Source organism: Oncorhynchus mykiss, chromosome 7, assembly GCF_013265735.2.
Source record: "Oncorhynchus mykiss isolate Arlee chromosome 7, USDA_OmykA_1.1, whole genome shotgun sequence".
NCBI classification, from domain to species: Eukaryota; Metazoa; Chordata; class Actinopteri; order Salmoniformes; family Salmonidae; genus Oncorhynchus; species Oncorhynchus mykiss.
In genome coordinates this window covers 21,162,712-21,233,455 of record NC_048571.1, presented here as the reverse complement: position 1 = coordinate 21,233,455, position 70,744 = coordinate 21,162,712, and the positions used below count along the sequence as shown (strand labels likewise).

Sequence of the window (70,744 nt, the reverse complement as noted above, 5' to 3'; positions counted from 1 at the left end):
GTTGGTTTCTGGCAGTCAAATAAGCACCAAAAGCCAAAATCCTCAACATGTCTGAGCGAGATAATTTATTGTTCTGAGAGAAACTACCAATATACCTTCCTTTTCTCTTTCACTTCCTTCTCTTCCTGCCGTTTTGCTCTCGTTTCTTCCTCTTCTTCTAATCCGACCTGTCTGTTTCCCTCTCTGTGGTTCTCTCCCCTCCTCCCTCCCAGCTGGTGATTCCTCTGACCACTCAGGATGACCTGGACAAGGCCGTGGAGCTGCTGGATCGCAGCGTCCACATGAAGAGCCTGAAGATCCTCCTGGTGCTCCAGGCCTCCTCTCAGGTTAGGACCACAGAGTTGGGAGTGCTGATCTAGTATCAGTTGAGCCTTTTGGATTATAATGAATAAGATTACGCGGACAGATCCTAGATCGTTACTTCTACTCTGAGAGGCTTGGCGGATATGGGCCCAGACCAGATCACAGCACAGTGACTGTAGGGAATCGCACACAATCCATAGCATACTACTGTACTGGCTGATTGACCCATCAACAGCTCACTATGTTCAGCACACTTTCTTGAGTATTTACTTGAATGAATCATCTTAAGACCTTTGTTTAAGCATTGTTTTATTCTGTAAAAGAAACGGTTGTATAGTAAAGCTGTTTTGATATGGATGGATGGATGGTGTTTCATTTCTCCTCTCAGACCTCCACGTCCAGCATGGACCTGCTGCCCCCACACGAAGACCTGGACAACACCCGCTTCAGGGCCACAGACAATAAAAGCATGCTGGCTTTGATAGGTGGGTCATCAACTCTGTGGTGTTTTCAATGACAACTGTGTGTGTGTGTGTGTAATTCATTAATTAATCTGCGAAATTGTCCTTCTAGTAAATACTTTCCATTTCTTTCTCCAAATCCATTTGCTTCATGACATTAGACGCATCCAAAACACATCGTCTTTCACCACCAGTCTAGTAGTAAGTCTTCAGCTAGAAATGTATGTAATTGTCTTTCATCCAGGGTCCCACTCCGGGGACCGCAGCTCTCCCCCTCCAGGCTACATTCCCGATGCCCTCCAGCAGGTGGCCAGAAACGGCTCCTTCACCAGCATTAACAGCGAGGGAGAGTTCATTCCAGAAAGCATGGACCAGGTAACCTCACCTGTAGAGATGGATAGAGGACTCTTTATCCATCTAACCTGTTTTAGCATTGACATTGCCTTTTATGACTTCCACCATTTTTTAAAGTAGTCAACTGTTTGGGGTATTCCTATGGGTTGGGCGATCAGCCAATCAGAGCGTTGTCTTCTTCAAATTGGGTTGCCTATGGCTTGTAAATGGCTTTTAAGCTACATAACCTCCATCTAGGGGCTGTAATAAATGAGTGACACACGATTTTGCCCAGGACTCCAGCACTGCAGGTGGTGGTAAATCACATATTAGCTTCACTCTTCTTTTTTATACACAAAAGAAGAAAATGGACTACTTCAAAATGGAGATGGCCTCAATGACGATGCCAATGCTCTCACAGACGCCATAATGGCACAGATACAAAGATGAGTCATCTATCTCTATGACCTCACCTCTGAGACTGGGGAAAGATGGAGACAGGGGCCCAGATTAGGAACAGTCATACTAAGGCCTAGTCCCAACACTCTCGCCTACTCGTAACTGGCCTTCATTACCACCGTTATGAACATTTTTATGAACATGTTCAGAGTATGACAAATGATAGCAGTCACAAACTCAATCTCTCCTTTCTAGATGCTGGACCCTCTGTCAATGAGCAGTCCAGAGAACTCTGCATCAGGGAGTTGTCCCTCACTGGACAGCCCACTGGACAGGTGAGTCGTGAACATCCAACTGAGAACCACATAGCCAGCATGCATTGTGGTAACCTTCAACACTTCATCTTCTGAATCAAACTGTTTTTAAAGCATGTATTCCTCCTGTATTTCCTTGCAGTGATAACTATCCTAAGTCCCGTATGCCCCGGGCACAGAGCTACCCAGACAACCACCAAGTTTACCCAGAGTATGATATTCCAGTGTTTGAGAAGTCGGGGAAAGGGGGCACTTACCCAAGGCGATACCACATTTCCTTTGGCCTTCAGGACTACAGTGATGGTGAGGGACCAAAAAAAAAACAGACCCTCTCTAAAAGTCCTATTCAATTCAACCTTAAATCCGGGAGTCCGATTCTTTATTTTAGAGTATCACAGAAAACTATTGTTGTTTACCTTCATTCTCCCTCTCCCATCCTCCCCTGCAGGGCGTAAGACGTTCCCTCGAGCGCGGCGGACCCAGGTCCACGGTTTCCATTCCCCGGTCAGTTTCAGCCCCACAGAGCAGTCTCCCAGCACCAGCAGTGGCAGCAGCATATTCACCCCAGACCTGGAGGAGCCCGGGGGTCGCAGACGCAGGGGCAGCGACATCGAACCCAACCCCACCCTCTCCGTTATGGACATCAGCCCACCCAGCCGCTGTGAGTAGAGCTGGCTGAGGGAGAGAATAGGGAGGGGTGGGAGAAAATGTACAGATTGAGAATGGAGAGAAGAATGCTTATGTGGGGGTGAAAGAATGGAAGAAAGTTCAGGTGGAAGGATAGCTGGTCTGGCCAGGTAGCTGCTAAGCACTTTGCAACAAACGTATTTCTTGGAAGCGCACACAAATGACCTAATTGATTTCCCCCATGTCTGCCCAGCTCCACGTGCCCCTACGAACTGGCGGCTAGGTAAACTGCTGGGTCAGGGTGCGTTTGGCCGTGTCTTCCTGTGCTACGATGCAGACACGGGCAGAGAGCTGGCCGTTAAACAGGTCCAGTTTGACCCAGAGAGTCCCGAGACCAGCAAGGTGAGTGGAACCGAGGTTGTGTTTGTCGAGAGTTGTGTACACTGTGCACTCAACATATCTTGTCTATCTGCAGGAGGTAAGTGCCCTGGAGTGTGAGATCCAGTTACTGAAGAACCTGTGCCATGAACGGATCGTCCAGTACTATGGCTGTCTACGAGACTCCAACGAGAGAACTCTGTCCATCTTTATGGAGTACATGCCCGGGGTAAGTGTGTGTGTGTGTATACGGTTGAATAACTGAACTTAGACCAACTCCATCCTGTCTCCGTCCACCAGTGTGGCGATGTCGGCTGCGTTCCAGATTGTATTTGTTTCAGTGAAGTTTCACAGATGACCGGCACGGCGCTGCTGCAGTAACGATGACCTGGAACGGACCCGCCGGTTGCTTTAACTCCCATATGGTCACCCTCTGTCCCCAGGGCTCCATCAAAGACCAGCTGAAGTCGTACGGGGCCTTGACGGAAAACGTGACGCGTAGGTACACCCATCAGATCCTGGAGGGAGTGTCCTACCTGCACAGCAACATGATCGTCCACAGAGACATCAAAGGTACAGAAGGAGAGGGGGATAAATGGATGGAATATTGGAGTAAAATGTTGCTGATTCCCATAGGAAGGACCATTATCATGAATGAGAGTGCTGGGCCCATGTTCTGGTTCATGTAGTGCTTATGACAGAATGTTGATGGGTATTGAGGGGAACATTGCTGTAACTCAAGCAGTGCCTTCTGGGTAATGTTTCTTATGAGAGAATGGACCTACACCACCTCCTTACCTCTTCCTGTCCCTCCCTCTTTTTCCAGGGGCCAACATTCTGCGGGACTCTGTGGGAAACGTGAAGCTGGGGGACTTTGGGGCGAGCAGGCGGCTACAGACCATCTGTCTGTCAGGAACAGGGATCAAGTCAGTGACTGGTACTCCCTACTGGATGAGCCCAGAGGTGATCAGTGGAGAGGGCTATGGCAGGAAGGCTGATATCTGGTAAGACTGATTATTACTGAGGCAGACTTACCAGAAAAATAGTTTCCACCTCCTTGTCTCCTCTTTCAAACCACTGGCTGAGACTTAAAGCCCACATGCAGTCTTTGTATTTAAAAAAAAAATCACTATATGGCTAAAATGTAATGAAAATAACTCATACATTTTATTTTATCATGTATTTCCCTTGCGCTGTCTGATCGTGTGGGCGTTAGGGAACACACATTTTGAAGATATTTGGATACACACCCGTGATTAGCTAATAGGATGGTCTAGAGCCCACCCCCTTACCCAAATGACCAGTCATTGGTCTATTATAATCAGATCCCATTGTCATGTGGGCCAAAAGTTCCATCCCACCTGAACAGGCTGAAATTCCAGGCATTTTTTTCAAACCGCTCTTACACCAAAAGCTCATTATAATTTGTACAATTTCAGACTGTTATTTTGAACTCATAGTGTGGAAATATCATAACAGAACATGAAAATCTAGTTTAATTGCACTGCACCTTTAAGAGGTTTCATATGATTTTCAATTAAGTCTCTTTAAATTAGTGGTCAGAAAGGAGAGGGGATCTGGAAAGGAGGCTATGGTAGACGAGTGTAACAGCCACTGTCATGTAAATCAATAACGATCTTGATGTGTTGAGTGGGAGGCGCTATAGGAGGACGAGCTCATTTTAATGTCTGGAATGGAATTAATGGAGCAGAGTATCAATATGTTTGGTACCATTCCATTGATTCCATTCCAGCCATTAAAATGAGCCTGTCCTCCTATAGCTCCTCCCACCAGCTGCCTCTGGTGGGATGTCATGTCAACTGTTGATGAGGAGAATGATGATGATGTTGGCTAATGTCAGTGGTGTCCTCTCCAGGAGTGTGGGTTGCACGGTGGTGGAGATGCTTACCCAGCGGCCCCCCTGGGCTGAGTTCGAGGCCATGGCGGCCATCTTTAAGATCGCCACCCAGCCCACCAACCCCTCGCTGCCCGCCCACGTCTCCGACCATGGCCGTGACTTCCTCAAGCGCATCTTCGTGGAGACCAAGCTGAGGCCCTCGGCCGACGACCTTCTGAGGCACATCTTTGTTCACTAGCCCCTTTCCCCCTGACCCCTGAACTGCCAGAGATGTCCTTAGATTCGCTGCCTCTGACTCCCCCTGACTCCACCCTCCCAGCTCCAGACAGAAAGCCCCCATTGGACCAGAGAGGACTTGGTGGGAGGTATCCATCTGGTGATTGGATGAGGTGGGTAGCGGTGGGGACTACAACTCCTGCGTCTCTGTTTTTAGGAGACTGGCAAGGAGGAATTAATGAAATAACTCATTTAGAGAAAAAGTTGCACCTTAATTTCAGAAATATGGTAAGTTGCTCAACCAAGATGACAAAATAACCTTTTTTGAAAATGTTTTTATGATTAATATCTCCTGCTTTTGATTGTGGAGTGTGACTCGGTCACTCTGCACTTAGCTCACTGAGTCAACGTCTGTGTTTCTGATCTGGACCTTAGTGGAGATTTGAGGTGATGATCATGATAATCTGGGCCACGTTTAGTAGGCAAACGTTGTGGAACACATTGCAGATAGAGGTGGCATGACTAGAGCCGAAACAATTCCTTATTCTACATATCTTAGAGGAAGGTTTGTTCTACATGCTATATCGATTTGAGCGTTGCATAACGTTGTGTCCTGCTGAACGCACCCCTAGTGTGGTCCTGACTCGACCCAGAATGTACAGCTGAAAACCCATAGCACGCTGCTATCGAATCCACAACCAGAACACCGGGTGAGGAGAACACCCCCCCCCCCCCCCCCCCCCCACCACCAGCTCTTCCTGTCACACTGCTGCCTACGTTGCTCCCCCCTCACTTGCACATTCACAGTCCATGTAGAGCACCCAGAACTCAACGATTCTTCATTCTCTCGATGCTGAAAAAATGCTTTTGTTGCTAGGATCCCTCGCTTTACTTCAGTCTGTCCCGCGACAGTTGTGAGTGTCCGTCTGTTCCTCTGCTGTGTCAGTCAGGTCGCCTGTCTGTCAGGGTCTGTTGTCAAATCCCCTCCCAGCCTTTTGTTCTTTGCCTTGTGCCTTTTTTAGCAGTGTAGGAACATGTCTAGTTGAAACGTTTTCGGGTACGCATCAGACGAGTACCAGCCTATTTACGGTGCGGATCATATCCAAGTGTTGTGGCACTGTTCTCTGCCTTCTCCTCACCAGGGGTCATAGGTCTCTTACTGACCCCAGATCAGATACAATCGAGACACACCAAAGCAGAAACCTAGAGTGCTCATCATAATGGGTTTGGTGCTTCAGTTCTTAACAGAAATGCATCTGAACTCTGTGATTGGCCGTGTGGTACTATGATGCCAGTTGATTGCCTAAAGTTTAGGCAGGCCTTAGTTGATTGGTCAAAGGTACATTATGGCATTTTAAAACCGGAAGAGTGGAGAAACGCTAGCCAATTAGGATGCTTGTTACTCAGTTGTAGGCATACTGTATGTTAATATCAGGTACTACTTTGTGCTGAAGCACTATGTTAGCCAGTTTACATCTTGACTAAGATACTACTGCACTGAACAGTACTCAGCAAAAAGCTCTGCAATTATGCCAATATCAATACTCAACAGTACTGGTGAATACTCAGTTATACTCCACAGTGTTGGACACCATCTGGGACTATTGTGCCCTCTTGCCCTACAATGCCTTGCGAAATAAAGTACTGGTATGTTGCAGTAGTATGTGCTGTGTCATGTCTCACATGCTGCTCCTCTCAAACACTCCTTTAGCATGCGCACACACACCAGAGTAGTTTTCAGTATGTTTCAGTTGGGGATGGTCTCGACTACTCGATTCTCGATTTGTATTGGAAATTTGCAAATTCAACTATTTAGCAGGTTCAAATGACAACATTTCAAACTCTAATATGTGTTTTATTGTTTGGAGTGTATCAAGTGCACTGAAAATATCTCATTTAAAAAAAACATGAATTGAAGCAATCGATAGCATACTGCAAGATGGTTTTGCCAGCAGCCCTGTTTTGTACTTGCATGTGAATACTCGAGTACCTGAAATGGTTTGCATGAGAATACTCAGACATTTTTTTCCAGATGTCAATCCCTGGTTTCAGTGCTGTACTCAGCCATACCTCAACATTACTAACAAGTAGACTTATCTAAAATCACAGCAGTGCTAACTGTTTTGTGCTGCTTTGCGCAGTGAATGTCAGATATATTTTACCCTTATTTTCTAGATGCAGTAGGATAGGTATTGGATGACGATCTTGTCCTTTTTTAAATTAGTGATGGAAGTGGCTGTCTATTTGACTCCAGGGGGTGTGGTTGTCATTGCCTGTAAGCTAACCCATAGGTACTCACGGTATGGAAACACAAGCTCTTTTGTGTGAGGAGTTCAGGAAACCTACTGATCAACTAGCCTGTAATATGATCGAGCATTTCTCCCATCACCTAGGCATTAACTCCCCCTCAACCATAGGTACTAAATCCGGTCTCTCTCGCCCGCTGAAGGAGTGCTTGTTAAACTGGTTAAGAAAAATAATTGTCATTGACTCCACTGTTCTGGATTCTTTTAGTCTGAGAAGCAAAATAGCGACCGTGCGTGTTATCGGCTAAGCTGGTCCCCAAGAAGCTAGACCCCTTCCTTACCCTCCTGCATTGCCTGTAAAAATGAAACTGAACATTTCCATTGGCACTGGACTCGCTGAGATCAACTGTCAACAGAAATAGTGACGCCATATGCACTATTTAAAACTGGTACATAATGCGTTCTCTACCGCTCGCTTCTTCAAGGTTACTCATTGGACGACGGACTTCTACTCTGTTGAGCATAGACTGTCTTGTGTTGTTTCTGTTAGCGATGACCTTTTTTGCACATTTTTTAAAGACTTCAGATTTTTTACACTGATTGTAATACTTTTGCTTCTGTGTATGTGGGTGTGAGCAGATGTGTGTGAATGTTGTATGTGAATGTCTGTGGTTGTGTTGCACAAGGATCTTAGTCAGGAATGTAATGTTTCATTCTCACCACCAGGTGGCCTCATTCACCATTGTGGATTAACACTCCCCTGTTGAAATGAGAAGTCTATTCTAAATCTGAACACAGACTTGGTGGCTGTCCTTCATTTGCTTTTTAATTTCACACCCCCACTCAGAGGGACTGTTAGTTAGTGATAGTAGTGTATGGTAGACGAGGCCTGAATCCCAAAAGCCCTGCTCTTTACTTGTGTAGATCTGAGAGGATTGGACAGGTGGGTTTGGGATTGGGGAAAGACTTAAAGTAAAAGGCAGTGAACTGAGATGCATATGATAAGGAACCACATGGTATTCCCCTGCTTCTTCTAGAAAACCAACAAGGTACAGACGAACTATACCAATATGGTCCAATATGTGCTTTTATAAGCAACTGCTGACACTCCAGGGTGCTGTAAGCACTTCTCTCGTGTGTGTGTGTGTGTGTGTGTGTGTGTGTGTGCTTGACTGTGTCTGTACTGCAATTTGTGCTCAAAGGACACTTGGGGGTGCCCAAAATGCCTTGCGCATTCGGACTGTAAAAAAAATATATAGTTGAAGAAAAATAATGTGCCCCTTTTTAAAAAGAAAGATTACACTTATATCCCACACATTTGTTTTCTGTGTATTGTAAAAGAAGCCATGTTTATAATTCCATTTGGTTTGTGACCAATAAGCCTGTTTATATCAGAACTGTATATCAGTGGTATGCATCATTTTTTTAATATATATTTTTATTTTTAAATGGGAGATTTTATGCATGGTTGGATCCTGAGGAGAGGTACAATGGTGGCGGGAGGCCCATTGGTTTTAGCCTGAGTGCCAGTCTGTCTGTGCCATCATACTAATTCCATGTCACTCATTGTTTGTCTTGTCAAATGATAGCAATGGAGTAAACAAGAACAGATCTGGGACCAGGCTAAGGCCTATTGGCTCCTCTGAATGAATGCTGAAGAGAGGAGACATCTTGATGGAAAAGGGTTGGGAGAGACTGTCAGTCTGTTGGCACTTTGATGTGTTAATAATTATGATGACAATGAAAATAATAAAATATATTTATTTCACCTGTTTTTCTAAGATTTAATTTTTTAGCAAAAAAATGTATTTAACCTGTTTTAGAGATTTATGAGCACAATATATTATTTTGTAAAGGCAGTGACAGGCCTACTACAGGTCTGATTGCATCATGTGAGCCTTTTAGGACATGCATGTTATTGACAGGCAAGTATAAGCAGTTTTTACGCTAATGGACAACCGTGAAACTTGATAATTTGCACTGAAATTTATCCAAACTATTGTTGTCTTGTGATTTCTTGGCTCCATGTGAAGTGTATGAGCTATTAGCAGTGTTTTCCAAACTCTCCTGGGGACCTCAGGTGGTGCACGTTTGTGTTTTTGCCCTAACTAATTTAAGCTTTGATTATTTGAATCTGCTGTGTAGTGCTAGGGGAAAAAAACAAAACGTGGGACCGAGTTTGTGAAACACAATTAGTGACAGGTCTGAGTCTCACACCAACACTGCCCTGAGCCACCTAGATAAGACAAATACCTATGTTCATTGACTGCAGCTCAGCGTTCAGCACCATTGTCCCTTTAAGCTCGTCACCAAGCTTAGGACACTGAGGGCTGATGGGCTGACCCCAGGTGGGGTCACCTCTGCCTTGCTGTCCCTCAATACGGGGGGCCCCACAGGGGTGTGTGCTTAGTCCCTTCCTGTACTCCCTGTTCACTCACAACTAACACCAAGTTTGAGACATGAAGGGGGTAAGCCTGATCACTGGTGACAATGAGACGGCCTACAAGGAGAAGTTCAGAAACCTGGCAGTGAGGGGCCGGAGCAACTTCTCCCTCAATGTCAGTGAGACCAAGAAGCTGATCGTGGACTACGGGACACAGAGGGGGGACGAGCACGCTCCCATCCACATCGACGGAATTGCAGTGGAGTGGGTCGAAAGCTTCAAGTTCCTGAACAGCTTCTATTCCCATGCCATAAGACCGCTAACTAAATGGCTACACAGACTGAATTGAGTTGTCTCTGCACACTTACAGGGCCCTACACACTACTGCACACACACTCACTCCATCATTTGCTCACAAACACATATGCACATTTATACTGACTCTAAACGCACCCACACACACAATAATATAACATGCTGCTTCTCTGTCTATCATATCCTGATGGCTAGTCACCTTACCCCTTATTCATATCTACCTCTATAGATCCAATATCCCTGCACATTTGTAAATATGGTACTGGAACAGATCCTGTATATATTATAGTATGCTTGCTTTATCGTGTTCTTGTTTTTATATCTCGTGTTTTGATTTAACGTTATTTTTAGTATTACATAGTTATTTATAACTGCATTGTTGGGTTTTGAGTTTGCAAGAAAGGCATTTCACTGTACTTGTGCACGTGACGTTGAAATGTGAAACGTATGGGCGAGTCCCAATGTGCTGCAGGGCAAACTGTACTAAAAAGCCACAGATGGTAGAATGAATTTGTATGCGCTCCACTCAATATGTGTAGCCCTGCTGCGGTGACCAGGCCGCTCCGACTCACAGTTCACCACCGCCAGAAACTGTCAGTGGCGCTGGACGGCTTTGTGTCTGGTGGTCGGAGGTTCAAGTCCGGTGCCAGCAGACACGTGGGACAAAAATTGCAGACAACGATAGAAACAACTCCGGAGAAGTGCAAAACAATAGACGATCTACACGGACCTAGTTTGGCCACGACTGTGTATTGGCTGTTCGTGAAGGGATATGCAGATAAGAGCCATGCGATGCAGGTAAAACGAATCCCACAATCTCTCATTTCTGCCACTTTTTCATCCAAGTATGTCTAGTTTCATACGTTTCGTGAGTGCAAGTTATCGAGCGAATTAAATTATATCAACGTAATTTTTGACGACGTAGACTAAGAAGCTAAATTCGATTTTCCATCAAAATTATAATTGTGAGTTTAAGAATATGTTGCAAGAGAATAGGTAAATGGCTCTTATTCAACTATCTAGATCATTTTCCATCAAAGGATGTCGATGTAACTTTGACGACTGCTATGATGAAACAATTAGACCGGAGGTGTGGTACCACAAACCCCTGAGGTGTCTTATTTCTATAAACTGGTGACCAACGTAATTAGAACATAATTATTTTTTGGTAACTCAGGTGGTACATGGTCTGCCGTTACTTTGTGGCAGATGTTAAGACTACAAACCGTTATAAATGGCCTATTTGCGATATTTACTTATTTCAATAGGTATAGGCTACTGACTAAAATCTGGGTTTATAATCGCAATTCAATTTTGACATGGTTTGCTGAGCTAGATGCAGGTAGGCCAACATCTAATTTCAGTGAAAAGTCCACAATGAAACAGGCATTAAATGTGTAGAATGATACGTTTTCAATAGAGCTGTAACCATGATCACAATTGATAACTGCAGCACTCTCAACCAGTGCTCTCTTTTTCAGTCTCACCTCCGCCAATTGAATGAATTTATACTATTGTTGCACAAAAATGTGGTATAAGAATACCTTTTACTCGATCAAGAAACAGTACGTAAACACCAGTACCTGGTTTCCCTTACCTATTGAAATCAAGAAGAAGAAAATAACAATGGTGAAATAGACCAGTTTACTGCTGTGCAATGTCACATGTACAGTTGAAGTTGGAAGTTTACATACACCTTAACCAAATACATTTAAACTCAGTTTTTCACAATTCCTGACATTTAATCCTAGTAAAAATTCCCTGTCTTCGGTCAGTTAGGATCACCACTTTTATTTTAAGAATGTGAAATGTCAATAATAGTAGAGAGAATTATTTATTTAAGCTTTTATTCCTTTTAGCACATTCCAAGTAGGTCATACGTTGACATACACTCAGTAGTATTTGCTAGCATTGCCTTTAAATTGTTTAATTTGGGTCAAACATTTTGAGTAACCTTCCACAAGCTTCCCACAATAAGTTGGGTGAATTTTGGCCCATTCCTCCTGACAGAGCTGGTGTAACTGAGTCAGGTTTGTCGGACTTCAAATCTTCAAATAATATTTTTGTTTCATCAGACCAGAGGACATTTGTCCAAAAAGTACGATCTTTGTCCCCATGTGCGAACCGTAGTCGGGCTTTTTTATGTCGGTTTTGGAGCAGTGGCTTCTTCCTTGCTGAGCGACCTTTCAGGTTATGTCGATATAGGACTCGTTTTACTGTGGATATAGATACTTTTGTACCTGTTTCCTGCAGCATCTTCACAAGGTCCTTTGCTGTTGTTCTGGGATTGATTAGCTATTTTTGTACCAAAATACGTTCATCTCTAGGTGACAGAACGCGTCTCCTTCCTGAGCGTTATGACGGCTGCGTGGTCCCATGGTGTTTATACTTGCGTACTATTGTTTGTACAGATGAACGTGGTACCTTCAGGCATTTGAAATTGCTCCCAAGGATGAACCAAACTTGTGGAGGTCTACAGTGTTTTTTTCTGAGGTCTTGGCTGATTTCTTTTGAAGGCACTGAGTTTGATGGTAGGCCTTGAAATACATCCACAGCCACACCTCCAATAGGCTAATTGACATCATTTGAGTCAATCAGAAGCTCCTAAAGCCACGACATAATTTTCTGGAATTTTCAAAGCTGTTTAAAGGCACAGTCAACTTAGTGTATGTAAACCTCTGACCCACTGGAATTGTGATACAGTGAATTATAAGTGAAATAATCGGTCTGTAAATAATTGTTGGAAAAGGGACTTGTGTCGTGTGTAACGGATGTGAAACGGCTAGCTTAGTTAGCGGTGGAATAGTGCGCGCTAAATAGCGTTTCAATCAGTGATGTCACTTGCTCTGAGACCTTGAAGTAGTGGTTCCCCTTGCTCTGCAAGGGCCGCGGCTTTTGTGGAGCGATGGGTAACGATGCTTCGAGGGGGACTGTTGTTGATGTGTGCAGAGGGTCCCTGGTTCGCGCCCGGGTATGGGCGAGGGACGGTCTAAAGTTATACTGTTACACGTGCACAAAGTAGATGTCCTAACCGACTTACCAAAACTATAGTTTATTAACAATACATTTGTGGAAGGGCTTTCCTCCTACAATGCCACAAATTATCAGTCATTTTGAGAAGAAGGACTCACATGCGAGATGTCACTTCGCAATAGAAACTTGCTCTATTTCAAAAATATAATTTTCTATAATTCTTATTTGTGCTGATGAGTTTACCAGGGGTGATCCAGTCATAACATTTGGAATTTAGTAGTACTGTGTAGAAAGCCAGTACCTAAGGTGGTTAAATCATTTCACATCCATCAAATGTATCATAGCATTTTATTTAGGAGGTCAAATTGGCTCTGATATTGGTGGGATCATGACCCCAGAAGTTATGCACCTGGATTCATGGTTTATTAAACTAGAGGTTGATTTGACTAATTAGGATAATAAGTAGTTTATATACTGTTATTTTTAGTAAATATACACTGTGTACAAAACATTAAGAGCACCTTCCTAATATTAAGTCCACCCCCTTTTCCCCTCAGAACAGCCTCCATTTGTCAGGGCATGGACTACAAGGTGTCAGAAGCATTCTATGGGGATGCTGGCCCACGTTGCAGTTCTTGACACAAACCGGTGCAACTGGCACCTACCACAATACCCTGTTCAAAGGCGCTTAAGTCTTTTGTCTTGCCCATTCACCCTCTGAATGGCACACATACACAATCAAATCAAATCAAAATTTATTTGTCACATACACATGGTTAGCAGATGTTAATGCGAGTGTAGCGAAATGCTTGTGCTTCTAGTTCCGACAATGCAGTAATAACAAGTAATCTAACTAACAATTCCAAAACTACTGTCTTGTACACAGTGTAAGGGGATAAAGAATATGTACATAAAGATATATGAATGAGTGATGGTACAGAGCAGCATAGGCAAGATACAGTAGATGGTATCGAGTACAGTATGTACAAATGAGATGAGTATGTAAACAAAGTGGCATAGTTTAAAGTGGCTAGTGATACATGTATTACATAAGGATACAGTCGATGATATAGAGTACAGTATATACGTATGCATAGGAGATGAATAATGTAGGGTAAGTAACATTATATAAGGTAGCATTGTTTAAAGTGGCTAGTGATATATTTACATCATTTCCCATCAATTCCCATTATTAAAGTGGCTGGAGTTGAGTCAGTGTCAGTGTGTTGGCAGCAGCCACTCAGTGTTAGTGGTGGCTGTTTAACAGTCTGATGGCCTTGAGATAGAAGCTGTTTTTTCAGTCTCTCGGTCCCAGCTTTGATGCACCTGTACTGACCTCGCCTTCTGGATGATAGCGGGGTGAACAGGCAGTGGCTCGGGTGGTTGATGTCCTTGATGATCTTTATGGCCTTCCTGTGACATCGGGTGGTGTAGGTGTCCTGGAGGGCAGGTAGTTTGCCCCCGGTGATGTGTTGTGCAGACCTCACTACCCTCTGGAGAGCCTTACGGTTGAGGGCGGTGCAGTTGCCATACCAGGCGGTGATACAGCCCGCCAGGATGCTCTCGATTGTGCATCTGTAGAAGTTTGTGAGTGCTTTTGGTGACAAGCCGAATTTCTTCAGCCTCCTGAGGTTGAAAAGGCGCTGCTGCGCCTTCTTCACGATGCTGTCTGTGTGAGTGGACCAATTCAGTTTGTCTGTGATGTGTATGCCAAGGAACTTAAAACTTGCTACCCTCTCTACTACTGTTCCATCGATGTGGATAGGGGGGTGTTCCCTCTGCTGTTTCCTGAAGTCCACAATCATCTCCTTAGTTTTGTTGACGTTGAGTGTGAGGTTATTTTCCTGACACCACACTCCGAGGGCCCTCACCTCCTCCCTGTAGGCCGTCTCGTCGTTGTTGGTAATCAAGCCTACCACTGTTGTGTCGTCCGCAAACTTGATGATTGAGTTGGAGGCGTGCGTGGCCACGCAGTCGTGGGTGAACAGGGAGTACAGGAGAGGGCTCAGAACGCACCCTTGTGGGGCCCCAGTGTTGAGGATCAGCGGGGAGGAGATGTTGTTGCCTACCCTCACCACCTGGGGGCGGCCCGTCAGGAAGTCCAGTACCCAGTTGCACAGGGCGGGGTCGAGACCCAGGGTCTCGAGCTTGATGACGAGCTTGGAGGGTACTATGGTGTTGAATGCCGAGCTGTAGTCGATGAACAGCATTCTCACATAGGTATTCCTCTTGTCCAGATGGGTTAGGGCAGTGTGCAGTGTGGTTGAGATTGCATCGTCTGTGGACCTATTTGGGCGGTAAGCAAATTGGAGTGGGTCTAGGGTGTCAGGCAGGGTGGAGGTGATATGGTCCTTGACTAGTCTCTCAAAGCACTTCATGATGACGGATGTGAGTGCTACGGGGCGGTAGTCGTTTAGCTCAGTTACCTTAGCTTTCTTGGGAACAGGAACAATGGTGGCCCTCTTGAAGCATGTGGGAACAGCAGACTGGTATAGGGATTGATTGAATATGTCCGTAAACACACCGGCCAGCTGGTCTGCGCATGCTCTGAGGGCGCGGCTGGGGATGCCGTCTGGGCCTGCAGCCTTGCGAGGGTTAACACGTTTAAATGTCTTACTCACCTCGGCTGCAGTGAAGGAGAGACCGCATGTTTTCGTAGCAGGCCGTGTCAGTGGCACTGTATTGTCCTCAAAGCGGGCAAAAAAGTAATTTAGTCTGCCTGGGAGCAAGACATCCTGGTCCGTGACTGGGCTGGATTTCTTCCTGTAGTCCGTGATTGACTGTAGACCCTGCCACATGCCTCTTGTGTCTGAGCCGTTGAATTGAGATTCTACTTTGTCTCTGTACTGGCGCTTAGCTTGTTTGATAGCCTTGCGGAGGGAATAGCTGCACTGTTTGTATTCGGTCATGTTACCAGACACCTTGCCCTGATTAAAAGCAGTGGTTCACGCTTTCAGTTTCACACGAATGCTGCCATCAATCCACGGTTTCTGGTTAGGGAATGTTTTGATCGTTGCTATGGGAACGACATCTTCAACGCACGTTCTAATGAACTCGCACACCGAATCAGCATATTCGTCAATGTTATCTGACGCAATACGAAACATCTCCCAGTCCACGTGATGGAAGCAGTCTTGGAGTGTGGAGTCAGCTTGGTCGGACCAGCGTTGGACAGACCTCAGCGTGGGAGCCTCTTGTTTTAGTTTCTGTCTGTAGGCAGGGATCAACAAAATGGAGTCGTGGTCAGCTTTTCCGAAAGGGGGGCGGGGCAGGGCCTTATATGCGTCGCGGAAGTTAGAGTAACAATGATCCAAGGTCTTTCCACCCCTGGTTGCGCAATCGATATGCTGATAAAATTTAGGGAGTCTTGTTTTCAGATTAGCCTTGTTAAAATCCCCAGCTACAATGAATGCAGCCTCCGGATAAATCGTTTCCAGTTTGCAGAGAGTTAAATAAAGTTTGTTCAGAGCCATCGATGTGTCTGCTTGGGGGGGGATATATACGGCTGTGATTATAATCGAAGAGAATTCTCTTGGTAGATAATGCGGTCTACATTTGATTGTGAGGAATTCTAAATCAGGTGAACAGAAGGATTTGAGTTCCTGTATGTTTCTTTCATCACACCATGTCACGTTGGCCATGAGGCATACGCCCCCGCCCCTCTTCTTACCAGAAAGATGTTTGTTTCTGTCAGCGCGATGCGTGGAGAAACCCGTTGGCTGCACCGCTTCGGATAGAGTCTCTCCAGTGAGCCATGTTTCAGTGAAGCAAAGGACGTTACAGTCTCTGATGTCCCTCTGGAATGCTACCCTTGCTCGGATTTCATCAACCTTGTTGTCAAGAGACTGGACATTGGCAAGAAGAATGCTAGGGAGTGGTGCACGATGTGCCCGTCTCCGGAGTCTGACCAGAAGACCGCCTCGTTTCCCTCTCTTTCGGAGTCGTTTTTTTGGGTCGCTGCATAGGGTCCACTCCGTTGTCCTGTTTGTAAGGCAGAACACAGGATCCGCGTCGCGAAAAACATATTCTTGGTCGTACTGATGGTGAGTTGACGCTGATCTTATATTCAGTAGTTCTTCTCGACTGTATGTAATGAAACCTAAGATGACCTGGGGTACTAATGTAAGAAATAACACGTAAAAAAACAAAAAACTGCATAGTTTCCTAGGAACGCGAAGCGAGGCGGCCATCTCTGTCGGCGCCGGAAGTGTATCCATGTCTCAAGGCTTAAAAATCCATCTTCAACTTGCCATCTTCCCTTCATCTACACTGATTGAAGTGGATTTAACAGGTAACATCAATAAGGAATCATCGTTTTCACCTGGACTTATCTGGTCAGTCTGTCATGGAAAGAGCAGGTGTTCCTAATGTTTCGTATACTCGGTGTATATTTTGTGAATCATTAATATATTAAATATAATTATATAGGACTGTCTCACTGTGCATTTCCAACATCTTTGTGTACATTTCCAGAATCAAATATCTTCTACTCTTTGCCCCCTACCCAGGTTGAACACAAGAAACTGTACGGGCCCATCTGGCGCTCGCGGTTCGGCCCGTTTGATGTGGTGAACGTGGCGTCTCCAGAGCTCATATCCCAGGTGATCCGTCAGGAGGGCCGCTACCCGGTCCGGACAGAGCTGCCACACTGGAAGGAGTACCGCGATATGAGGGGACAGGCCTATGGACTCCATGTGGAGTGAGTGGCCGATGAACCACATCAAGGACTATTCCTAGATTGGGTGTAGGAAAGGGTTAATACTTACACACACTGTTACCTCATTATTTTGGCACACTGAGGAAATATTTGCTCTCGTGAAACTGTTGTGAGGATTTTGTGCAACTTCTGGCACATGTTTACAGTAAACCCTGCGGCTGTACCATTACAGTTTTAGACAGTAGCCAATAGGCTATTTGAGCGTAATGTAGGCCCACCAACAAAACCAATGGCGCAAATCCCATAACATTTTCACATGGAAATAGCTTTAGATTTCCGTGATATAGCCTACAGTAGCCTATATGTGATGTTCAATGCAGGCCCATACTGCATTCGATTTTTAATCATGTTTTTAACATTATGCAACGCTTGATATTAATCATGTTTTACTTGGCCTGTGACACTATAGGGTGACAGTACATTGTGTTGTATGATGCAAGAAACCACTTTACAAAATACAATGTATTATTGCCATACAGAGACTTAGACAATGTAGGATATGCAAGCGTGTTTCAAAATATAACACTGCCCCTTTAATTAAGATGTAAGCTTTTAAGCTGATTAGCATTTCAAAGAGAGCTTGAAATGTGGCCTACACGTTTTGTGCTCTTGTAGGGAGCGGTAACTCCCCATTGCTGACCTATATTTAAGCAATAAAGCACCTCGGGGGTTGTGGTGTATGGCCAGTATACCACGGCTAAGGGATGTTGTTGTGTCGTGAGTGCCTGGACACAGCCTTTAGCCGTGGCATATTGGCCATATACCACAACCTCTGAGGTGCCTTATTGCTATTATAAACTGGTTACCAACGTAATTAGAGCAGTAAAAATACATTTTTTGTCATACTCATGGTATACGGTCTGATGTACCACGCCTGTCAGCCAATCAGCATTCAGGGCTCGAACCACCCAGTTTATAATTATCAATAACTGGGCAAATAACTCGCTAACTAGCAAAGAAAATCAACAAATGTGCACATGCGTGCTCTGAACTGACCTGAAAAGCACCACTCGCGGGTGACTGAAAGACCGCTCATGGGCTACCCCCACCCAAATAATTATACTCTGCTGCACACTGGCTCTGCCTACAACTAGCGACACAACGCGGAGTGCCTGGATACAGCCCTTCGCCATGGTATATTGGCCATATACCACAAACCCCCGAGGTGCCTTATTGCTATTATAAACCGGCTACCAACGTAATTATATACGGTCTGATATACCACGGCTGTCAGCCAATCAGCATTCAGGGCTCGAACCACCCAGTTTATCCTGTTGATTCAATCGCAGAGAAAATGGTAATCTATATAGTGCAAACTAATGCGGCGAACTCAGTGAAGTTCAATCTCTTACGTCTTTGCATGGCATTTCCTCTGCGCGGCATCCTGGGGGAGGTGCGCAGCTTAGAGGGAACATTGCTTACACCCTATGCTTCAAAGATACACAATGACAGTTATTGGCAATAAATCATTGCCTTGGGTAAAAGCCATGTTGGTCTGGTTTGAGGAAACCCTAACTCTACAGGTAAACTTGTTTCAGTAGTACCCCTCCACCTCCAACATGATCAATCTAACAGACAGGTAACTGCCAAAATAAAGGAAACGCCAACATAATGGGGCATTGGGGCAACATAATGGGGCATTGGGGCAACATTTTTTTTATTTTACCTTTATTTAACCAGGCAAGTCAGTTAAGAACAAATTCTTATTTTCAATGACGGCCTGGGAACAGTGGGTTAACTGCCTGTTCAGGGGCAGAACGACAGATTTGTACCTTGTCAGCTCGGGGGTTTGAACTCACAACCTTCCGGTTACTAGTCCAACGCTCTAACCACTAGGCTACCCTGCCGCCCCACATAATGGGGCATTGGGCCAACATAATGGGGCATTGGGCCAACATTATGGGACATTGGGCCAACATTATGGGGCATTGGGCCAACATTATGGGACATTGGGCCAACATTATGGGACATTGGGCCAACATTATGGGACATTGGGCCAACATTATGGGACATTGGGCCAACATTATGGGGCATTGGGCCAACATAATGGGGCATTGGGCCAACATAATGGGGCATTGGGCCAACATTATGGGACATTGGGCCAACATTATGGGACATTGGGCCAACATTATGGGACATTGGGCCAACATTATGGGACATTGGGCCAACATAATGGGGCATTGGGCCAACATTATGGGACATTGGGCCAACATTATGGGGCATTGGGGCAACATAATGGGGCATTGGGCCAACATAATGGGGCATTGGGCCAACATTATGGGACATTGGGCCAACATTATGGGGCATTGGGCCAACATAATGGGGCATTGGGCCAACATAATGGGGCATTCGGCCAACATAATGGGGCATTGGGCCACCACTAGTCGCCAGAAAAGCTTGAATGTGCCTTGGTATAGATTCTACAAGTGTCTGGAACTCTATTGGAGGGATTTGACACCATTATTCCATGAGAAATTCCATCATTTGGCGTTGTGTTGATGGTGGTGGAAAACGCTGTCTCAGGCGCTGCTCTATAATCTTCCATAAGTGTTCAATTGGGTTGCGATCTGGGATGCTCATTGCTTACTGTGTGGAAGCAGCTGCGTTTAATATACTTTGTATCCTTCATTTAAGTTTTTCCTTTATTTTGGCCACGACCTGTAGATAAACCTCCACCCCTTTATTCTGAATATCCACTATAGATTCAGTCTGTCCCCTCCTCTCCTCTCCTACAGTACAGGCCCACAGTGGCACCGTATCCGTAGTGTCCTAAATCCAAAGATGCTGAAGCTAGCGGAGGTGTCTGCGTACGCGCCTGTCATCCACCAGGTGGTAGGGGACCTGCTACAGCGTATTGAGAGCCTCCGCCTCCGCAGTCAGGACCACACCACCGTACCAGACCTCACCGCAGAGCTCTACAAGTTTGGCTTTGAAGGTGTGATACCATTGGTTCATTCAGTATTATTTATGCTTTTAACCCCTTCAGAAACACACACACACCCAGTGGGGTTGGAAGCCAGAGTCTGCCACAGTCAGCAGCTTAGGTAAAGTGCCTTGCTCGGGGGCACAACGGCAGGAGATATGCATCTAGGATACCGAGAATCCCACCAGCTCTGTGTCGTCCTCATTGTTCAACTGTGTTCTCTCCGTCCCTGCAGGGATCTCTTCCATCCTGTTTGAGACGCGGCTGGGTTGTCTGCAAGAGGAGATCCCTAAGGACACGCTGAAGTTCATCGCTGCAGCCAACAACATGCTAACCCTGTCTGAGACCGTCCTCTTCCTCCCGCTCTGGACACGCAACGTCCTGCCCTTCTGGAAACGATTTGTCCAAGCCTGGGACGACCTGGTGGCTGTAGGTATGTTTGTATGTCTCCTTCTATTGAGCGACAAGCAGACTTAAAGGTTGGAAAGTAGACATGGTAGGTTCGACCTCCACAATGCAAGCGTACGGTTATTTCTATTGCACAAGGGCTTTCCCTGTCACATCAGCCACTGTCAGCCGCTAAGCACCGTTGAGACGGGTCGGAAATCGCAGGCCTATGTGGGAACTTTGTTAGTGTGCCAAGGGAGACTGACTGTTGAGCTATGTTCAGTGTGTGTTTGTGTGCGTCCCCTACATGAATGTGTGTGTTCAATGTATTTCTACATAAACCCTCAGCTCAGCGTCTCATTGACCATAAGTTGGCGCAGATGGATGCCCAGGTGCTGGCTGGGAAGCAGGTGGAGGGGATGTATCTCACCTACCTGCTGTCCTGTGATAAACTGACCCTGGAAGAGGTGTACATCAGCATCACAGAGCTGTTGCTGGGCGGAGTGGACACGGTGAGAGGAGAGGGTCATGGGAGGTCATACAGAGAGGAGGGGGGTGCCATACATAACAGCAGGGTCACGTTCAGTAGGGTACACCGTAAACAAACCTTTTGAAATGGAAAGCCAACATGTGAATTTCTCAATGGCAAATTTATATTATTTCCTCTACATTTCAAAATGTTTTCTTCTGGTTTGTGCCTACTGGACATGTCCTAGGGAATGGGGGAAGTGATGTAGTCAGAGGCTTTTGTAGGGTGGAGGTGTATTTTGGCTTTAAGATTACACGATTCTCCCCAGGCCATAAATACTAAAAACATTTGCTTTAGTTTGTAGACATATATATTCGCAGTGTAACTTTGTATTCATTTTAGAGGGTACAAAATGCACTCACATAACCACAGACAGATACACAGTAACCATACAAACACTACATGGCCTGCCTGGCTGCATTCCCTGGTGCAGTCGGGTCTTGTTTTTGTCAGGCGTCACTTGCTGCTTTCTGGGATCTGTTGCTGAGTAAAGCACAAGTCTCGAGCTCCATTTATTCCACCTTTTATGTTATGTCATAGAGATAAATGTGTTTTGCTCGCTGGAAATCAGTGTTCTCACTTGAGATGGTCTACTGTTCCAAAGTCATTTCCTCTGCTGATTTTATGAGGAATTGATGTCAATAAATGTTGATGATCACTTGATAACTAGCCTCTGATACAGCCTCCACCACTCCCTCAACTCAAAATATGTTTTTGTTTGTTGAAACATCAGCACTTTAATTGTCCAAGTCAAATTTCCCCTCAGGGACGATAAAGTATGCTGAACAAAAATCTAAAACGTAACAATTTCAAAGGTTTTACAGAGTTACAGTTCATATAAGGAAATCGGTCATTTGAAATGAATGAATTAGGCCTTAATCTATGGATTTCACATGACTGGGAATACAGATATGCATCTGTTGGTCACAGATACCTTAAAAGAAAAAGTAGGGCCTCCCGAGTGGCGCAGCGGTCTAAGGCACTGCAGTGCTTGAGGCGTCACTACAGATCCGGGTTCGATCCCGGACTGTGTCGCAGCCGACCGCGACCGGGAGACCCATGAGGCGACGCATAATTGTCCCAGCGTCGTCCGGGTTAGGGGAGGGTTTGGCCAGCCAGGATGTCCTTGTCCCATCGTGCTCTAGCAACTCTTGTGGCTGGCCGGGCTCACGTACGCCGACACGGTCGCCAGATGTACTGTGTTTCCTCTGACACATTGGTGGGGCTTAAGCGAGTAGTGTGTCCAGAAGCAGTGCAGCTTGGTAGAGTCGTGTTTCGGAGGATATATGGCTCTCGACCTTCGCCTCTCCCGAGTCCGTATGGGAGTTCCAGCGATGGGACAAGACTGTAACTACCAATTGGGGAGAAAAAGGGGTAAAAAGAATAAGAATATGAGAGAAAAGTAGGGGCGTATCTGGCGTGACCACCATTTGCCTCATGCAGCGCGACACATCTCTTTCACATAGAGTTGATCAGGCTGTGGATTGTGGAATCTTATCTGACTCCTCTTCAATGGCTGTGCTAAGTTGCTGGATATGAACTGGAACACGCTGTCGTACACGTCGATTTAGATTAGCCCAAACATGCTCAATGGGTGAAATGCCTGCTGAGTAAGCAAGCCATGGAAGTACTGGGACATTTTCAGCTTCCAGGAATTGTGTACAGATCCTTGCAACATGGGGCCGTGCGTTATCATGCTGAAACATGAGGTGATGGCGGCGGATGAATGGCACGACAGTTGGCCTCAGGACTCATCACGGCATCTCTGTGCATTCAAATTGCCATCGATAAAATGCAGTTGTGTTCGTTGTCCGTAGCTTATGCCAGCTTATACCATAACCCCACCGCCACCATGGGGCACTCTGTTTACAACGTTGACATCCTCAAACCGCTTATGGTAGAGTAATGAATATTAAATTCTCTGGCAACAGCTCTGGTGGACATTCCTGCAGTCAGCATACCAATTGCACGCTCCTTCAAAACTTGAGACATCTGTGGCAGTGTAGTGTGACAGACTTTTATAACAGACTTTTATTGTCCCCAGCACAAGGTGCACCTGTGTAATGATCGTGCTGTTCAATCAGCTTGCTTTCAGATTTTTTGTTCAGTATATATCACTTCACTCTAAGTAAACCCCTCTTTCTTTCTATCGTCCTTCTCCTTTCGCCTCAGACGTCCAACACCTTGTCGTGGGCATTGTACCAGTTGGCTCGCGACGCCGCGTCTCAGGACAGGCTGTACCGTGAGATCATGTCTGTGTGTCCGGGAAGACAGCAGCCTAGATCAGAGGACCTGAGCAGGATGCCCTACCTGAAGGCTGTCATCAAGGAGACTCTGAGGTGAATACACGCACACGGATGCATGTACACGTACACACATGCAGGTTCTGAGGTGAACACACACACGCCAAGAACGGTGACCTGCAACCGGCCTCTTGTTTTGAGCATGCCTGGTCAAAGAGTTTGTCTGCCTGTGTGCTTGCATTTTCATTTCCCCAATTATACTGATGATGACTGATAAGTGAGATAACATGTTGGTATTTCATCCGGAGTGCAGAGGGTCAAGGTGGAGGCATGGGGCAGGCTTTTTGGACAGTTTATGTAAGGAGCGGGTGGAGTGGGGGGGGGGGGCAGTAATGTCCTTATATAACCTGAATGGTGTGTTAGAATTTGACTTGTCACATTCTTCGTAAAGAACAGGTGTAAACTAACTCTGAAATGCTCACGGTCCTTCCCAACAATGCAGAATACAATATAAATGTTTTAATAATAAATAAAAAAACATTGTAACACGAGGAATACATACACAATGAGTAATATTTACTTGGCTATGTACATGGGGTACCAATACGGAGTCAATGTGCAGGGGTATGAGGTAATTGAGGTAGAGATGTACATATCGGTAGGGCTAAAGTGACCAGGCAACAGCATAGATAAGACGGAAGCAACAGCGTATGTGATGTGTGTGCGGCAAGTGTGTGCCTGTGTGTACATGTTATCCGTGGGTGAGTGTGTGTGTATGTGTTTAGAGTAAGTATGTGTCAAAGAGGGTCGATGCAGATAGTCCAGGTAGCTAGCTATATGGTGAACTATTTAGCAGTCTTATGGCTTGGGGCTTAAGCTGTTCAGGAGCCTTTTGCCCCCAGACTTAGCTCTCCGGTATCGTTTGCCGTGCGGTAGCAGAGAGAACAGTTGATGACTTGGGTGGCTGGAGTCTTTTGACAATTTTTTAGGGCCTTCCTTTGACCCCGCCTGGTATAGAGGTCCTGGATGACAGGCTTATAGAAGGAAATTGGCGCCCTCCACCTCTTCCTATATGGTCATAGCCATTTATCCTGTGTGTCCTTGATTTTCGAATGATTCAAATGCTCAATAACACCATCTAGGTCAGACTCACAACCTGCCATTGCCAACTCTCCGGTATCAAAACTTTACCAAATACCAACGTGACCAGACCTGTCAACATGCACGAAATATGGGGTACCAACTACGCAATTCTCTGTCCATGTACGCAGGTAATGAATAGGGCCTGATTTTTTTTAAAACAACATTTTTAATAAAAATAAATCCACTAACATCCCAATTCTCGAGCTGCAACACACAGACATGTACAGAGTTTGTGTCAACAGACATGGAGATGAATACATCATTATTGGACGTAGCTACCCGGTGTCTGCCCCTCCTGTTTGTTGTGATGCTGAGTTTGAAGACTGTCAGCTGTACGTAAACACATGGACAAATCCCTTTTCGACTCCGTGTGTTGTGGGAAGGTGAACACTAATTGTTTCAAGCCAACGTTAGCGAACATAAGATGGATATTCAGTGGGCTCTAAAGTGTCAGCAGTTCACTTGCATTTACTAGTGAAAGAAATGAAATGCAAATACGACAAATAACTGGTGTCATTTGTGCGAGTGTGAATTACATTTAATTCTGCGTCCCATAAGTTGTATTTTCCACGTAACATGACGAGGATCACGCAACCTGATAGACTGTAATTATGATCCACGTCACAAAGAGCATTACAAAAGTATAATCAAAAATAAATGTCTTGGCATTAAATGGAGTCGGGAGTTTAGAAGATTGTACGATGAAAAATGAGTGAGTGTCCGGTATTAGCTACAGAGGCAATGCTTCTAAAATGCCTTTGCACTAAATTTGCGAGTTGAATCTCCAAATTGCTGCGAGCGTCTGGTACTCTAAAAAAGTTGGACAGGGTTGGCAGGTCTGGCATACTGAACATTCCTAGCCACACACAGGTTTATATAAGGCAGTCCTACAGAGGCTCCCCATGTTGCTGAAGTTGTTCTCTCTCTCAGGATGTACCCTGTAGTTCCAGGGAATGGCCGTCTAACCGTAGACAATGAAGTTGTTGTGGACAACTACTGGTTCCCAAAGAAGGTAGGGGCAGGCGATGAAGAGAGAAAGATATCAACATCTCTCTTTTACCTTTGTCAATACTTAAGAAATCTCTATTTCTTTCCCCAAAGGATGAGATGTCCTTTCCATGAAATTCTGTCAGTCGCTCTCCTTCCTGTATGTCTCCTACTTCCTATTCCCCTCCCTCAGACCCAGTTCCATCTCTGTCACTATGCTGCCAGTCATGACGAGGGGGAGTTTGTGGATGCAGAGTGTTTCAGGCCTGAGCGTTGGCTGCGAGGGGACCCAGAGTCGTACCAACACCACCCCTACAGCTCTATACCCTTCGGGGTGGGCGTGAGAGCCTGTGTGGGCAAGAGAGTGGCAGAGCTAGAGATGTACTTTGCCCTCTCCAGGGTGAGTAAGAGAAGTATTTCATTGAGATTGTCAAGGAAGTGTTGAGAAATAAAAAGCCATCAGTGCCAAAATGAGGTTACCACAGACTGTTGGAGGTGATTGTTGTTGGATTTCGTCCATCATCTGTGGTGATTTGCTAATGGTAAATCCCCAGAAGCAATCTAAGTGTGGGAACAGGTGTGACGAACCCCATTTTTATGAGTGGGGCCATATTCTGTTTTTACTATCCCAGTTGGCATGGGACGTTATAGAGACTTAATTTTATGGTTATAAACTGATTCTCTGGCTAGAGAGACGTCAGACAACCAGGTGGCTCATTAACACTAAACCCTTGAACTTGAACTCTTGCTCTACAGCTGATGCAGCATTATGAGATCCAGCCAGAGGATGGGGCCCCGACCACAGAGCCCAAGACTAGAACACTGCTCATCCCATCCAAACCCATCAACCTGCGCTTCCTACCCCGAGCCTGAGGAGGGTGCCAGGGAGTTATAGAAAGGGATTGACAGGAGGGTCTGGTGTTGTGCTGTGCTGTGGTAACCTCCAGTCCCCTAGATCCCCTTAAACATAGCCGATTGAAGTAGTTTGGGTGGGGGGAGGGGATGCTGAAAAATAAAGTTTGTTCATGCTACAGACAGCTATATCGGTCTGCTAATACAGGACTAGTAAAGGCTCAGTGCACAACTTTTGTGAAGAAATTATACCCCCCCCCCCCTCCCCTCAAATGCCCTCAAACCAAATCTGATTCATATCAGGTTATTCTGACACGGAACCCAAACCGGCTGCGAGCGTGCGTTATCGTGCATACATTTATTTGTCCCGCTACACCAAATGCGATCACGACACGCAGGTTAAAATATAAAAACAAACTCTGAACCAATGACATTCATTTGGGGACAGGTCTAAAAGCATTAAACATGTATGGCAATTTAGCTAGTTAGCTTGCACTTGCTAGCTAATGTGTCCTATTTAGCTAGCTTGCTGTTGCTAGCTAATTTGTCCTGGGATATAAACATTGAGTTGTTATTTTACCTGAAATGCACAAGGTCCTCTACTCCGACAATGAATCCACACATAAAACGGACAACCGAATCGTTTCTAGTCATCTCTCCTTCCAGGCTTTTTCCTCTTTGAACTTATATGGTGACCGCATCTAAACTTTCATAGTATTACCACGACAACCGGCAAAACATTTAATCTTTCAATTACCCACGTGGGTATAGACAATGAGGAGATGAAACTTGGGTACCTGCTTCTATAAACCAATGAGGAGATGGGAGAGGCAGGACTTTCAGCGCGATCTGTGTCAGAAATAGAAAAGTATAATAAAAAATTGTATATTTTAGCCCTTGGCATCGCAGATGTTCGTTGGCGCGCGCACGAGCAGTGTGGGTGCAATAATTGAATATCATGGATTTCTACATTTATTTTCCGATGCGCACGCGACGTGTGCAGTCTGGTCACCATGTGAGGTGTATAACTGGGGCCTTTGCTCTGTTGACCTTTACTATGAAGCTAATACATATAGATTAATCTGCCCTGTAATTAATGCACATTGGTGTCGAGGAGAAATGTATCACTGTGTGTGTGTGTGTGTGTGTGTGCTTGTGAATGGCATTATAATATAATATCATCAGTTGCTAATACTTATATATATTTGTCTAGGGTATTGGCCATAAACTTTTACTTCATTAAAAGTCTTTATGAAATGTGAACTTATGTGCCCACATTAGTGTTTAACAACTGCTGGCAACTCTGTGGTCCATACAAAGATTAAAAGATGGGTTTTATTTACGTTAAATATTTGTATTTGTGTTTAGTTATTAGGTTTAACCAAAGGGGATAAGTAAGTTGAGTGTTAAAATAAATACAGTAGGTTGCAACTTGAAATATAGGTTTGTTAATAATCAAATATAACAGTTGGCGTTGAATCATATGTTTGGTTTCAACAAATGCCACAAAAAAAATCAATTGAGAACCTAACTCGTTTACTTGTAACTAGTTGAAGCAATTTTATACAGTACATGTAGCCACCAATCCTATCGGCAGATTTATCGATGATTAGGCTCACATTTTACATCTCATATGTGGGCTATATTATAGGCCAATAGCCAGCCTAGACATATTTATCAAGTAGCCTATCGGGCCGCAGACACTTAGGGCAACTCAGAACACTGGATGTATTTAGTTAAATGTATTTTATGTTGAGAATAGTTTAAAAAAATTATATGCAGAACATCTCACATGGGTCGGGACCACTGTCCTCCATATTTTGTCTTAGAGCGCTCCTTCTTATCCTCAGCCATCCAGCCCTGCACTTTTCCTTAGAATGGTATGCCCCGGCATGAGCCTATAGAGCCTGCTGATGCGATACATCTCCTCTACACCCTGCACGCTCATATTATTTTCCTCGGCACTCTGCAAAGCCTCGAATGTGGATTGGATGAAGCTGTAGGATACATCTCTAAAATTATGCTATACATAGAATAGTGTATGTTCTATAATGTAGACTAGTCACTGTATATTTTTGAATTAGGCTACAGTTGTCTTGTGTCTGGCTACATTGGATTACCTGGAGCAGCTAGAATCATCCGTCGCGCCCTAATGGGCTTTGACTGTATCCTATTCATAGGGAGTGAGTATCAAAATGAGGGATGCTGAACGATTCCGATGAGTCGTTCTGGGGCAAGATGCGGACAGAATGTCTGGGGCAGTGCTTCGTAGGATGTTGAGGCTTTGTGATGGTGAGTTGCCGCCGACGGTTTGCCTCTTTGTTCATTTATAGGAACCATTCGAATGGACATTCTATGCCTCGGGCATCCCAGGTAGAACCGTTTTCCCCTGGCCTAGCTGCGATGACCATTGGTTCGATAGGGTTCGGGCGCTAATGTCAAATGACCGTTGCCGTTGCATTATTTGATCCTACGGAATGGTTGTTTACATCTAATTAATTAGGTCAGACCTCTACAAGTCCGACGGCACAATAGCATCAATGACATCATCATTTCATTTCTGCCATGTAAAGCTATGTCCATGACGTCCACAAAGCGCAATGTGTGCAAAGATTCCATTCCAGTCAATGGTGCTTCTATCACGGGGTCATTGTCCGTTACATTACAATACAAAATGTGGTGTAGACGCTTTGGGTAGGCAACATAGCATCATCTATTATAAAGCGCAAACCAGGGAAATGCCACCATCAAACAGCCAGTCAAAATAAATGTGTAGGCTAAGCCTATGGAGGTGTGAGTGACTGACTGGGTTTCTGCCCACCTCGATGCTGTGGAATAGCCCACTGAGCTAAAGCCTAGGCTATTAGCTCAGGGAACTAAGTCTTTAGGTCTCACTGGTGTGTTGTGGAAAGAAAAGCGTTCAGTTGTCATTGAGTCACAGGGTAAACACATTGAAGATAATACTTCCTGCTCTCTCGCCTAACAGACAGGATACAACTGTCTGTGTATTATTATTCTAGTGAGGCAGTCAATCTGTCAACCCCACAGCCTTCATGCCGTGAGGGTTTCCATAGCCTGTTGGTGGTGCACACTGGTTTGAATGATCCTAGAGGGAAAAACAAACAGACAACATCTTGAGCCTTGTCGACAACAATCTGGCGTCTGTGTCTCTCTCTTTTCATATTTCTCTCTCTTTCATCCGATCTAGCTCTCTCTTTTGATGTCTCTCCATATTTCTCATGTTTAGTGTAGATTCTGTCACCTAGTGTAAACATCTGCCTTCCAGAGAAATCGCAGGCTTTGATAACACACAGACATGTTTCCTTTCTCACGCACACTGAAAGGATTTTGTCAGTGGTGGAGATAAAGAAGCATGTTGCCCATTGATTTTCATGGCAGCAGTGGAACAGCCTTGCCCTGAAAACAACCATGCCCTGACACTGATCCACTTCATTATCCTGACCTCTGACCTGTTCCAACCCCTTCTCAGAACAGGCCAGGCAGCGTCAGTCAATGTAGACCTACATAGGAACAAGACACTGTGGCTGAGTGACCATCTACTTAGCTCTGTCTATCTGTCCTCATCGTGACCCTTTATTGGCATCCTTTACTGTCATGTGTTGTCATAACGACCAATGGAAGCCTTGTTGTTTTAACAGCAAAAACATGTAATTGAATTATCCCATGAATTCATCACTGTGTTGATTGAATTGCATGATAGATCCATTGATGAGGGAGTTCATGAAGACAATTGATTGACTCTTGACTCGTTGCTGTGTTGTTATTTGACAGTGCTAGTTTAGAGGTCAGTGGTCATGAACGGGGTCAAATGAGCATGCAGCCTGAATTAAGGAACTGAAAAGCAAAAGTCCTTCCTCAACATGCACACACACACACACACACACACACACACACACAGGAATGTCGTATTGCTTATCAGACATGTGTTTTGTTGTACATTCTGAAATCCTTTGTTTACTTATGTGAGTGACCGTTTTTTATTGTACACAGATTATGTAGATTATGGAATTCATTTTAATTATGCAGATGAGCGTAACTATGATGCTTTAATCCCTTCAATTATGATGATGGTTAAATAGTTGTGTCTAATCCCATGTCCTGATGAGCTGCTGAGATATTTTTTTATATTACGTTGCGTTAAATGAAATAACTTAATTCAGAGAGGGGGAGAGATCTTGATTGCCTGCTATGTGTGGTTGAATGATGGCTAAGTGTCAGGCTGCCAGTAGTTTAAGTGCATGACTTCCTCTCATTCCCTTCCCATCATCGCCTCCGAATTCGAGGAATAAATCATTCATTTCGACCATTGCGAGGAGAGAAAAAAGAGAAAGGGAAGGGAAACACACATCTGAGAGTATAGAGGGATGAGGAGGTGGTGAGAAGAGATGAGGTGAATCGTTATGCAGCAAGATACACTTCCTGAATGAGCAAGAGTGGGATGTTTTGGGATATTATCGAACTCCTTCCTCGGGGTGTACAGGGAGAGAGTGTGTAGGGGTTCAGTGAGGAGGGGGAGTGTTGTGAACACTGAGGGGGGCCTATACTGCAGGAGCATCTTAAAGACGGTGTGGAGACCGAGCCTTTGTTGGTCCCAGTTATGTAACAATGACAACGCCAAGTAAAGACTAATAACAGCGTTCACACTCAGAAGGAGCGAGGGACATGGGGGAAGAAGAGCAGAGAGAACGTGGAGACGTGGTAGAGGAGAGAGATGGGGAATGGGATGCACATGTATGGAGGAGTGATGGCAGAAGACGCAATATAAAAGTCGTGGGATACAGAGAGAGTGAATACGGGAGGTGAATTGAGGAGAGGTGAAGCGTGTATGCACGAGGGGTGTGAATGAGATGGATTGTAAATGGCATTAATCCAGTCCTCTGCTGTCCTTCCCCCTGGCTACAGATACAGATAGCAGGTCCCAATCTCATTATCTGTCTACGTGCAGAACACACACACACACACACACCAAGATTAACACCAGATCAGACTGACACAGACTGGGACTAACTGAATCGTCAGTATGAAGAGCATAAACTGTAACACGCTGAATTTACTTTTACAACTTCTCTTCTTAAGGTCTAGCCTTTGTTTCTGGATCTCAATCATTTGTCCTAGTGAATAAATTCATAAATAAATACAGGTGAATCGATTTCAATTAGATTAGAAGAGTCAGTAGAGAGAGACTCTTTGTATGTGTAATAAACCACTGGCAAGTCACCTGTAGGTCCACACACAGAAGGAATTCGACTCCCTTAGATTCCCACTAGACTGCCTGGGTCTCTTTTGAGAGATGCGTAAAGTGGTCTGTTCAGTTCATTAACAACTCCAAAGGAACTCCATCCCAGAGAGTGTGTAGGAGCTGCAGCCTCTGCAGTCTGCTGGGGGAAACAATTGGTAGCATTCATGGCCATGTCTGCTGACACACAAAGCTCTCATAGATAAACCCATCACTCTCTCTATCTGCCCCCGGATCCACCCCACCACCACCACCCCCTTTTATGGGCAGAATGAAGAGATTTCTAGTCCATCCAGTCTGATGGGCTAGCTGATCCATTGATGAGCGCCAATTGGGTTTACGTGACAGTTGCTGTCACTAGGCCATTATCTGCTATACCAGGCAGGATTTACTGAGGTAAGATCATTTTTATTTGCCCATTATGTGCCACTGACTGTCTAACCAGGTGATCCCCAGGCCAGACAACACATCCTCCTCTACCCAGGTCCACAACACTGCCTGGGTCTCCATGGGAGAAGCTCTGCCTGGGTCTCCATGGGAGAAGCTCTGCCTGGGTCTCCATGGGAGAAGCTCTGCCTGGGTCTCCATGGAGAAGCTCTGTCTGGGCCCTTGTATCACAACCAGAACCAGAGGGGGTAGAGGACAAATAATAGTCCAACACCATGTCTCCTCTCTCTGGTAGGATTTGACAAAGCCCCCTCAAGGGTTTCTCATTGTCCCTATGGTGCCCCAACACAGCAGCCTGGCTCTCAACGGGGCCGTGTGGGGGAAACACGTGAGACTGTTGACATACACACCGATGATCTGCCTGCCACCACAGCTGTCCTAGTTACCACGGTGACACAGCCTGTCATGTTTCCACAGCGACCACAGCCAGTCAGACATCAGTGATGGATATTGATCGACATGCGAGGCAGCTTTAGAGGTTCAGGGTTGAAATGAACAGCAATATTGATTGATAACTGCCACTGTTATCACGCTAAACCCTTGTCCATTCCACGAGTTCCAGTTCGGAAAGTGGCTCTGATAGGACTGTGTGATCTAAGTCTGTGACCGGGTGAGCTCGGGTCTGTCACACACCTCACGGAATTCTCACAGTAGTTCATTGGCCTTCCTTCAGTTACGTGGGCATCATACTTTCATCCTAGCCTGGCTGGTCCCTGATCTGTTTATGCTCTTGCCAACTCATTTTGCTGTCATTGTCAAGACAAACATGTTTGGCATAACAATTCCATAAAGAGTTGGCAAGAGAGCACAAACAGATCTGGGACCAGCCAGGCTACATTGATTTCAAATCGTTCTACATAACCTTGTGTTTCTGCACTAGGTGTTTATTTGGGTTTTGGGGAGAGAACAATAGATAAGACTGGCGAACCCAAAGATATCTGCAACAACCGATAGGGGAAGGAAGACTGGAGGAACTGAGGAAACGAGAGAGAGAGAGAATGGAATGGTGCAATCTTGCTTGATCAGACTACTGATTATGAAGTTGATGGAGGAGATAAGAAGCAAAAAAGGAAAGGGACTGGCAACAAAGCCACCATTTTGTATCTGTGGGATTGGACATGAAAATATAATTACTCCCAATAGAATAAATACAACTTCAAAATGTATATTTCCTGAAAAAATGGGTGCGCTTGCTTCATTGTATTTTTTAAAGAATGTAATTGTCCTCCTAGCTCCAAAACAGTGAGAGAACATCTGGGGAACCCTATGAAGACATTTAGTAGCAGCGACAGACCAGATCCCACAGCAGCAGTAACACAGTGGGAAAACATCTGATGAAGTCTATGAAGACATTTAGTAGCAGCAACAGACCAGAAGCCCACAGCAGCAGTAACACAGTGGGAAAACATCTGATGAAGTCTATGAAGACATTTAGTAGCAGCAACAGACCAGATCCCACAGCAGCAGTAACACAGTGAGAAAACATCTGATGAAGTCTATGAAGACATTTAGTAGCAGCGACAGACCAGATCCCACAGCAGCAGTAACACAGTGGGAAAACATCTGATGAAGTCTATGAAGACATTTAGTAGCAGCAACAGACCAGATCCCACAGCAGCAGTAACACAGTGGGAAAACATCTGATGAAGTCTATGAAGACATTTAGTAGCAGCGACAGACCAGATCCCACAGCAGCAGTAACACAGTGGGAAAACATCTGATGAAGTCTATGAAGACATTTAGTAGCAGCGACAGACCAGAAGCCCACAGCAGCAGTAACACAGTGGGAAAACATCTGATGAAGTCTATGAAGACATTTAGTAGCAGCGACAGACCAGAAGCCCACAGCAGCAGTAACACAGTGGGAAAACATCTGATGAAGTCTATGAAGACATTTAGTAGCAGCGACAGACCAGATCCCACAGCAGCAGTATCACAGTGGGAAAACATCTGATGAAGTCTATGAAGACATTTAGTAGCAGCGACAGACCAGATCCCACAGCAGCAGTAACACAGTGGGAAAACATCTGATGAAGTCTATGAAGACATTTAGTAGCAGCAACAGACCAGATCCCACAGCAGCAGTAACACAGTGAGAAAACATCTGATGAAGTCTATGAAGACATTTAGTAGCAGCGACAGACCAGATCCCACAGCAGCAGTAACACAGTGAGAAAACATCTGATGAAGACATTTAGTAGCAGCGACAGACCAGAAGCCCACAGCAGAGTAACACAGTGGGAAAACATCTGATGAAGTCTATAAAAGACATTTAGTAGCAGCAACAGACCAGATCCCACAGCAGCAGTAACATAGTGGGAAAACATCTGATGAAGTCTATGAAGACATTTAGTAGCAGCAACAGACCAGATCCCACAGCAGCAGTAACACAGTGAGAAAACATCTGATGAAGTCTATGAAGACATTTAGTAGCAGCGACAGACCAGATCCCACAGCAGCAGTAACACAGTGAGAAAACATCTGATGAAGTCTATGAAGACATTTAGTAGCAGCGACAGACCAGATCCCACAGCAGCAGTAACACAGTGGGAAAACATCTGATGAAGTCCATGAAGACATTTAGTAGCAGCAACAGACCAGATCCCACAGCAGCAGTAACACAGTGGGAAAACATCTGATGAAGTCTATAAAATACATTTAGTAGCAGCAACAGACCAGATCCCACAGCAGCAGTAACACAGTGGGAAAACATCTGATGAAGTCTATAAAAGACATTTAGTAGCAGCGACAGACCAGATCCCACAGCAGCAGTAACACAGTGAGAAAACATCTGATGAAGTCTATGAAGACATTTAGTAGCAGCAACAGACCAGATCCCACAGCAGCAGTAACACAGTGGGAAAACATCTGATGAAGTCTATAAAAGACATTTAGTAGCAGCGACAGACCAGATCCCACAGCAGCAGTAACACAGTGAGAAAACATCTGATGAAGTCTATGAAGACATTTAGTAGCAGCAACAGACCAGATCCCACAGCAGCAGTAACACAGTGAGAAAACATCTGATGAAGTCTATGAAGACATTTAGTAGCAGCGACAGACCAGATCCCACAGCAGCAGTAACACAGTGAGAAAACATCTGATGAAGTCTATGAAGACATTTAGTAGCAGCAACAGACCAGATCCCACAGCAGCAGTAACACAGTGGGAAAACATCTGATGAAGTCTATAAAATACATTTAGTAGCAGCAACAGACCAGATCCCACAGCAGCAGTAACACAGTGGGAAAACATCTGATGAAGTCTATAAAAGACATTTAGTAGCAGCAACAGACCAGATCCCACAGCAGCAGTAACACAGTGGGAAAACATCTGATGAAGTCTATAAAAGACATTTAGTAGCAGCAACAGACCAGATCCCACAGCAGCAGTAACACAGTGGGAAAACATCTGATGAAGTCTATGAAGACATTTAGTAGCAGCGACAGACCAGAAGCCCACAGCAGCAGTAACACAGTGGGAAAACATCTGATGAAGTCTATGAAGACATTTAGTAGCAGCAACAGACCAGATCCCACAGCAGCAGTAACACAGTGGGAAAACATCTGATGAAGTCTATGAAGACATTTAGTAGCAGCAACAGACCAGATCCCACAGCAGCAGTAACACAGTGGGAAAACATCTGATGAAGTCTGAAGACATTTAGTAGCAGCGACAGACCAGATCCCACAGCAGCAGTAACACAGTGGGAAAACATCTGATGAAGTCTATGAAGACATTTAGTAGCAGCAACAGACCAGATCCCACAGCAGCAGTAACACAGTGGGAAAACATCTGATGAAGTCTGAAGACATTTAGTAGCAGCGACAGACCAGATCCCACAGCAGCAGTAACACAGTGAGAAAACATCTGATGAAGTCTATGAAGACATTTAGTAGCAGCAACAGACCAGATCCCACAGCAGCAGTAACACAGTGGGAAAACGTCTGATGAAGTCTATGAAGACATTTAGTAGCAGCAACAGACCAGATCCCACAGCAGCAGTAACACAGTGAGAAAACATCTGTTGAAGTCTATGAAGACATTTTGTAGCAGCAACAGACCAGATCCCACAGCAGCAGTAACACAGTGAGAAAACATCTGTTGAAGTCTATGAAGACATTTAGTAGCAGCGACAGACCAGAAGCCCACAGCAGCAGTAACACAGTGAGAAAACATCTGTTGAAGTCTATGAAGACATTTAGTAGCAGCAACAGACCAGATCCCACAGCAGCAGTAACACAGTGAGAAAACATCTGTTGATGTCTATAAAGACATTTAGTAGCAGCAACAGACCAGATCCCACAGCAGCAGTAACATAGTGGGTAATGCATTATGAAGTGGTTATGTCAGCAAACACTGCGGAATGGGGAGCCCATTGGCAGATCTGTCCTATCTTTCGTCTTGCTTTCTTTCTTTTTCTTGTTATCCTTTTTCACTCTTATTCAACCCTTTCTTCTGTGTAGTCTCAGGTCTCCTTCATGTAATTCACTTCCTGCTCTCACCCCATGTTCCTTTTCAACATATCCCTTTGAGATTGGGAAATGCGACAAAGGTGTTGAACATTGAAATACTAAAGACATGATAGATCAGAAGCATAGTATCTAAAGGAGTGAAAGAGACTGGCTTTTAATGTCAAAAGTGAATGGTTCTCTGTATAAAGACAGAGGGCTTTGGAATGTGTTGGGTGGACGGGAAGAAGTCACAGGATTGCTATAGGGGAAGCGGATGGACATCTGTGGATTAGGCAAAGGAGGGGTTGAGTTCAGGAGGTCAGGTCAGATCCCCTGCTGGGAGAAATTATGGTTCACTATCCTATTACCCTCTTCATGTGGAACCATAAGATGTAAGGATTGGAGAGGAGGAGTGCCTAAATTGGAGTATATTAGAGGTAGACCGATTATGATTTTTTCCAGCGCCGATACCGATTATTGGAGGACCAAAAAAAGCTGATACAAATTAATCGGCCGATTTATTTATTTATATATATATATAACTAAATATGCAGGTTTAAAAATATTTACTTCAATTGATTTTAAGAAAGGCAAAAGATGTTTATGGTTAGGTATATTCGTACAACGATTGTGCTTTTTTCGCGAATGCGCCTTTGTTAAATCATCACCCGTTTGGCGAAGTTGGCTGTGATTCGATAAATTAATAGGCACCGCATTGATTATATGCAATGCAGAACAAGCTAGTTAACCTAGTAATATCATCAACTATCTGTAGTTAACTGGTGATTATGTGAAGATTGATTGTTTTTTATAAGATAAGTTTAATGCTAGCTAGCAACTTACCTTGGCTTCTTGCTGCACTCACGTAACAGGTGGTCAGCTTGCCACGCAGTTTCCTCGTGGAATGCAATGTAATCGGCCATAAAATGCTGATTACCGATTGTTATGAAAACTTGAAATCGGCCTCTAGAGTATATACTGTATACGGGTAGTGGTGGGAACATGGCTTTGTCTGAATACAGCTGTTCCTACCCTTTGGGAAGAATTCAACTTGGTTCAGCTTCTCTAGTGTTCGTGAGTTATTTACTCTGAAAAATAAGAACCTAACAATTGTCAGATACCATCTTGAAACTATGAAAGATGTATGTGTAGTCGTACATATGAGAGTTATACTATATGGCTCCCAAGTGGCGCAGCGCTCTAAGGCATTGCATCTCAGTGCAAGAGGCGTCACTACAGTCCCTAGTTCAAATCCAGGCTGTATCACATCCGGGCGTGATTGGGAGTCCCATGGGGCGGTGCACAATTGGCCCAGTGCCTGCCGGGTTTGGTCGTTATTGTAAATTTGTTCTTAAACTGACTTGCCTAGTTAAATAAAGGTTAAAGGCATTGGAAGCCAAGCCTGTGCTGGGTATCACACGTGTTACAGCTATTTCTGATGCCCACTCACTACAGTGGGATGATCATACAAGGTGACATCCCTGCACATGTCCACTGGTGTTCTTCTCACGACACTGTCACTGTGACACAGAGGAGGGTAAAACCAAGAGGGAATGAGAGAGTGTGAGATGGGAGCTGAGAAACAGACTGTCATCTGTAGTGACACATTTGTTTGTATTGAGAAGAACATTGCGATGACTAAATAGGTTAGTGCAATCTGCTAATGGAGTAATGGAGGCAGCCACACACACAACCCTCACACACACACACATTCTCACACACCAAGGTACATACTGTCCTTAAACATATATCAAAGGTCTCTGTGGAGCCGTAGGAGGATGAGTATTATATTATGTGAGCGTACCAAATGGCACTCTATTCCCTATTTAGTGCACTGGGCTCAGGTCAAAAGTAGTGCAGTATATAGGGAATAGAGTGCCATTTGGGATGCAACCGATGTCTTGCTGATTTTGTGTGTGTGTGGAGACTGGAGCGGGTCCAGTTCCTATATGGTGGGTTGTGGGTAGTCACCAGTCAGCATGGTTACATCACCTCCAGACTGCACTGCAAGGCTGTAGCACGACAACAGCTTGCAGGAAGAGGCTTGAGTGGGCTGTGTGTGTGTGGGGGGGTGGTACACGCTTTGGCTAGGCATCAGTCACGACGACTGTGGCGCAGACGCAGAAATACAGTCACCCACATACACTATTCAGTGCTGATCATTGTGTCTAATGAGACTGACGTGAGACTGACGTAAAGACTTTGTTAGAATTCTCAGCCACATTGTTAGTCAGCCCTCTCTTCTTGAAGGCTTTGATGACATTTCTACAGAAGCACTGACATTTCCATCCTTAAACATACAGTCAGTCACTACACTGTGGTGCCACACATAACTATGACATGTCAGCTAAGAGCAACTCTCTGAGAGTTTATATATAGATTGGTCCAGTTAATGAATGAGTGTTGCAGACACACACACATGCACACACACACATATTCATCTCCATGTTGCTAAGAGCTGAGGCGCTCAGCAAGATGATCTGGGGCTGACTAAAGCCTTGGCTTCCTGTCCCTCCTAGCCCCTCTCTCTCCTCTTTCCCCTCTCTTCCCCACCCCACTAGAGTCAATCAGAAATGGCAGGGCTATTGTACTGAGAGATACCACACCTTTCACGGTCATCCCTCTGTACACACACACATATTTATATACACTGCTCAAAAAAATAAAGAGAACACTAAAATAACACATCCTAGATCTGAATGAATTAAATATTCTTATTAAATACTTTTTTCTTTACATAGTTGAATGTGCTGACAACAAAATCACACAAAAAGTATCAATGGAAATCAAATTTATCAACCCATGGAGGTCTGGATTTGGAGTCGCACTCAAAATTAAAGTGGAAAACCACACTACAGGCTGATCCAACTTTGATGTAATGTCCTTAAAACATTACATCAAAGTCAAAATGAGGCTCAGTAGTGTGTGTGGCCTCCATGTGCCTGTATGACCTCCCTACAACGCCTGGGCATGCTCCTGATGAGGTGGCGGATGGTCTCCTGAGGGATCTCCTCAAAGCATCCGCCAACTCCTGGACAGTCTGTGGTGCAACGTGGCATTGGTGGATGGAGCGAGACATGATGCTCAATTGGATTCAGGTCTGGGGAACGGGCGGTCCATAGCATCAATGCCTTCCTCTTGCCGGAACTGCTGACACACTCCAGCCACATGAGGTCCAACCGCACCAGCATATGGTCTCACAAGGGGTCTGAGGATCTCATCTCGGTACCTAATGGCAGCCAGGCTACCTCTGGCGAGCACGTGGAGGGCTGTGCGGCCCCCCAAAGAAATGCCACCACATACCATGACTGACCCACCGCCAAACCGGTCATGCTGGAGGATGTTGCAGGCAGCAGAACGTTCTCCACGGCGTCTCCAGACTCTGTCACATGTGCTCAGTGTGAACCTGCTTTCATCTGTGAAGAGCACAGGGCGCCAGTGGCAAATTTGCCAATCTTGGTGTTCTCTGGCAAATGCCAAACGTCCTGCACGGTGTTGGGCTGTAAGCACAACCCCCACCTGTGGACGTCGGGCCCTCATACCACCCTCATGGAGTCTGTTTCTGACCGTTTGAGCAGACACATGCACATTTGTGGCCTGCTAGAGGTCATTTTGCAGGGCTCTGGCTCAGTTGTGCACCGGGGCCTCCCACTCTTTCTATTCTGGTTAGACACCATTTGCACTGTTCTGTGAAGGGAGTAGTACACAGCATTGTACGAGATCTTCAGTTCCTTGGCAATTTCTCGCATGGAAAACTCAGAACAAGAATAGACTGATGCGTTTCAGAAGAAAGTTATTTGTTTCTGGCCATTTTGAGCCTGTAATCGAACCCACAAATGCTGATGCTCCAGATACTCAACTAGTCTAAAGGCCAGTTTTATTGCTTCTTCAATCAGAAAAACAGAATTCAGCTGTACCAACATAATTGAAAAAAGGTTTTCTAACGATCAATTAGCCTTTTAAAATTATAAACGTGGATTAGCGAACACAACGTGCCATTGGAACATAGGAGTGATGGTTGTGGATAATGGGCCTCTGTACACCTATGTAGATATTCCATTTAAAAAATCTGCCGTTTCCAGCTACAATAGTCATTTACAACATTAACAATGTCTACACTGTATTTCTGATCAATTTGATGTTATTTTAATGGACAAAAAATGTGTTTTTCTTTCAAAAACAAGGACATTTCTAAGTGACCCCAAACTTTTGAACGGTAGTGTATATATGTACACATACACACCCAGCTGCACCTCTCCCTCTGGTTAAACCTGCTCTCTCTCAATTCAGTTCAGTACAATTTATGAAAACTAAAATTAGCTTTTTGGTCTTAATTTAAGATTAGGGTTATCAGTGTGATTAGGGTTAAGTTTAACATGTCATAACTTTGTGGCTTTGCCCGCTAGTGACCACTCTGCAGAGCTGCCTCTGCATTATGGAAAACGCTGCAGAAAATAGTGGAATAGGAGTAACAAATGCATCAAAATGTATTTATATAGTGCCTTTTGAACATACAATTGAGAGTAGAAGTGGGAGGCAGGTACAGTATAATGTTGTAAACATGCCTTTTTTCACATCTGCTTATATCGTTTTCCTATGACAAGGTTGACCTCTAAAGCCCACAGTCCATTCAGTGAAGTCTCTCATTTGTCCACACCAGTAGACACCATATAAAGGGGCGTCATAGCAGCTATATTAATGCTGTCTGTTAACATATGGCTGAGTAGATTTGAGCATCTGTCAGATGAGATGATGTCAGCAAGTACAGCTGTCTGCTATGGTTGCCCCACTGGCCAAGGGGAAGTCATAGACTGTACAAACACACACAGGCCCGTTGGGGATTAACACAGCTGGATGTCTGCTAGACTAGAACATGATGCCGCTGGGCAGCGGACAGACTCCACCCATCTCACAGGATAGGCTGCTCCACTTCACAGCACCTACAGTATATATACCACGGTTTTATCCACACCACATTGCCCTCTATCATATGATATTCTTAGATTCTGAGTTTGTCCTGAACCTGTGACCTGACCAGGTAAAACACCAGTTACTAGATTGATTCTGTTCTAAAAAGATATGACGTGGAAAGCCATTCAATGAGTGTGTTTGCAAGTTTCCACCCTGTCCAGTTAATCACCAGTGTATGGACGCTCCATATGGATCTTAAAATGTCTGGGACTAAATTTAGGATCTAACGCTATTCTACTTGTCCACACTTTCACACCGGCCTCTAGTGTTGCCATTTTATCTCTCACACCACTTGTCCCTTCCCACCCTGTCTTTTTCTGTTCTGTGCTTTCCTCCCTCTGTCCTAGGATCTGCCTGCTCAAACACTGTAAAGACCAAATCACACGAGAAGTTATAAAAAAAATCATGCGCATGCTCACGCTGGAATGAGAATTCATGTGAGGGAATGAGAGAGCAGACGAGGCGCGGGCGTCAACTGCGTCACATTAGAATGATACGTTGCCAATGTCATTTCTTGGCAGTACCGTTAGGCTATCACCGTTGTAGCTTACAGCCGATTTGATTAATAAAGTTCAAAGTATATGGTTAGTAACTGTCTTGGTTCAAATTAATCAAAAGTTGGTCTAAGAATGGAGTGGGTCGTTTGTAGAAAAATAATTAAGTTAAGAGGAATTGTCATGATCTTCCCTATGCTAAGTAGACAAAAATATGTAGTTTTAAAAGGTATTGGGCTTAAAGCTAAGGTTTATCAATATCAGTGAAACAATTGCAGTCTACCTGTGTTGATTTCGACCTAGGCAGGCTACGGCTGGATAACTTGAGGACCTCGGATTTCAAAAGAGAATACTGCTATGTAGAAAGAACGAGACTTAGCTAGCTAGTTCTTTATAAACGGCTCGGGTTTACAAGCTACAACTCTCCTCACGTTCGTGAGCTAGCATAACAGCTGTTTAGCCCAGGTGCGGTGGCTCCGTAGGACATATAAATTGATTCACAACAATAACTCACAGGGGCTAGCCTACACAGAGAACATAACAAAAATAACTATTTACAATGGGTTGTCATGACAATTACGTTAGCATACGCTACGCAGTGTTTGTGAATTGACGCTCCCTTTTCTCGCACACCAATTTCACGCCGTTGACGGACATCTCCCCGTGTGATTTGGGCTCACACTGCCACACGCACTCTAGTCTTGTCACAACTAGCTGAATGTGGGGCAAAGGAAACCAGCAAGGCCACTATGTGTGTGTTCTGTATCTTGAGTCATTGTTTTACATCTGACATGAGGGGTGACTTGCCAATGGGAGAGAGCTTAAAGGCTGTGAGGAGGGAGATACCAACTGAGAGGAACAGCCAGACTGGCACTGATTGGCTCTCTGACTGTTGCTATGGTGGTTTAGGCAGCTCTCCCATTGGTCAGACAAGCAACTTGGACCAGGACATGCTCGGAATCCAAACATCCTCTTGTCGTCATGACGACAGACAGGAAGTGGGAAGTTGTTATTGTGGAAGATTGCCAAGCTTGTTCTCAACTGAACTGTGTTTTTCAACAGATGATCTCTTGTGAACATAGAAACTCTCTATTCTAACCCTGGATCTGCTTCAAGAACAGCTTAGTGGCGCTCCATTCCGCTCTTGGGTGTTCAGCAGAGATGGAGTAATCCGCACGGAAAGATGATTATTATAACATGTTTGGATGAGAGAGCAGCTAGGGGCTAGATGTGATTTATGGGTTTGGAAGGATTTAGTCAGTGTCAGAAGAAGACCGAAATATCCTATTGTCCCTTGTCCACTTCCATCTAAAATAGCAATCCTACTGGACATGTTTCTTAATGTAATAACGTATTAGCTAATCATGTAGGTGTACACCTACCCCATACATAGGGTCCTGTCCAATCCTGTTTTAGCGCAGTACATGTTGGCGTAGTGCAAAAGACAAGGCCTCCAACCCAATTCTATTTTTAATCCATACCTCAGGGAGGATTTCATGAATCCCAGTTGATACCGTAGAGTCAGCCAGGGATCAGGTTTTCACTAGGTTCTCCTCTGAGCTCTCCATTACCCCTCCTATTCCATCCTTAGAGGACGGTATAAAGGCTGTATCCTACAGAGACCTATTGCAGCTTCAGTTCATTCATATCAATATGTTTACTCTCCCTTCAGGTGGATGATGCATCACTTCAAACACACAGTTTTATGCTGGGCCATTGATCAGGCGTGACACGGGCACTGAGCCACACAGAGAAACACACACACACACACACCTGGCTTTCTGGTTGATGCATATGCAGAGGCCTTGGTAAATGCTGACATGCTAATACTTTCTACCCAAGCAGCACCTTCACTTCTATGATGTTAAATGGTGTGAAACCTGTTTGCAGTAATCCCATAGCTGTCAGAGCCACACCTTCTGGGAGAGAAATAATGAAACCTGCCATGGGAAAGGAAGAGAAAAGGAGACGAAAGGGGAGAGGAAAGAAAGGAAGGAGAGAGAGGAAAGGAAGGAGGGAGAGGAAAGGAAGGAAGGAAGGAGAGAGAAAGGAAGGAAGGAGAAAGGGGAGGAGAGAGAGGAAAGGAAGGAAGGACAGAGAAAGGGTAGGAGAGAGACGAAAGGAAGGAAGGAAGGATAGAAGGGGGAGAGAGAGAGGAAAAGAAGGAAGGAGAGAGCAAGAGAGAGAGAGCGACGCAAGAAGGGGTGGGGTGATGTTCAGGTGAGGTGAGGATAAGCGATAGCGAGGCGTCGGGGAGGTAAAGTGATGCATGCTGGGAACAATATGGAGCTCATGAATATCTCACCAGCAACAGCTCCAGTGAGAGTCAGACGAGCTCACTAACACACACTGGGCTCCTTATGTAACCCAACATCTGACCCAGAAACCTCCTTGCACGGAAGGCTAGAGAGACGGGGAGAGAGAGAACAAAGGAGGAGGAGTGGGAAAGAGGGGAACGAGGTCGTTGGGTGAGAGCTTCAGCGAAGCATATGTCAGTGTCTTTTTGTGGGAGAGAGTCCGTCACTGTTCAAATAGAAGAACACGTGTAGAACAATCAGACTGTGTTTCTGAGGTTTGTTCCATCGTGTTGAGAGATGGTATTCACACTGAAATGCCTGATCCAAACACAACGGAGTCTGTCCTCTGTAACTCTTGATCACTGCTCTACTTGTGTGTGGAGGTTTTTGCAACAGCTATAGTAAATGCAAACATGTCTAACGTTGACCGTTCTCTATCTCTCTCTTTCGCTCTCTTTCTTTCACTCTCTCTCTCTCACTCTCTCTCTTTCACTCTCTCTCTTTCACTCTCTCTCTCTCTTTCACTCTTTCTCTCTCGCTCTCTCTCACTCTCTTTCTCTCTCTCTCTGTCTCTCACTCTCTCTCTCTCTTTCACTCTCTCTTTCTCTCTCTCTCTGTCTCTCTCTTTCTCACTACAGGTGGATTCTTGTGGATGGGAAATGCTCCCTGATCTTCCCTGCCCTCCTCCTCCCTCTCCTGAACACCCCAATCCCTCCATCTCTCGTTTTCACTTTCTCCATCACTCCATCACTCTCTGGTCGCCATGACGTCTACGCTGCAAACGCTGGCGCTCAAGCTGGCCCCACCCCCTCAGGACCTAAACCCTGAGCGGTTGGACGGCTGCGAGGAGACGGGCCGGCGCTACAAAGTGGTTCCCTCCGTCGTGTGCTCCATGTGTTGCCTCTTCGGCATCATCTACTGCTTCTTCGGTGAGCAAAAGGGATTCTTTGTAGCAGTTGTAAGGTCATAGCTCCTTGCTCATTGGAAACACTGAGGGGTAATTCACTAGTCTCAATGGCAATGTTCATCTGTCACAGCAGCAGAACCTCTCTGACACTATGATTTAACAGTTATTACAGGTGATGCACGGTGATGAGATTATGTGAGCAACGCTGAGCTGATATTCTGGAGAATTTAGCCGCTCCGGGGTTATTCATAGGATAATCATCTCTCTGTCTCTCTCTCTCCTGTCTCTCTCTCTCCTGTCTCTCGCTCGCTCTCTCTCTCTTCCCCATCTCACAGATAAAAATGTGACTCTCGTGTTCTGAATCCAATTTAATTGAATAAACTATTGACTTGGTACATTTATGTACATTGCCACGGTAAACATAAAACAGAGATGGTCAAACAAGTCAATCTCAAGACTGCAGAATTATATAGAACACCAATATAGTGGACCTCTATGTTCAAGACCAACTCCCTGTCTTTCTCTCTCCTCAGGGTACCGTTGTTTCAAGGCGGTGATGTTCCTGACGGGCCTGATGTTCGGCTCCATCGTCATCTTCATGTTGTGTTATAAGGAGCGCGTCCTGGACACCCAGCTCAGTGTTGAGGCCTCTGTGGGCATCGGCCTGGGCATCGGCACCCTCTGCGGCCTGGTCACCATGCTGGTTCGCTCCGTGGGTCTCTTCATGGTGGGTCTCCTCCTGGGCCTCTTGGTGGCTGTGGCTACCCTGGTGGGCATGGAGGAGCTGTCCAACAGCCCCCCGAGGTCGGTCTGGGTCCCCCTGGGGGTGCTGCTCGGCCTGGGCATGCTGTTCGCCGTTCTCACCCTCCAATGGCAACGTTTCTTCACCACCGTGTCCACGGCCGTGTTCGGGGCGGCGGTGATCACCGTGGCGCTGGACTACTTTGTGGAGCTGTTTGCCCTGGTGCTGTACCTGTATGAGAGGGTAAAAGCGGCGCCCAGAGGGAGACCCGTCTGTTGGATCACCTGGGTGGTGCTGGGGGTGTGGCCTGTTCTGACGCTCCTGGGGGTGCTAATACAGTGGAAGGTGACAGCAGAGGGATACTCCCACACCAAGGGTGAGTCTGAGATTCTGGGTTGAAGGGGTTACACTGACGTCAATGCTGAAGTTTGTGGACTTTTTATTTTGAGAGTGACAGAGCTATTTATATGCGAGAGAGGTGCTTGAAAGGGGGTGCTTGTCCAACTGAATGTATTTAACTGAAATGTGTCTTCCGCATTTAACCCAAGCCCTCTGAATCAAAGAGGTGCGGCAGGTAGCCTGAATCGACATCCAGGTCTTCGGTGCCCGGGCAACAGTAGGTTAACTGCCTTGCTCATGGGAAGACGTTGTCAGCTCAGGGATTCGATCCAGCAACCTTCCGGTTTACTGGCCCAACGCTCTAACCACTAGGCTACCTGCCGCCCAAATGTAAACAAAGATTAAGAGTGAGAAACAAAGAGAAAAAGAGAGGGAGGGGTAGAGACAAAGAGCAGGTAGCTTTAGGGGAAGAGAGAGAGTGAAGCAGATTATTGCTGGGTGAACTCCCTGGCTGCCAGATGGTGCCTGGCTCTGCTTGTCTAGTCTAAATAAAAAGATGAACACAATCAGAACACAATCATGTGGAGCAGGGCAACTGTCAAAGGGCGCGTTGGGTCGTTCTTGTGTGCGTGTTTTAAAACATCTGTTGCTAGCTGCGCAATGTCGTTATGTGTGTTCTTTGTGTGTGTGTGTGTGTGTGTGTGTGTATATCTGAACCCCGTCTTCCATCTCCCTCAGTGATAATCAGTCGTCAGCAACGGCGGGTCCAGCTGATGCGTATCCGTCAGAAGGAGGAGCGGAGGGACCGCAGCAGGAAGAGGAAGAATAAGCAACAGAGAGACTCCACCCACAGCTCTCACCCTCCCAAACCCCTGCACCCCGAGCCCGCCTATCGCAGGAAACCCAACCCTATACGACGCTTTGACGGGGACGTCCTATCGCCTGTGAGTGTACACGTGTGCTCTCTCTCTCTCTCGTTGCCTTTCGCTTCCACTGTCCATTCTCCTCATCTCTTCTTACTCAGTGTCTTCATCAGCATTCATCAAAAAACGCAGTCTCTCTTTTTCCTCTCTCTTGCTGTCTCTCTCTCACGTTATCTCTCACTCTTTCTCTCTCTCTCTCTACAGAGTTACATCCAGAGTTTCCGGGACAGGCAGGTTGAGGCCAGGCCGTATCCTGGAGGGGGCAGACTGATGGGGGGAGGAGGGGCTCACACCAATGTGGATGTGGACTATGACTGTGGCTCCACCACGCCCCTCACTGCGGCTGCAGGCCCCTTACTACGAGTCTGAACACTCTCCTAACCACTGGTCCAACCACACCTCCAATGATCTGGCAGCCATATCACACCCCCAAAAGGTGTGACCACACCCACAACCCACCTGTGCTGCAGTATGGATCTGACCACACCCCTAAATGGTGCGACCACACCCCCAAAGGCCTGTATTGAAGTATAGGTCTGACTGACCACTCCCCCACCACAATGCTGGAGCCAATCAGAGTATGTGAATAGTTAAGGCCTGAACTCCTTTTTCTGTTTCACACACACACACCAGCCACATGCATGAAAATACTGTACACACATCCACAAACACTGCAGTGGAACTGGACCTGGTGAACAGAGAGAGAAATACAGGGCCTCCAACTGGATGGATAGATGTTACCTGAGGCTTCTCTCTCTCCATCCAGTCTCCAGCCAGTCTCCATCGGGACACAGTTTAAAGAAGCATGGCTCAGGTTTCAAATGAGGAATCGTTTTACCACGGACACCGGAATACAATCCTCTCTCTTCAGGATTTTGAAAGATTCAACTTAAAGTCTTGTCTACTGCTCGGCAGTCTTAATTCCTCAAATCATTCTCTGTCGTCAACAGGCAGTTCCTTTGTACTGCATTTCTACGGTTCCATCCTTCTATGGAGTTGGGACCTTCTGATGAGAACTGACTAGTCATAAACACCCCTGCTCTGTGCCATGCCAGCCCAACAACAGATCACCTCCTGGGAAGGAGAAGAATATCTGTCTTTTAAGAGGAAGCATTATGCATTCTTGGTGCTGGACGATATCCTTCTTTGGAAAGCAGTTTGAAATCCCCCTTCTTTAAATTAAGTTGGGAGATCCGGTTGATTTACGGGTGCCTTGTGACTGCCCTTACTTGGACTGTACCACTCAGCAGTGAGATAGGGGTTATTGGCAGTGGTCACTGACTGAGAGATGTGAGAGACTATATGATAACATGCTATATTATTATAGTGACAGACAACAAAGTTGTTGCGATAGGAATGAGGGTAGGCCTATGTCTAGCAGAGGAGCAACAGTGACCCAATCAGGGAGCAAGCAAGGAAACAGTGGATGGTGATTGGTCTAACCTGCCCTGGGCTCTACCAAAAGGAACCCTACATGAAGTCAGCACAGGGTCAACAAGAGGTCAATAAAGAGTTCAAAACAGAAAGGGGTCCGAATAAACGATCGACCAATACAACGAGAGTATTGACCACTCCCCCTCCACTCTACAGAGAGGACCATTCAGGTCACAGAGGATCGCCTACATATAGATAGACCCCTACATAATGTGCATTGGCTTTTCAATATGGGTCACAACATTCTGTCTATCGTGTATCAGTAAATGACATGACATCTATGGTTTATTATTGTCTTTGACTCAGACTGTGAAAGGGACTGTGAGTGTGAAACACATGATAAAATAATACAGGCGTGATGTTATTATTATTATTATTATGATTATGATTGCCCCATTGGGCTGTGGGTCGGGACAGGGTATGAGAATCAAATTTCTTTTCCCAGAATCTTCCAGGGGAAATCGACCTGGCTGCATGACTCAGTGGTTCCTTCCTGTTCCTGTCCCCCTCTCCTGTCCCCCTCTCTTATCTGTCTCCCGTGGCTTTGTCCTCCTCAACTCACCGTTCCTATCCCCTCTAGCCTGGTCAGCCCACATCTAACAACCACGCGCAGTTTGTTAAACACTTCTCATGAATAGCTTCTTAATAATGCTATGTATAGTGCACTATAATGCATAGAGATTAAATTGATATTCATGAGCACTTATTATGCGCTTATTTTACATTATGAAGAGCATATTCATAGGAAGTGTTAGCAAATTAGCCTGCGTGCCAGTCTTGTTTAAGCCATCGTTTCAACTCCTTGCCGTGACAATGAGTTGGCATGGTAGCAGATCTGGGACCAGGCTATTACAGACTTGTCCATACAGCACAAACAGATGTGTAATTCCCCACTAGTGCTCATTCTTCTGATCTTCTGTTTTGTACATAAACAACACTGTATTTTTACCATTTATCTGTATTTCTTGCTTTATTTGATTGTTTATTTGTTCTAATGGATTTATTTTAGGATATTTCATTTATATGAAATTAACCTTTTATATAACTAGGCAAGTCAGTTAAGAACACATTTTTATTTACAATGACAGCCTACCGTGGAAGAGTGGGTTAAACGCCTTGTTCAGGGGCAGAACGACAGATTTTTACCTTGTCAGCTCGGGGATTCGATCCAGCAACCTTTCGGTTACTAGTCCAACGCTCTAATCACTAGGCTACCTGCCGCCCAAATAACGTGTCCTTTCTGAAGTACTGTATGTAGATTTATTTATCAGGTAATTTATTGACATTATGTTATTGACATCTTTTGACTTCAGGAGTGCAGCCTCATAAATGTAGGCCGGTGATATGCCATGCTTCGTATTACAAATATAATTATTAATACTATTATTATTATTATTATTATTATTAAAGCATGTGTTTTTATGGGCCTGTATATGATAAACAAAGTGATTCTTCAATGTCTTTGGCTGTTAATTCAAAACGCACGCACACACCCACACTGAGAACATGATAGACTGGTACAGAGACTGGCAGGCTGGTGACCGTGTGTCGCTGTTTGTTGTGTTTGTTAACCAACCTGTAGGCCCACCATTCAGAACAGCATAAGCGATTGTCAGCCTCACTCTCATTCCATGTTCCCCCTTTTCCATCTTTCATTTTGTCTCCCCTTCTCACCTGTTTCACCCCCTCCCCTGTCTCCTTTTCCCTAGACACATCTCTCCCTTCTCACCCCTCTCCTCTGTCTCTCTGTCCATTGAGAACCCTCCTCATACTAGTGTCAGCCTTGTGATAGAACGTACAGTATCATATATATAGTCATAAATAAAGGCAAACGGTGCACATAGCTGTAGTAGGAAGTTACAAACAGGTCGGCTCGTACTTGAAGTCACCCAGCCTTTTGACTATTTCATTGGAGCGAGTGACCTTTGTGTCTTTAAAGACTTAACGTCTTTGAAATAAGAACAACTAAAGGGTCACCAGGGTGAGTTGATAAAGTCCTTTTCGTTTTTATTTAGTCTTTTTGTCTTCCCTCAGTCTTCATCTTCTCTTCTGTTTGTCTGTTACATGATATCCTGCTGGTGCTGTGTTGACTCAGAGACCACCTATAGGGGGAGACAAAGAAGATATTTACTGTAACGGGAGGAGGAGAAAGCAGGGGTGGTGTGTATTAGAAGTGAAATAACAAGCCTATTATACTATTGGGAACGATACAGGTGTGAAGTAAAGTTGCAATGTGTGTTGGTAGGTAAGTATGGCTTGTGAGAACTTGACTCGGGTGGAAGGAAAACATTTGGTGGATTGTATTGTTGTCAGCGAGGGGAGAGGAATTTGAGATGTTCTCTCAAATACAAGTCTGTGCAAATACAAGTCTGTGGGTGTGTTTGTAAACTATCTCTGGTTCACTCTACATAACAGGGGTATCTCTATGTCAGGGTGTGTGTGTGTGTGTGTTACCTCTCCGTCACGGGTCTCGATGGTCTTGATAAGGACACTTTTCTTTGAGTGTGACTCAGCAACGCGGTGATGATGCTCTGGGCTCGTTTCTATCCAGACAGACAACCGTGGAATTAATACTCATCATCTTTTACATCTCATCTCTCACCTTTTTTTGAACATCTCTGTTCACCTTCTTAATATTGTGCCACCCCTTAAAATCTATGTATGAATGGTTCTATTTATGCGTCAGCAGTGAGGGGTCAAGTGAGGATCATTTGAAGTTCAAGCCTGTCACTTTTGATTTACGGTGAGGTAAACAAGCACTGCAAAAGATTTAGCTACTTGTATCAATTGTGCCCTCTTGTGGCTCGATGCTGTAACTCATCTTATTTTGCAGCAGCGTTTGACAAAATAGAGCGTGCGTGTGCGTTTGTGTGTGTGTTATTCTTACCACGGAAAGTCATGGTGGAATAGTTCTGTATGGGCAGGGAAATCCTACAGACGGAGAGAAAAGGGGGATGTCAGTTTTCAGCAGTGATACCAAATACCGTCCTCATACAAGATTATTCATCACCTCTGTCCTCAACCCTCTCCTCCTTTCTCCTCACTCTATTCCTTCAGCCCACTGCCATTGTCTTCTCTTTCTTCCCCCTCTCTCCTGCCCTCCTATCTCTCCTGCCCTCCTCTATCTCTTCATCTCTCCTGCCCTCCTCTATCTCTCCATTTCTCCTGCCCTCCTCTCTCCATCTCTCCTGCCCTTCTCTATCCCTTCCTCTCTCTTTCCCCTGCTTCTCTCTCTCCTGCCTCCCTCCTCCTGCTTCTCTGTCACCTATCCCCACTCCTCCTCCCCCATTTAACTTGCTCTTCTCCTCCTCCTTCCTCTCTCTCATCTCCTCTTCTCCCTCCTCATACCTGCTCTCCTCTCCCTCCAGCAGTTTCCTGTAGGTTGCTATCTCCACGTCCAGGGCCATCTTGACGTTGAGCAGGTCCTGGTACTCTCTCAGGTGCCTGGCCATCTCATCCTTCATGTTGGCGATTTCAGCCTCCAGACGGGAGATGGTGTCCTGGAACCCGCCGGCCTCCCGCCCGTGGCGCTCCTCCATCTCTCTCATCTGCCTCATCAGAGACTCATTCTGCAGGGAGGGGGTTAGGGGTGGGGTAAGAGGAGAGAGGGAGGGGGTTAGGGGGGAGGAGAGAGGGGTAGGAGGAGCAGAGAAATTAGAGAACGAGATTGACATGTTTCTTGGACGTGAACTTGCAGACCAGGGAAGGAACAAATGAAGAGAATGAGAAGGAGAGGAATGAAAGCGTGGTGGCATGAGTTATGAAAGTACAGAAGGATATGGGGAGGAATAAATGGTGTCGTGAGAAGAGGAGAGAAGTATTCAGACTGAGAGACTTACGGTGCCTTTAAGTGAGTCAATCTCACAGGTGTAGGACTGGAGCTGGTGTCTGAACTCCATGGTCTCCATCTTGGCCTCCTTCAGAGCCTCATTGTTCTTGTTCACCGCCTGGTTCAGGTCTGTCACCTATAGGTCAGCAGGGGTCAGAGGTCAACAGGAAGTACAGGAATCAACAGGAATCAATTTGCCAGACATCACAATAACGGCACCCCCCAGAGTGCCAGAGACATTTTCTAGTAAATCGAAGAATTTGACTGATCTGATCTCTCTCTCTTTCTCTCTCGTTCTATATCTCTCCCTCTCTCTCTTTCACTTTCTCTCGCTTTCTCTCTTGTTCTCTATCTCTCCCTCTCTCTCTCTGTCTCTCTTTCTCTCACTCTTGTTCTCTATCTCTCTCTCTTCCCTCTCTCCGTCTCTCTTTCTCTCTCTCTTGTTCTCTATCTATCTCTCTCCCCCTTCCCCCCTCTCTCTTTGTCTCATTCCTCAACCCCCCCCCCATCACCTTAGACTTGTACCACTCCTCGGCCTCCGAGATGTTCTTGGCGGCGATGCCCTCGTACTGAGCCCTGATGTCCCTGAGGGCAGCTGTCAGGTCCGGCTTGGACATGTCCATCTGGATCTGCACCTGGGTCTCCTGCATCTGGGACTGCATCTCACGGATCTCCTGCAAGTGAGGTGGGGAGGGAGGGGGAGGTGGGGAGAGGGGGAGGTCAATAGGTTTAAAGTGGAAGAAAGTAGAGGAGGAGGAGAGAGAGAGTTGGAGAAGGAGAGAGAGTTGGAGAAGGAGAGAGAGTGGGAGAAGTCAATAGGTTAAGGTTTCTACAGCTTTCTCTTCTCCATTGTCTGTTATGAAGCATACACACACACAAATAGTGTTTGTGTGTGGTGTGTCTGTGTGTTTGTGTGTGTTTGTGTGTGTGTGTGTGTGTGTCTTTGTTCATTCCTACCACAGAGAGACAGACAGATGGAATGACCAATGACTGGATACATTGACAGATAGACAGACAGACCAACTGTAATAACACATAGCACATTAAAATACACAGACTGAGTAACGTACCTCCTCGTGAATCTTCTTGAGGAAGGCGATCTCCTCCTGTAGCGTCTCGATGCGTCTCTCCAAGTCTAGACGGGCCAGAGTGGCAGCATCAACATCCTAGAACAGACAGACGTTAGATTAGATTCATTCAACAGACATCTCACTGGGAAAAAACTGATTGAACCAACATTGTTTCCACGTCATTTCAACCCCCCAAATAAGTGTGATGACGTTGAATCAACGTGGAAAACTAAGGGCATTTCGTCTTTTTTTTCCCACCCAACTTTTAACCTAAATCCAATGGTATGGTGATTTTTGTTGTTGATTTAACGTTAAATTCACATTAGCTGACAACTCAACAACAAAAAAACCTGACGTTGAACTGAATGACGTCGGTGCCCAGCTGTGTGGCAGTTTCAAACGACTATCCAGTCTACATTCAGATTAAAAGCAGGGAAAATACTAGTAGTGAGACATGAACATGTTCTCATATTCAGAATCTGTGTTGATTTAATAGTGTTGGACTCACAGCTCTGAAAGCAGCCAGGTTGTTCTCTGCGTCCTCTCTCTGAAGGATCTCTTCCTGCAGTCTGGATACGCAGTGGAACAAAGAGATGGAGCGAGACCCGATCACAATTGTGTCTTTTACATGTCCGCCCGCACCTTTTACCAAACATTTTTTTGTTGAACCTTTATTTAACTAGGCAAGTCACCCATCTAATAACAAGTGATTTGTCACCCAGTAATTGTTTGATAGGGACTTTAAGACTGCTGTGTGGATCTAATGTGCAAATGTGGTCTCAATCCAATCCCAGGCCCCATTTTGAATACCAGCTCTAGATGTCACAGGGGGCCGTACAGACAGCTAGAGAGATCTGGATTATATCTGTCTGAATACAGATGTTTTCATTCCTGGCCTTTTATAGAGTCGCACCGCGGCGCCAGTAAGCGACGGTAAGGACATGCCTCTGTAAGGGCTAGAGGCTTAGGCCATACCCTAATGCGAGAAGGAGGCTGGCTTTAGTCTTTCAGAAGGAGGCTGGGTCTAGTCCTTCAGGGGTTAGGTGGAGGACGGATCTTGTTGACTTAATTGGAGTTGGAACAAGACTCTCCCTCTCTGCACTTGTGTGCCTCTTGCTTTCTTCGCCAGTCTTTATTCATCAGTGAATAATAGTGCTCCTCTCCTATTTCACGGGTTGAATGAGAACGCCACGGAAGATTCTGTGCCTTCACTCAAGCCACACATGCACTGCGTATTTAATGTTATCTAGGCCTACACTTCAACAGCAGAGGATGCATGCCGATCTCGCAGCTATGCAAATGGCAGTAAGACTATCACACACTTGAAGAACCTGAAGCAGAAGCACTTCCTATTTTACCTACAGTAAGAATCCAAATACACAACGTCTCCAACAGCACCTCACAGTCAGTCCACTTGTAGTGAGTGATATGACCAAGTTTAAAAATACTTGCCGTGACCACAACAAACAAACCACAACAGCTAATCGAGAGGCGCTGACTGAAATCCCAGGGGACTGTATGCATGAACCAGCCGTGACATCAGTGCTGCTTTTGGTGGCTGAAATGTCACGCTTACATTATACTAGGATCTTCACTTCTAGAGTTCTCCTCTCTCTAATCTTACCCACGATCCTCTCCTTCCTCCACTTATCCACCAATCAGAAACTACACCCCTGCAGTCTTACTGAGCAATTCATCAATCAATCAAATGTATTTATAAAGTCCTATTTACATCAGCAGTTTTACAGTAACTTCTAGTTACCGTATTTCTACCCAACTCTTCCTCCTTCTCCTCCTACCTCCTCCTTCTCTTCCTCTCCCCCCTCATCCTGCTCATCTCGCTTCTCTTTCTCCCTCCCATCTTTCCTACCTGAGTTTGAGTTTGTCCAAGTCTTCGCCCAGGTTGTCCCTCTCCACCTCGACGCGGCTCCTCTGATTGGTCAAGGCCTCCACCTGGCGACGCAGGTCCCTCATCTCCTCTTCGTACAGGTCGGCGATGCGTGTGGGTTCACGCCCCCGCAGCCTCTCAATCTCCACCACCAATGTAGCATTCTGCTGCTCCAGGAAGCGAACTTTCTCGATGTAGCTGGCGAAGCGGTCGTTCAGGTGCTGCAGCTCGACCTTCTCGTTGGTGCGCGTGTGGAGGAACTCCTGGTTCAGTGCGTCGGCCAGGCTGAAGTCCAGCGTCTCCCCCATCCCCGCGTAGGACCGCGAACCGTGGGCGGTCGATGACATCACAGGTCCGCCAAAGTGAGACGAGGTGCGGTAGCCGGAGTAAGAGGGAGAGGCAGAGGTCTTGGTGACTTCGTAGACCCGGGAGGAGATGTGGCCGGAGCCGCCATGTCCGAGTCCGAGCCCCCCGCCCGAGCCCCGGCTGCTGTAGAGGGAATGGGACATGGCAGGGCTGTATCCTGCGCCAAAGGTGCGGCGGTAGGAGGAGGAGCCAGACTGGGCCGACTGAGCAGAAGAGCGGTAGGAGCTCATGGTGGAGTGCAGAAGGGTCTGGGCTGGAGCAGGAGAATGTTCTGGGCTGGAGCAGGAGAAGGGTCTTGGCTGGAGCAGGAGAATGTTCTGGGCTGGAGCAGGAGAAGGGTCTGGGCTGGAGCAAGAAAAGGGTCTGGGCTGGAACAGGAGAAGGGTCTGGGCTGGAACAGGAGAAGGGTCTGGGCTGGCAGCTGGAGTGGACTGGAGCAGGGAGGCTGACTGAGGGACACACAGGACTCACTGGCTATTTGTAGTATCTACCTCCTCATATCCCCTCCCTCAATACCCTCCCCTCTTTCCATCTCTACCCCTCTCTTCCCCTCTCTGTCTGTGTCTCTATCTCTCAGTCTCTCATCCCCCCCCTCTCTCCCTCTCCAGTATGGGCTGTCACGGGTCCTGGTGTGGGGTATGGTATTTGGTTCAGATTGTGTTCCAGAGGGAGAGGAGAGGGTTCTGGGAGGCTGTGTCCACCCTGACCGTCACAGCAGCATGACTGAGCTCACAATGGCCAGCTAGACCTCAGCTCAGCAATTGGACAGCTTCATGTCCACACCCCAGCTCAGCCCTAACCTTAGCCTCAACCATAACCATAACCCTAGCTTCATGTCCACACCCCGGTTCAACCCTTACCCTTGGGTTAGGAAGGGGTCTATACTACATCACTCAAGGCTAGGATGATATCAATGCTACTCTTTTGCTCTTTCATTTCTAAATGGGTTTGTAGAATATAATTTGTTGTATTGTTGCTCTGTCTGTTGTAGTTTGATGGAGCTGATTGGTTGATTCAGACATGCTCCAATGACTCATGTTCTTCAGAACATTAGGTTTACTGGATAGCTAAATACGAAAGCATAGTCATTCATTGACAGCATGTAGTACACAATACACCATATTAGTTCACCCTACATCATTTGAAGTGCTTCCGCAGGGAAGACCTGGCTTCACAGAGTTCATGACAGAACAGTTTAAAGATGGGTTTAAATGCTGCATCATCCACACATGGTTAGGCAGAGTGCTCCTCTCAGTGGGGGAGGTTAGGCCAACCTGCCTTAAAAAGGAAAAGCATCCCAAAGAGGAGAGAGAGGTATGTGCCTGGCCTGCCCTCTCTCCTCCAAGAAACGAGCAAGAGAGCCATCATCGTTCCTAAGCAAAGCGTGGCCTAAACAAAGGGGTGCCATTAATGATGATGTCATCATAAACATCTGTCACAGCTCTCACTGGCTGACGGAAGGGGGCTTTAACTTTCTAAGGACATCGTATGGACTACGGATGCCATGATGGGACGAGAGGAAAAAATACATTTCTCAGGAGACCTCATCCTCTCAGATTAACCCCAGACTCTAATGACTTTTATGGAGAATTGTATGTATTGGTGAAGTCAGAAGACAGACAATCCCACTTATGCAAGACGCTTTGGGTTTAGCCCTTGAGGCTCACATTGCTCCTAGGGGCTGAGTGTGATAAGCCACTATCTACCTAGAGAGCGGAGTGGTGCTATACCACTATAGAATTATCACTGAACTATCACAGTGGATTATTGTAATGTTTGTTTATTTGTCTATTAATCCCATAAGGGATGGGTTGCCAATTGGCAATTTGACACAAAAATTAAATATAATAATTACATTTTTTCATTCATTCATTCACCCACCAGTAGTATCACATAGGGCACAAAAACCTACCCCAGAGGCCATCACTGTGGGGCCCAATGAGTGTGTGAGGTGTGCAGTGATGGCTCCTCCCCTACCCCAGGCCTGGTGGTGTCAGAGCTACAGCTACAGCTGAATTCGGAAATTTACAAACACTTAGGTTGGAATCATTAAAACTCGTTTTTCAACCATTCCACACATTTCTTGTTAACAAACTATAGTTTTGGCAAGTCGGTTAGGACATCTACATCTACATCTACTATGTGAATGACACAAGTCATTTTTCCAGCAATTGTTTACAGACAGATTATTTCACTTATAATTCACTGTATCACAATTCCAGTGGTTCAGAAGTTTACATACACTAAGTTGTCTGTGCCTTTAAACAGCTAGGAAAATTCCGGAAAATTATGTCATGGTTTTAGACGCTTCTGATAGGCTAATTGACATAATTTGAGTCAATTGGAGGTGTACCTGTGGATGTATTTCAAGGCCTACCTTCAAACTCAGTGCCTCTTTGCTTGACATCATGGTAAAATCAAAATAAATCAGCCAAGACCTCAGAAACAAAAATTGTAAACCTCCACAAGTTTGGTTCATCCTTGGGAGCATTTTCCAAATGCCTGAAGGTACCACGTTCATCTGTACAAACAATAGTACGCAAGTATTAACACCATGGGACCACGCAGCCGTCATACCGCTCAGGGAGGAGACGCGTTCTCTCTCCTAGAGATGAACGTACTTTGGTGCGAAAAGTGCAAATCAATCCCAGAACAGCAGCAAAGGACCTTGTGAAGATGCTGGAGGAAACAGATACAAAAGTATCTATATCCACAGTAAAACGAGTCCTATATCGACATAACCTGAAAGGTCGCTCAGCAAGGAAGAAGCCACTGCTCCAAAACCGCCATAAAAAAGCCAGAATACGGTTTGCAACTGCAAGTGGGGACAAAGATCGTACTTTTTGGAGAAATGTTCTCTGGTCTGATGAAACAAAAATAGAACTGTTTGGCCATAATGACCATCGTTATGTTTGGAGGATAAAGGGGGAGGCTTGCAAGCCAAATAACACCTTCCCAGCCGTGAAGCACGGGGGTGGCAGCATCATGTTGTGGGGGTGCATTGCTGCAGGAGGGTCTGGTGCACTTCACAAAATAGATGGCATCATGAGGGAGGACAATTATGTGGCTATATTGAAGCAACATCTCAAGACATCAGTCTTGTTAAAGTTTGGTCGCAAATGGGTCTTCCAAACGGACAATGACCCCAAGCATACTTCCAAAGTTGTGGCAAAATGGCTTAAGGACAACAAAGTCAAGGTATTGGATGGGCCAAAATTCACCCAACTTATTGTGGGAAGCTTGTGGAAGGCTACCAGAAATGTTTGACCCAAGGTAAACAATTTAAAGGTAATGCTACCAAATAGTAATTGAGTGAGTGTATGTAAACTTCTGACCCGCTGGGAACGTGATGAACGAAATAAAAGCTGAAATAAATAATTCTCTCTACTATTATTCTGACATTTCACATTCTTAAAATAAAGTGGCGATCCTAACTGACCTAAGACAGGGAATTTTTACTAGGATTAAATGTCAGGAATTGTGAAAAACGGAGTTTAAATATATTCGGCTAAGGTGTATGTAAACTTTCAACTTCAACTGCAGATCTACCAGACTGAACACTGTGTTCACAGTGGAACAGACCCAAGCAGAGCAGTCTCTCTGGGCTTCCTCAACACTCAGCAGAGAGACAGTCAAGACATGTAAACAAAGAGCAAAGTGCTACCTCCAAATCCTCTTCCTTTCTTTCAACTCTCCTCCTCGTCTTCCATCTCTCTCTCTCTCTCTCTCTCTCTCTCTCTCTCTCTCTCTCTCTCCCCCCCTATCGCTCTCTCTCTCTTTCTCTCTCCATCCTTCTCATACTCTCTCTCTGTCAAGGCATGTAAACAAAGACCTGTGCTTCGGCCTTCCTCCTTTTCTTTCTACTCTCCTCCTCTTCCATTCCTGTCTCTCTATTGTCCTCCGCTCTGTGCGTCCCAGCACTATATAAGGCCGGGTGCTGCTGGGTCTGATGGTGGTGGTGTTAAATGACCAGCAGATGGAGACTAATATGAATGAGAAGCAGAGCAGGGCAAGACCATGTTTATGATCTCTGTGTGCTTTGTTATGGACTGAGCCAGAGAAAGCCTGGACTGAGCCAGAGAAAGCCTGGACTGAGCCAGAGAAAGCATGGACTGAGCCAGAGAAAGCCTGGACTGGAGTCAGAGAAAGTGCATGGACTGAGCCAGAGAAAGCCTGGACTGGAGCCAGATAAAGTGCATGGACTGAGCCAGAGAAAGCCTGGACTGAGCCAGAGAAAGCCTGGACTGAGCCAGAGAAAGCCTGGACTGAGCCAGAGAAAGCCTGGACTGAGCCAGAGAGAGCCTGGACTGGAGCCAGAGAAAGTGCATGGACTGAGCCAGAGAAAGCCTGGACTGGAGCCAGAGAAAGTGCATGGACTGAGCCAGAGAAAGCCTGGACTGAGCCAGAGAAAGCCTGGACTGAGCCAGAGAAAGTGCATGGACTGAGCCAGAGAAAGCCTTGACTGAGCCAGAGAAGGCCTGGACTGGAGCCAGAGAAAGTGCATGGACTGAGTCAGAGAAAGCCTGGACTGAGCCAGAGAAAGCCTGGACTGAGCCAGAGAGAGCCTGGACTGGAGCCAGAGAAAGTGCATGGACTGCTGGATCAAGACGATCTGATCGTCCTTCCAGTTATTATCCTGGTTTTGGTTGCAAGGCCAAAGGGCAAGGACATAAGCACCGTTGGCCGTCACCAAGTAGGTTTATCTCCATTTTAAAGGCCTTTGGACTGATACTACGTGAAACATCCTACTTTTATTGAGATGGTTGAATCGGTTTTTGCTATTCCAAACGTTACAGAGAGTAGCGCAATTTTTTTTTTAACCACTGTTAGATGTTAATTTACCATACTATTTCTATTTGTATTTATTGAGGATCCCCTGTTAGCTGTTGCCATGGCAGCAGCTATTCTTCCTGGGGTCCAGCAACATTAAGGCAGTTATATACAATAACAAAGTATCACATGACATTACATTTCATAACACTTTTCACAACACATTGAGAGTGTGCCCTCAGTCCACTACTCTACTACCACATATCTACAATACAAAATCCCTGTGTACCTGTGTGTCGAGTGTGTGTCTTATCATGTGTATGTGTGTCTGTGCCTGTGTCTCTTCACAGTCCCGCTGTTCCATAAGGTGTAAATACTGAGGAGTAATTTCTGTCTGTAATAAAGCCCTTTTGTGGGGAAAGACTCATTCTGATTGGCCGGGCCTGGCTACCCAGTGGGTGGGCCTTTTTCCCACTGTGGTGGGCCCCTGCCCAGTCATGTGAAATCTATAGATCAGGGCCTAGTTCATTGATGAACTGTAACTCGGTAAAATTGTGTAAATTGTTGCATGTTGCGTTTATAATTTGTGTTCAGTATACTTCTCTTCCCTGTTTAAGTGTTCTATGTGTTCAGTATACTTCTCTTCCCTGTTTAAGTGTTCTATGTGTTCAGTATACTTCTCTTCCCTGTTTAAGTGTTCTATGTGTTCAGTATACTTCTCTTCCCTGTTTAAGTGTTCTATGTGTTCAGTATACTTCTCTTCCCCGTTTAAGTGTTCTATGTGTTCAGTATACTTCTCTTCCCTGTTTAAGTGTTCTATGTGTTCAGTATACTTCTCTTCCCTGTTTAAGTGTTCTATGTGTTCAGTATACTTCTCTTCCCTGTTTAAGTGTTCTATGTGTTCAGTATACTTCTCTTCCCTGTTTAAGTGTTCTATGTGTTCAGTATACTTCTCTTCCCTGTTTAAGTGTTCTATGTGTTCAGTATACTTCTCTTCCCTGTTTAAGTGTTCTATGTGTTCAGTATACTTCTCTTCCCTGTTTAAGTGTTCTATGTGTTCAGTATACTTCTCTTCCCTGTTTAAGTGTTCTATGTGTTCAGTATACTTCTCTTCCCTGTTTAAGTGTTCTATGTGTTCAGTATACTTCTCTTCCCTGTTTAAGTGTTCTATGTGTTCAGTATACTTCTCTTCCCTGTTTAAGTGTTCTATGTGTTCAGTATACTTCTCTTCCCTGTTTAAGTGTTCTATGTGTTCAGTATACTTCTCTTCCCTGTTTAAGTGTTCTATGTGTTCAGTATACTTCTCTTCCCCGTTTAAGTGTTCTATGTGTTCAGTATACTTCTCTTCCCTGTTTAAGTGTTCTATGTGTTCAGTATACTTCTCTTCCCTGTTTAAGTGTTCTATGTGTTCAGTATACTTCTCTTCCCTGTTTAAGTGTTCTATGTGTTCAGTATACTTCTCTTCCCCGTTTAAGTGTTCTATGTGTTCAGTATACTTCTCTTCCCTGTTTAAGTGTTCTATGTGTTCAGTATACTTCTCTTCCCTGTTTAAGTGTTCTATGTGTTCAGTATACTTCTCTTCCCTGTTTAAGTGTTCTATGTGTTCAGTATACTTCTCTTCCCTGTTTAAGTGTTCTATGTGTTCAGTATACTTCTCTTCCCTGTTTAAGTGTTCTATGTGTTCAGTATACTTCTCTTCCCCGTTTAAGTGTTCTATGTGTTCAGTATACTTCTCTTCCCTGTTTAAGTGTTCTATGTGTTCAGTATACTTCTCTTCCCTGTTTAAGTGTTCTATGTGTTCAGTATACTTCTCTTCCCCGTTTAAGTGTTCTATGTGTTCAGTATACTTCTCTTCCCTGTTTAAGTGTTCTATGTGTTCAGTATACTTCTCTTCCCTGTTTAAGTGTTCTATGTGTTCAGTATACTTCTCTTCCCTGTTTAAGTGTTCTATGTGTTCAGTATACTTCTCTTCCCCGTTTAAGTGTTCTATGTGTTCAGTATACTTCTCTTCCCTGTTTAAGTGTTCTATGTGTTCAGTATACTTCTCTTCCCTGTTTAAGTGTTCTATGTCTCCATTTAGTCCCTTTAACCCGTGTGCATCTTTGTTATATCTCCCGCTCCCTCTTCAGGTGACACCATTGTGCTCTACGATGCCGGGCGAGCAGGACCCCTGTTCTCTGACACTCTAAAATGAACACACGGCAGAATGGGAACCAAAGCCCTCAAACCCTTCCAGGCAGTGACATTCCAGTCAGGCTGCGTCAGGGGGGAGCAAGTCCCTGGTAGGTCTACTGTACACTGAGCGCACAAAACATTAGGAACACCTTGCTGATATTGAGTTGCACCCCCTTTTTCCCTCAGAACATCCTCAGTTCATCGTTGGCTGAATGTCCTTTTGGGGGGGGGGGGGGGGGGGGGGGGTGGACCATTCTTGATACACACAGGAAACTGTTGAACTCGGAAAACCCAGCAGCGGTGCAGTTCTTGACACACTCAAACTGGTGCGCCTGACACCTACCCTGTTCAAAGGCACTTAAATATGTTATCTTGCCCAGTCACCCTCTGAATGGCACACATACACAATCCATGTCTCAATTATCTCAAGGCTTAAAAATCCTTATTTACCCTCTAATGTTTTAACTGTGCAACAGGGTTGGGGAAGCTACTCTGAAAATATAATTTGCCAAGCTAAAGTTATCCTTAAGAAAAATATAGTTTACCTTCTACTGCAGTGAGCTAAATCAGGGTAGTCTCGGTAGTCTTAAACAAATCTACTTTGAAACAAAATTATAAAACTCACACACATTGTTATGGGCTTAAAACCCTGTACCATGTCAGATATAGAGTTTAAATGTATTATATTTTGAGTTTGCATCCCAATATTACACTTTATATACATCACAGAAGACTGAAATATAACAAAACTGTTTGACATAGAAACACCGGATTTTCACCATTAAAAAAAAGTTGAAGAATTATGAAATTATGAAAAATATGGATAACATTCCACCCATGAGGCCACTGGGTCATTTGCCTGCAGGAAAGAGCTACCTTTAACAATATATATATATATTTCACCTTTATTTAACCAGGTAGGCTAGTTGAGAACAAGTTCTCATTTGCAACTGCGACCTGGCCAAGATAAAGCATAGCAATTCGACACATACAACAACACAGAGTTACACATGGAATAAACAAATATATAGTCAATAATACAGTAGAAAAGGAAAACAAAAAGTCTATATACAGTGTGTGCAAATGAGGTAAGATAAGGGAGTTAAGGCAATACATAGGCCATGGAGGCAAAATAATTACAATATAGCAATTAAACACTGGAATGGTAGATGTGCAGAAGATGAATGTGCAAGTAGAGATACTGGGGTGCAAAGGAGAAAGACAAATATATAAATACAGTATGTGGATGAGGTAGATTGGATAGATGGGCTGTTTACAGGTGCAGTGATCTGTGAGCTGCTCTGACAGCTGGTGCTTAAAGCTAGTGAGGGAGATATGAGTATCCTGCTTCAGTGATTTTTGCAGTTCGTTCCTGTGGCAGCAGAGAACTGGAAGGAAAGGCGACCAAAGAAGGAATTGGCTTTGGGGGTGACCAGTGAGATATACCTGCTGGAGCGTGTGCTACGAGTGGGTGCTGCTATGGTGACCAGTGAGCTGAGATAAGGCGGGGCTTTACCTAGCAGAGACTTATAGATAACCTGTAGCCAGTGGGTTTGGTGACGAGTATGAAGCGAGGGCCAACCAACGAGAGTGTACAGGTCGCAGTGGTGGGTAGTGTGTTGGGCTTTGGTGACAAAACGGATGGCACTGTGATATTTAAAAGTTACTTTGAAAAAGCGGTTCCCTACATCTAAACTACTTTGTGATAAGTTATCAGATGTAAATATGAAGTGTCGTAGACTGCAAATTGCAAGGTCACTTTGGGGTCATACAGACGTAGGATCTCAGTCTGAGCCAGTTTGCTACAGCAGGAAAAAAATCATGCAGCAACAGGAAATGTGAATTACTATGTCAAATTAACAGAATGTATAATTTTGCATATTAAACTTGAAAACGATGTTTCAAGTGAGAATTAGACAGGTCTGTTGCAAAAAAAAAGAAAGTAAATGATTGCCTACAGTACTTCAACCATATATGATTTTCTTGCAAAAAGTAGTGTGTAGTTCCAGTACTTAGCTACACCTCTATCTACACTAGTTCACTACTTCCCAACACTGTTGAGCACTACACTATAATGTTGATTACGTGCTCTAAATGAATGTACTACAAGTCCATCTCAACCAGTAGATGTCAGTCATGTAACACGTGTGAATGTGGGCTTCATTCATGTTTCTTCCATCAATCAACATGCCCCCATTGCATTGACCAAAAATGCATGTCTGGTCTTAGATATCCAAAGACCACATGATTATATATGACAGTCCACCAGAGAAGTGCTACAGGGACTCCTATATAGGATATAGGACCCACAGTACCGACCACCACAGATCTCTCCAACCCCTGTTGAACCCCAGAGAGGTTCAGTTTCCATGTTTTCCCCCAATCTGTCATAGTACATTTCATTAACCCCCGAGGAGCACCAGGCCCTTTCAGGGGGGTCATCTAACACCCGCAGCTCAAACAGAGCCACTCTGACCTTCAACCTACTTCCCCAGCCTGCAAACAAAATGAAACCGGCTCCCTGTCGTGCTGAAACGCTCACCCTCCATTTGGGGTCTCTGAACTCTCTGTCTGAGGGACGGGAGAAGAAGTGTGTGTGTGTGTGTGTCCGTCCGTCCGCCCGCCCGCCCGCGCGTGCTTGTGGGCATGCGTATGGGCACGTGTTTAACTACACTTGTGAGGACAAGAAGTCTCCACGAGAATAGTTGAACAAAGAAAAAGTTGACCAGAGGAAAAAAGCTATTTCTAGGAGGTTTAGGGTTAAGGTTAGAATTCAAGGGACAGAGCTGGTCAAGAGGTAAGGTTGCTGTCTCCCTGGGTACATGTGCATCCAACACAGTCCTCAAATGTTGATTTCTCACATAGATGCACACATTCATTCAGGTTATAGACCATGTAACTAGGCCTAGGACCGTGTAGGCTATAGTAGTTATGGGTTTCGTGTGTGTGACAGATTGTGCAATCGTTCCAAATCCTCCCTGACTCTCTTGGCTTCGTTTCACAGTGAGCATAATGGGAGTTTTCCAGCAATTGTAAAGGGAGTTTTGCAGGAACATATACTAATAACATCCACATGTGACGTAAAAGCTGTAATTTCTATATTTATATTCCATAGTAAACGATACCTATTGTGATTTTTCAGCCGTAATGAGACGCTGCTTCCCTCCTCAGAGTTGCAGATGAGTCTGTACCCTGAGATTGTATTACTCATACGCCACGACTCACTTATTGTGAAAACACTTTTGTACCAAATAGTATGGCGAAAACATAAGAATTCCTAGTATTAGGCATCCATTTCCATGTTTGTGTCTTTGACTGACAAGAACTTTGTTTCCATGGTATTATGTTAAATACATTTCTAAGAACAGCAGCCTTGGCTCTAGAAAGTGGAAGAAGGATGAAAGGTATTTTCCTGGTCAAATTTGAACCTTGAACTCAATGCACTCCATGGCAGGAAGTGGTATCCATATAAGGAGCATAAGATGGTTTCCTTTTCCAGTTTTGTTCAATCATGGCTAATGTTTCAAAAGTCTTAAAGCGCATTTGAAATTGACTGAGTAAAACAAACCAATTCACAGTCACTTGTTCATGGCGCCAAAGGACTCTTTCTATTGGATACTTATTCAATCTATGCGTTTCAAAATGCAATATGCACTTTACTTGATATGATTTTCTTGTCATTTTGTAATGATACCATTTCTTTTATCGCTTTGGTACATTTCCACAACTCTTAGTAAAAAAATCTCAACAGATCCTGCAAAAAGGCAGTTTGTTTCAAAACTCTAGGCACATTTTCAATTGACTAAGTGCAACACACGAGATCATAACAGTCACTTTTTCACCAGACTTAATCCGTGTTTCATATTGCAATGCATTTTCATTTTAAAGTCTTTGCATTTTACAATGCAATGCTCACAATACTTTTGATATGATTCTCTTCTATTTTGTTAGAATACTTCATCTGACTGCTCTCAATTGATGACCACTTAAACGTTTGGTGAACCTAGAGATTTTACATGTCAACTGGTTTGTCTACTGCAGATTATGAGAACAACATAATGAAAATGTCTGTGAAGTAGAAACATTAAAAGTATGATATATATATATATATATACTATTATGATGATGACTATTCTGATTTGACTTCACAGTAAATAAATAAGAAATTGGATAGTGACAAGATCAGATATATGAAACAAATCAAAGTTTATTGGTTGCGTAACCAGATGAGCAGATGTTACAGCAGGTGCCGTGAAATGCTTGTGTTATTTGTTTCGAGCTCCTACAGTGCAGTAATACAATAGCAATACAATGCAATACCAATATACAAATAATCCAGAAAGTCCACAAGAATGAATACATCCCCATACAAAATGAAGTTGCTGGGGTCTGACAGGCTTGATGCAAACCAGTGCCTGCTAAACACGGTTTCTTTCCATTATTTTTATTTGATTAAGTTGTAAAAGATGTCTTCAATGATCACATCTTTAATCACAAAATTATGGAATTATGTGTTACGTTCCCCAGTTTTTGTGTTGTGGGTTCGTATGTGTGTGAATTTCAGGAAATGTCTTCCTGGAATCCTAAAGCAGCTGATTGGTCCGCCCTATCGCTGATTGGAGCTCTGACCACTCCCTCTCGTCAGGGGAAACAGCTGTCTCTTCAATTACCAACTCCTTCTCCAGCTTGATATAAAACAATGTTCCGTCTTCAGGGAGGGGAGCTTCTTTTTTTATGTCCTATGTTGGTCAGTGAATGTTTTGTTGATATTATTTTGCAGCTGCGCCTTCAGAGGTATGTGTATGCCAATTGGACTTAGTGGATTCTGGTTATTGAAATTGTTTACTTAAAGTATTGGTAAATTATTCTGTTTCAGTTGTTCCCAGGGGGGGAAGGGGAACGCATGTTGGGAGTGTTTCGGCAAGAGGCCCGCAGGCGTTTTCAATCCGTACTATTGAATCTGTCTATGCACACTAGGTAAAACCTGGGCTGATCACCACCCTGTATTTTGGTTAGTGCTCCAGTTGGTGCTTAAGGTAAGGTAGGAGAGGGGACTCTTTAATATTTACTTTCTTTGGTTCCATCCAGCCCCTTTTCTCCACATTACAGTGTTAAGGAATAATAAATTCCCTGTAAACTGTATTTTTCTCTGCCTCCGTCCTTCCCCGCACCTACGATCACATAATTTTTCACTCCATGGGGAGTTGAGATGTAGCGGGGTGTTGTGTTCCCTCATCCAAGAGGCGTACGTAACATGGAATTCAATACTACGTTTCGACTACTTCAATAAACATATCAGTGAATTTGTCCCAATATTTTTGGTCCCCTAAAATGGATGGAAATACCCTCAAATTAAGCTGTCTGCACTTCAACGTCATAGCTCATTGTATATAGTTTGATAACTGCTGAACACTGCATTTCTATATCTTTACATCATATGTATCAATTTGACATCAGTTTTTGTTGGAAGCTGAAACCAAATCATGTGTGGACGTGGCTGTAAATACGATATTGTCCTCCATCAGCCAGTCTGCTTCAATTGGACAAAGTGGAACGAGTCGTTCTCATGTGCTGCCATTTTGGAATTCTAGTGTAGTATCCAAATGCACTGTTGCAATACCTGGGTTGTATATAACAATACATTCCACTCATTATCTGCATTTCCTTCATACACTGTTAGCTGATGTATTTTGTCAAGCAGAGAGGCAGGCGATACTGTATCAGTTGACAAGTCACGTCGACAAGGTGATCTTGTACATTGTTACATGGGGCACAACACCGAGCTACGGTTTTCAGTAGCCAACCGCTTTACAGTAACTTTCTGATTTGTCCTATGTCTTGTATAAGGATAATGGAAATGTAAGACTGGATAGAAATGTGTATATCAAGTTATAGTCAAGTACTGTAGGGGAAATTATATTTACCATCTACTATCCTTTCTATTCAGCACTTCAGAAATAACAGTTTTCAAGTCTATCTTGTATTTTTTTTGCTATTGGATTAAGTAGTTAAAATGACAATGGCGAGCCTATCATTATCTGTCTTGGTGACTAAACAAAATATGCTGATGGTATTTCACAGAACATGTTGCATGGATGACTCGGGGGTGAAAGATGTGTGAAACCACAATGAATGCTCAAAGGTTCTGAATGTAAAATCAGGGCCATTACAAGTGTTATCAGTTTAGAGTTTTGACTCACGAAACACATGCTTTGTTTGTAAATTATGTCTGGGTGTTGGAGTGTGCCTCTGGTTATCTTTAAAAAAAAAAAAAAAAAAATGTTAAAACAATGTGGTTCCATCTGGTTTGCTTGAAATTAGGGATTTGAAATTATTTATACTTTTACTTTTGATACTTATTGTACACTACTCAAAATAAAGGGAACACTTAAACAACCCAATGTAACTCCCAAGTCAATCACACTTCTGTGAAATCAAACTGTCCACTTAGGAAGCAACACTGACAAACTTCACATGCTGTTGTGCAAATGGAATAGACAACAGGTGGAAATTATAGGCAATTAGCAAGACACCACCAGTGTATATTTTAGCAATTACATTTACTTTTGATACTTAAGTATATTTAAAACCAAATACTTTTAGACTTTTACTCAAGTAGTATTTTACTGGGTGACTTTCACTCTTTACTTGAGTCATTTTCTATTAACGTATCTTTACTTTTACTCAAGTATGACTATTGGGTACTTTCTACACCTCTATATACAACTTACTGTACATCAGAAAAATGTGTCAGTGATTGAAAGAAACAGGAACTGGATGGCTTACAACACAGTATTCTGCACCACAGTGTGGGTATGTGGTTTAGATAAGTTTAATTTATTAGGATCCCCATTAGCTACTGCACATGCAGCAGCTACACTTCCTGGGGTCCACATAAAACCTACAAACACATGGCAAAGTACAAAAATAAGAGTTATACACTGAGTATACAAAATAATTAGGACCGCCTGCTCTTTCCATGACAAACTGACCAGGTGAAAGCTATGAGCCCTTATTGATGTCACTTGTTAAATCCACTTCAATCACTATAGATAAAGGGGAGAAGAGGGGTTAAAGAAGCATTTTTAAGCCTTGAGAGGATTGAGACATGGATTGTGTATATATGCTATTCAGAGGGTGAATGGATAAGACAACATGGTAAGTGCCTTTAAACCGCGTATGGTAGTAGGTGCTAGGCTCACCGTTTTGTGTCAAGAACTACAACATTTGGGTTTTTCCTCGCTCAACAGTTTCCTGTGTATACGTGGTCCAGCACCCAAAGCACATCCAGCCAACTGAGAAGCATTGGAGTCAACCATGGGCCAGCATCCCTGTGGAAAGGTTTCGATAAATTAAATCAAATTTAATTTGTCACATACACATTAGCAGATGTTAATGCGAGTAGCGAAATGCTTGTGTTTCTAGTTCTGACCATGCAGTAATATCTAACAAGTAATCTAACAATTTCACAACTACCTTATACACACAAGTGTAAAGGAATGAATAAGAATATGTACATAAAAATATATATGGATGAGAGATGGCCGAATGACATAGGCAAGATGCAGTAGATGGTATAGAGTACAGTATATACATATGAGATGAGTAGGGTATGTAAACATTAAAAAAGTGGCATAGTTTAAAGTAACTGGTTTCATTACATCCAATTGTCATTATTAAAGTGGCTAGAGATTGAGTCAGTATGTTGGCAGCAGTCACTCAATGTTAGTGATGGCTGTTTAACAGTCTGATGGTCTTGAGATAGAAGCTGTTTTTCAGTCTCTCGATCCCTGC

The 70,744-nt window shown here is 44.7% G+C and overlaps 5 protein-coding genes across 11 annotated transcripts in view; 4 read left to right on the top strand and 1 right to left on the bottom strand.

Annotated features, from left to right (window-relative positions):
• Positions 1-8,904, top strand: part of LOC110527482 (mitogen-activated protein kinase kinase kinase 2) — an 18,640-nt gene extending 9,736 nt beyond the window's left edge. The window contains exons 5-15 of the mRNA XM_021608777.2: positions 213-326; positions 692-788; positions 1,009-1,139; positions 1,752-1,831; positions 1,953-2,113; positions 2,259-2,471; positions 2,691-2,839; positions 2,913-3,044; positions 3,259-3,388; positions 3,642-3,819; positions 4,692-8,904. Of these exons, the coding sequence (XP_021464452.1) occupies positions 213-326; positions 692-788; positions 1,009-1,139; positions 1,752-1,831; positions 1,953-2,113; positions 2,259-2,471; positions 2,691-2,839; positions 2,913-3,044; positions 3,259-3,388; positions 3,642-3,819; positions 4,692-4,911 (1,605 nt within the window). The 3' untranslated portion in view covers positions 4,912-8,904. The remainder of the gene's footprint in view (positions 1-212; positions 327-691; positions 789-1,008; positions 1,140-1,751; positions 1,832-1,952; positions 2,114-2,258; positions 2,472-2,690; positions 2,840-2,912; positions 3,045-3,258; positions 3,389-3,641; positions 3,820-4,691) is intronic.
• Positions 8,905-10,310: 1,406 nt separating this feature from the next.
• LOC110527483 (cytochrome P450 27C1) lies at positions 10,311-27,025 on the top strand. Its single transcript, XM_021608778.2, has 9 exons — positions 10,311-10,631; positions 17,315-17,505; positions 20,259-20,458; positions 20,682-20,879; positions 21,182-21,345; positions 23,535-23,701; positions 25,679-25,760; positions 25,929-26,135; positions 26,492-27,025. Exons 1-9 carry the CDS (start codon positions 10,365-10,367, stop codon positions 26,606-26,608), a joined length of 1,593 nt encoding a protein of 530 aa, XP_021464453.2. The 5' UTR covers positions 10,311-10,364; the 3' UTR covers positions 26,609-27,025.
• Positions 27,026-28,378: 1,353 nt separating this feature from the next.
• LOC110527485 (transmembrane protein 198-B) lies at positions 28,379-49,506 on the top strand. 2 transcript variants are annotated; one of them, XM_021608780.2, is made up of 5 exons: positions 28,379-28,879; positions 45,146-45,436; positions 45,948-46,532; positions 47,234-47,439; positions 47,623-49,506. In XM_021608780.2, exons 2-5 carry the CDS (start codon positions 45,271-45,273, stop codon positions 47,785-47,787), a joined length of 1,122 nt encoding a protein of 373 aa, XP_021464455.1. In that variant the 5' UTR covers positions 28,379-28,879; positions 45,146-45,270; the 3' UTR covers positions 47,788-49,506. The 2 variants fall into 2 exon arrangements, with proteins under 2 accessions (XP_021464455.1, XP_021464456.1); XM_021608781.2 differs by lacking the exon at positions 28,379-28,879 and adding an exon at positions 44,327-44,678.
• A 605-nt stretch (positions 49,507-50,111) lies between these two features.
• Positions 50,112-56,473, bottom strand: LOC110527484 (desmin). The gene is made up of 9 exons (XM_036982929.1): positions 55,622-56,473; positions 54,260-54,320; positions 53,752-53,847; positions 53,194-53,355; positions 52,692-52,817; positions 52,201-52,421; positions 51,740-51,783; positions 51,307-51,395; positions 50,112-50,954 (listed from the first exon to the last, which is right to left on the bottom strand). The coding sequence occupies exons 1-9, from the start codon at positions 56,233-56,235 to the stop codon at positions 50,913-50,915; spliced, it is 1,455 nt and encodes a 484-aa protein (XP_036838824.1). The 5' UTR covers positions 56,236-56,473; the 3' UTR covers positions 50,112-50,912.
• Positions 56,474-67,661: 11,188 nt separating this feature from the next.
• The window catches only part of LOC110527480 (RNA-binding motif, single-stranded-interacting protein 1), a 31,420-nt gene continuing 28,337 nt past the window's right edge, over positions 67,662-70,744 (top strand). The window contains exons 1-2 of one of the 6 annotated variants that reach the window (XM_036982924.1): positions 69,984-70,108; positions 70,201-70,291. In XM_036982924.1, coding sequence (XP_036838819.1) covers positions 70,268-70,291 — 24 coding nt within the window. In that variant the 5' untranslated portion in view covers positions 69,984-70,108; positions 70,201-70,267. Of the gene's footprint in view, positions 67,745-67,836; positions 67,987-69,983; positions 70,109-70,200; positions 70,292-70,744 lie in introns of those variants that run through there. The other 5 variants (XM_036982927.1, XM_036982920.1, XM_036982919.1 and 2 more) reach the window with 5 other exon arrangements.

Bases quoted from the DNA above. Each gene is read 5' to 3' on its own strand.
- LOC110527483 (XM_021608778.2), top strand. From the start codon at position 10,365: ATGTGTAGCCCTGCTGCGGTGACCAGGCCGCTCCGACTCACAGTTCAC. The intron at 17,506-20,258 runs GTGAGTGGCCGA...CCTCTCCTACAG, and splicing joins GCCTATGGACTCCATGTGGA to TACAGGCCCACAGTGGCACC. The intron at 20,459-20,681 runs GTGTGATACCAT...CCGTCCCTGCAG, and splicing joins CTACAAGTTTGGCTTTGAAG to GGATCTCTTCCATCCTGTTT.
- LOC110527485 (XM_021608780.2), top strand. From the start codon at position 45,271: ATGACGTCTACGCTGCAAACGCTGGCGCTCAAGCTGGCCCCACCCCCT. The intron at 45,437-45,947 runs GTGAGCAAAAGG...CTCTCTCCTCAG, and splicing joins CATCATCTACTGCTTCTTCG to GGTACCGTTGTTTCAAGGCG. The intron at 47,440-47,622 runs GTGAGTGTACAC...CTCTCTCTACAG, and splicing joins ACGGGGACGTCCTATCGCCT to AGTTACATCCAGAGTTTCCG.
- LOC110527484 (XM_036982929.1), bottom strand. From the start codon at position 56,235: ATGAGCTCCTACCGCTCTTCTGCTCAGTCGGCCCAGTCTGGCTCCTCC. The intron at 54,321-55,621 runs GTAGGAAAGATG...CTGCGTATCCAG, and splicing joins TTGGACAAACTCAAACTCAG to ACTGCAGGAAGAGATCCTTC. The intron at 51,784-52,200 runs GTATGAGGAGGG...CTCCGTCTGTAG, and splicing joins CTGGAGGGAGAGGAGAGCAG to GATTTCCCTGCCCATACAGA.